Source organism: Euprymna scolopes, chromosome 46 (genome assembly GCF_053919585.1).
Source record: "Euprymna scolopes isolate OS-2025 chromosome 46, ASM5391958v1, whole genome shotgun sequence".
NCBI classification, from domain to species: domain Eukaryota; kingdom Metazoa; phylum Mollusca; class Cephalopoda; order Sepiida; family Sepiolidae; genus Euprymna; species Euprymna scolopes.
The window spans coordinates 38058803-38126507 of record NC_136527.1 but is presented as its reverse complement, the minus strand read 5'-3'; the positions used below and the strand labels follow the sequence as shown (position 1 = coordinate 38126507).

The 67705-nt window shown below is 33.6% G+C and overlaps 1 protein-coding gene across 2 annotated transcripts; it reads right to left on the bottom strand.

Moving 5' to 3' along the window:
* Positions 1-30814: 30814 nt before the first annotated feature.
* LOC145270421 (uncharacterized) lies at positions 30815-39636 on the bottom strand. 2 transcript variants are annotated; one of them, XR_013865351.1, is made up of 3 exons: positions 39545-39636; positions 36706-37072; positions 30815-32070 (listed from the first exon to the last, which is right to left on the bottom strand). XR_013865351.1 is itself a non-coding variant. In XM_080126062.1 (2 exons), exons 1-2 carry the CDS (start codon positions 36802-36804, stop codon positions 31063-31065), a joined length of 1107 nt encoding a protein of 368 aa, XP_079982188.1. In that variant the 5' UTR covers positions 36805-36932; the 3' UTR covers positions 30924-31062. The 2 variants fall into 2 exon arrangements, 1 of the variants encoding a protein (XP_079982188.1); XM_080126062.1 differs by lacking the exon at positions 39545-39636 and having other exon boundaries at positions 30924-32070; positions 36706-36932.
* Positions 39637-67705: the final 28069 nt, after the last annotated feature.

The following is a 67705-nucleotide window of genomic DNA, read 5'->3' as shown; positions in this document are numbered from 1 at the left end:
TGTTCCATCTGAAGCATTTATTAAAGTAAATGCCGTGTTCTGTGTTGTTAGTCTCGTTTAAGTTTCCTTGTTTGATTGTTCTTTGGTCAATATAGCTTTTAGTGCAATAAAGTGTATCAAATTTTTTGCTAACGTGTATATATATATATATATATATATATATATATATATATATATATATATATATATATATATATATGTGTGTTTTGTAATTAAAAATATTTTTATTTACAAGCACGTTTTTATTGTGCCCATTTTTAATTAAAAAACACTTTGGAAAATAAAAGTTTCTAATAAATAATAATCCTTTTTTTTAAATCAAAAGTTTGTTTAAATCAAAAAGAAATGAAGTGAATAGAGCAGGATAATGAATAGATGTGAGAGAAGGGCGGGAGTGATGTGAAAGCGAGAATGATGTAACCGTGATAGAGGTATGAAAGGTATAATAGTGAAAGAAGGAGAGAGTGGGAGAGTAATATGGTGAATAAGAGAGGAAAGAAGGTGAAGAGAGGAGAGGGGAGGTTGGCGGAAAGGGTGAGAGACAGAGAGAGAGAGAGAGAGAAAAAAAAAGAAAAAATGAATAGAAACATAGGGAGAAGAAAGAAGAAAATATATATATATATAGTTCTGTAGAAATATATTTTCTTATAATCTATACCAATCCTTATTTAAGAAGCTCAATGTAATTATAGAGCAATATAGAGAATAAATAACAAAAAATTATATTCCAAAATTCATGATGTTGGCCATCTTATAATTTATTCCTTTAATTCAGTTGACTTATACAATTCTTGACAGTATCTGTTTCGTAGCGCAAAATCAATCACTTAATTATTATATCAATCAGTGAATCTATTATGCCCTTAATTCATCAGAAGAAATAGCAACAATCAATCCGTCAAAAGGAAATGAAATGTGATTTGACATGATTACAATCCGAAAATTGGAAGAGAAGCTGCATATACATTTTTTTTATTTTTCCATTACGCCATTTTGAATTTTAGCAAACAAAGGTATTAAACTCAACTATTCGTACTAATAATTTACATTAATTTATGAATCTTCTACCAAAAAGTTCTATTTAATAATTAGTAAATTTATTAATTCTAACTTGTGTATTCATACCTAGGTTGTCTCCTCAGCAACCGACAAGGCTAACATGCTTGCCAGTCGGTTTGCCTCAAACTCCACAATAATTACAAGAAACCCTCTCTACCACCTATAGCAATGGCCAACGACTCTTTATCTGAGAGCACATCTTTCAAACTACTTGGCCTAACGTTCACAGGAAACATGAGTTGGAACAATTACATCGAAGGCATTGCCAGGGCCGCTGCAAGAAAGGTGGGCTCTCTCTACCGTACTAGACAACTACTAACACCCGACAGTATCCTGTACCCCTATAAGGCCACCATTCGCCCATGTATGGAGTATTGCTGTCACATCTTGGCAGTATTTTGCGTGAACAGTCGGCAAAGATGGCGGAAATTTTATGTTCTATGTCTATCCTTGTAGCCATGTCACTAGTAAGGGTGCTGGAGGTAAACGTTTTATCTGGGCTGACGTTATCCGCCTGATAGTCAGGAACCCGAACCTTGGATTAACCACTAAGGAGGCTGTCCTATCAGCAGATGCAAAGTACTGGGGCTGCTGTATTGCCGTTTGGTGAATAGATTCTGCGCCATGCAAGAGTCTCTGGTGGGGCCTGTCGATGCCATACTAGTGGGTAATTGTTACGGCTTTATCTTATCATGTGCTACAAAAAAATTCTTCGTTACTTTTCTCTCTTTGTTTCCCCTCTCTGTCCTGCTCTAAGCAAATCTGACGACTTAGTCCACAAACTCCAAAATTCCCTCATGACAAGTTTCAATAAAAAATACACGATTAAACCCGGATCTGAAACTTCCAACGTAGACCCCCACTACCATGCCTCCTTCTCCAACATCAGGGGTCTACGTTCTACCCTTCCAGAGGTTGAAGCCCAATTACAGGAGACTAAACCAGACCTTTTATTTCTAAGTGAAACTGGAATTGGACAGACTATTTCCCTAAATGAGTTCGTAATTAAAGGATACTCTAACCTAACTCCCAAAACTGACCCCCAAGATCGCCATGGGCATGGAATGTGTGCCTATATAAAAGATGGCTTTCCATGTGGTAGGGACATCTCCAGAGAAGATCCTAACTTGCCCTATATGTGCTTCCGAGTAGCACTAGCTCACACTACGGCATTTATATTTACTCTCTATCGCCCCATAACAGCGGAGTTACTATCTTTAAAAGCATATCTGAGAAAATTGACCAAGTTCTATCAGCATATCCTTCAGCTAACATTCACGTATGTGGAGACTTCAATGTTCACAATGTGGAATGGTTGACCCACTCAAACAATACCGATGATGAGGGGAGATTCTGTCATGATTTCTCCATTGCTTATGACCTCACTCAGATTGTTCACAAACCCACCCATGTGCCCGACAATGACGGCCAGTATGCAAGTCTCCTAGACCTTTTCTCACAACTTGCCCTGAACTATGTTCAGTTTCCGTTCTGTCTCCTCTTGGATCTTCCGACCACTCAGTTGTATCAATTAAGATAAAAATGAAATGTAATAAGTCCTCAGACGTACCTCTCCATTGTACAGTATATCGATACACTAAGGCTGACTGGGATAGTTTCCGTACATTTATATCGGATCTTCCTCTGCGTTCCATGTTTAAAAAGGATGTGTCGTCAATAGTATCAGACCTGACAGAATGGTTAATTATAGGTATAGACAATTTCTTACCCTCAAAAAAGTTCCAGCAAAAACCTAACAGCCAGCCATGGTTTTCTCCAGAATGTGCTGCTGCTATTGCGCACAGAAATCACTTTTTCCACTGCTTCCAACGTAATAGATATATGGAAACTAAAGCCGCTTTCAGGACTGCCAGCGACCATTGTAAGAAGGTAATAAAGAACGCAAGAGAGTTGTATGCTCAGTCAGTCAAGTCCAAAGTAGCTGAGCAGCAGCTTTGTTCCCACCAGTTTTGGCAAATTGCAAACAGAATCTTGAACAGAAGCGTGTGCTCCATCCGAACTATCATCAATGGACCTGAGGTAATCTCGTCAGCATCAGACAAAGCCAAACTCTTTGCCAAGAACTTTGCAGCCAATTCTACCCTTTGCGACCAAGACCGCCAACCCCCAATATTTCCTCCTGTATCAGAAAACACACTATGTGATATACATATATCTGTATGTGATGTTGCCAAGCTAATCAAAAACCTTGATTCCAGTAAAGCAACCGGCCCTGACGATATTCCAATTATAGTACTCAAAAACTTCAACCAGAACTAGCACCCATACTTACAAAACTGTTTAAACGTTGTCTTAAGGAGAATTGCTTCCCATCACCCTGGAAAATCTCATCAGTATGCCTTGTATTTAAGAATTCAGGTGATCGCTCATCCCCCTCTCAGTACAGGCCAATAAGTCTCCTGTGCGTCATGAGTAAGTTGCTGGAATCTGTGTTAAATAGAGAAGTAATCAACCATCTCAGCAAAAATAACCTTAGTGACACACAATATGGTTTCCGTTCTGCTAGATCTACAGCAGATGTGCTTACAGTTATATCTCATAGGATTAGCGAATCTCTCTACAGAGGCAACCTTCCTAGGGCAATTGCTCTTGACATATCAAAGGCCTTTGATAGGGTATGGCATAAAGGTTTATTTCACAAGATCTCCAGCTATGATATAGCTGGAAATGTCTTCTCAATTATGAAATCATTTCTTTCTGATAGGTTCATAAGAGTAGTAGTTGATGGGCAAAAATCAGAAGCTCACAGTATAAATACTGGAGTCCCTCAGGGGTCCATCCTGGGCCCAACTTTTTCCTGATCTACATTAATGATCTTCCAAATCACATCCTTACATCATTCGTAGACATTTTTGCTGATGACACTACCATCTATGGTAGCACATCTAAGACAATAAACGACCAAGTTCTCTCCGATTCTCTCTCCCCTGATCTTGATCACGTTGTACAATGAGGAAAGGAGTGGCTGGTTACTTTTAATGCATCTGAAACCAAGCTTCTATCTTTACATCATCAACGTTCTGATCCCCATCTGGCATCAAATAAAATGAATGGCTCTCGTCTTGGGGAGGCCTCAAGTTTTGACAAGCTTCTTGGCTTGACCTTTACTCCTGATCTTAAATGGAATACGTACATCAAATCTGTTGCCAAGGCCGCTGGAAAAATGGTCGGATCCCTCTATCGATCCAGTAGACATCTCACTGCTGATGAAATTCTCTATCTATACAAGAGCCAGATACGTCCAAGGATAGAGTACTGTTGCCACATATGGGCAGGAGCTGCTAGAAAAGACTTGTCCTGCCTTGATAGGGTTCAAAATAGACTTCAGCGCCTGGTGGGAGATGTCCTTTTCTCTTCGCTGCAACCTCTGTCTCACAGAAGAGATGTTGCGAGTTTGTCTCTGCTTTATCGTTATTTTCATGGAAAGTGTTCAACTGAGCTTCAATCTATGGTCCCCCCATCGCCAAACTTTCACAAGAAACACTAGACTAGCTGAAAACATTATCAATAATTTTCCCCATTCTTTATCTGTACCTAAACCTAAACATAGATTCCATGATAAAAGCTTTTCTTAGAACTGCACGCCTGTGGAATTGTCTTCCGTTTTCCTGCTTTCCAGCTTTCTATAATATGGTTGTCTTCAAGTCCAACGTGAACAAGTTTCTGATGAGCCGTTCCACTTTAGTTAACAAATTTACCGAACTTCCATTACTATCGATTACTGTATTGTCCTTTTGACTACTCTACACTCTTTAACCCTTATCCTTGAGTGGCCTATCGGCCTTGATAAGTGGTGACGTCTATGTAAAAAAACCCATCTGGGCTGGTGCATCTGCTACTAGTCTCTCGCTCCTTGACAAGGTTCAAAAGAGACGAAAACCTGATAGGCCCTGAACTGGCATCTAAGCTTCAGCCTCTGTCCCATCGACGAAATGTTGCACCCCTCTGCCTTTTCTACAAGTATTTTAGTGGTGAATGCTCTGACGAACTGCAATCACTTGTGCCCCCACGACGTGAGCACCCTCGACAAACCCTAATCCCACTGCTAAATCCCACCCCCACACTGTAGAGATCCCTAGATGTAAAAGATCTTTTACTCCAATAGTTTCTTCCCCAGAACTACTAGACTCTGGAATTCCATTCCAGGTCCCTGCTTCCCCAACAGTACAGACGTGCAGAAGTTCAAGTGTAACGCGAACCGACATCTTGCTGTCCAAATCCCTACATAGTACCCAGTAGTTATTGCCCCTGATAGTAGCCCCCTACACCAAAGTGGCAATGTGCCTTGTTTGGGGTGAAAATCTAATAAAAAAAACATCAATAAATTATAAACTATGTTACATGTTTGTATGTACGAAACTAAACTAAAAATCGATTATTATAATTAATCAATTTTCTTGACTATTATAATCAAGCTTTCAAAAATCATACAATTCCAACCCTATACTTACGTTAGGTAAACTTTAAAAATTATCTGAAACCTCCTTTTTATCGTAATTGTAAATAATAAAATTTATTTTAATTAAAGTGAGTCAGAGTTACTTCCCTTGGAACAAAACTAACGAGATATTAACTTTTCTCATTTTTATTTTTTCCTCTTTAATTTCATTTTTTCTTCTCTTTTAACATTCATATTATAAACATTTCGTAACCCATAGTCATCCATATTCAACTAATTATAAATTTTAATATAATTTTTATGCCTTTCACTTAATATTATTAAAATAATTTAATCGGTTTATGCTATAAATTAATTCACTATAATTTTTATGTCTTTCACTTAATATTATAAAAAAGATTTACTCGGTTTATATTATAAATTAATTCACTAATCTGTCCAATATAAAATTTAAGTATTAAAAATTATTTCAATCGATAGTCATAAGTTGTACTTCATTTCTGCTAATGGTGAATTGTAAAATAATTGGTTACTTACATTCATTGATATAATAATTTAGTGATTGATTTTGCACTACGAAACAGATACTGTCATGAATTGTATAAGTCAACTGAATTAAAGGAATAAATTATAAGATGATCAACATCATGAATTTTGGAATATATTTTTATGTTGTATATTCTCTCTCTCTCTTTCTCTCTCTCTCTCTCTATATATATATATGTATACATGCATATATATGTATATATATGTATATATACATATATATATATATATATATATATGTGTGTGTGTGTGTGTGTGTGTGTGTGTGTGTGTGTGTGTGTGTGTGTGTGAGAGAGAGAGTAAAGGTTGGCGGAAAAGGCAGGGTAGGGAAAAACGGAAAAAGAGGAAAGAATGAATATATATAATGAGTAAATGGTAAATAAACCTTAAAAAGTGCTCAATAGTAATGTAGAGCAAAATATGTTTTTATTACCGTTTTTTGTCTGTTTAGTTACCCATGTTTCCACTACCAGGCTCGAAATAATCAGTTTACTTGGAAGATTGAATATTTTTTATAACGGAGATAAAAAGTAGAAAATACAGATTTCAATTAAAAAAAACATAAGCGGTCAACTGTAAATTCATAAAAAAGAGATAACAAAGGTGAAAAGGATAAGGTTAAATTACAAATACGGAGGAAGAAGAAGAGAAAGAAGGGGGGAGTGAAAGAGGAGGACAAAAAGAAAGGGGAGAGTGGTAAGTGATTGAAGGAGAAAGAAAAAAGAAAGAACGAGACAATCGTTAAATAGATGGGCAGAGTTTGATGTCATTGGGCCGTTTATCAAGATATGGAGTGTAAAAATATAGAAAGTAAAAAAATAATAAAATAAAAATAAAAAATGAAATAGGAAATATATTCGCGGTCTCAGAGACGGAAATAGATAGACGTAGAGAAGAAAAAAAGAAGCAGAAGAAGAGAGAGAGAGACGTGAAATAAAATACATAAGGGTAGTGCATTGAGAGGTAAATTCCTAAGTTACTATTTTAGGTTGAAGTATTCGATTTTAGGGTCAGATATACTAGATTTACTTGGGTTAAAAGTTAACATATTATAATATAGGCACACAATCACTAGGGAACATATGCATACATATGAAAAATATAAACACATATATACATACCCATATATACATATATATACAAATACAAACGTATACAGTCACATATATAAAAATATACCAAGAAATGTATATATACGTACATATATACATAGCATGCATATGCATATGTATATCTGCACAGATATAACACCGTTTGCAAATATATATATATATATATATATATATATATATATATATATATATATATATATATAAGACACTGATAGAATTCAGATGGAAAATCCTGATCGATATTACTTAAATTAATACTTTCAAGGGAATCCTAGCGAAAAAGGAAAAGCTCAATATTTAAGAATAGAGCAATATATGAGTTTCGTGGTTCAATTTTAAATTCTGAAAAAAACAACATATAGATACATATATTCGATTTAAGAATTTATTGTTTGACAAAGGAATATATAGAAGGAGTTATTTTAATTTCCTTAATCTGTGGATTTTCAACAATGGCTCATATCATCAGAGGAAATGAAATGCAGTTAGCAAAATGTTCAGCTACGAATGGACACGATTTTGCTTTTCAGCACAATTACTGAAAATAGTTTTTTGAGTGGTTGTGGATAATTATATGGAGAAAATTATAGGAAAAGAGAAGTTGATACAACTTGGGTAGTGCATTATCGGAAGGAGTCCAATGTCATTCGGGGTTATAAATCCGGGTGGGCAGAAATTAGGCCTATGGGAGAAAGTGATATTCCCAAATAGCGAAAGCATACTGCTTCTTCTTGATATTTCGCAAAATATACCGGGCAGCCTTATTCGTTGTTGCGTTGATTGTGTGTTATTTTCTGTGGTCAAAATGATTTCTTGGTGTTGACAAAATATATTCGAAATTGGGTGGATATACCATTCCATTGTAATTATCCCTATGAGTAATAGAATTTGAGCATTGAATTAAGTGTGCAATGGACCTCGGAATCAATAGTGTAGTTATCAAAATACCAAAGATGGCAAAATAATCCTGGTGATGATATTCGGAAGAGTATGCTGGGACGGCTTGCTTGAGGTATGAGTATTAAAAAGATAGTTCGTTATCTTGTTTATAAAATGAAGGAAGCTTTTTAGATGAGGGAAAGAGGAAGTGGAGTGAAGTAGAGAGGGTAAAGAGAGAGGGGGAGGGTTAAAGTTGGGCGACCATACAGGTTCTTAATGGAGTATTTTCGGCAAGGGGCAATTGCGTTTTAGTATTATTTAAAAGGGTTGACCTCTTGATTTTAAGTTCAAGTGGGAAATGGATGTTCTTGTGATTTTCAATGTGGGGTGTGCGTGATAGGCGGTGGGTGTGCTGTTTTTGGTTGTGGGGATTGGTGAGCTGATGAGGTGGAGATAGAGACGTGTCATGGTGTGAAAATATGGAATGTTTGGAGGGTTACTTAAATAAGTAAGTTTAAGGTTGGCTTATTTTAATTTTGAGTGTATATTTTAAAGGTGACTTGGTAAGTTAAAATAAGTCAGTTAAATACGTTTATTGTCGTAGTTTGATCTAGTTTAAATTTTATTTATATCTGTTTGGAGGCGATCTATGGATGAGTTTGTTTAGTTGTTCGTTGAGTTGGAATTGATGTTTGAGTGGGTGCTTTATATACTGTGGTTAATTATATATTTTTTATAAGATATTTTTTATAAAGGGGATAATTGATTTAAATGTGGGGCTTGGTATGTGGTCGCCCATGCATGGTTAATTTTGACTATTTGTATATTGATTGTGTATCAACCTATCAAACCTAAACATAAGTGTAAATATAAGCATATATATATACCAACAGATATTCATACATACGTACATATACACATACAGACATACACACATACATACAGATAGCATACACTTACGTACAAACACTGATACATACCATGCTTACATAAATACATACCTATATATATATATATATATATATATATATATATATATATATATATACGCATCGCTATAGTAATGCATATGTGCACTCAATTACATACATATATATATCATAACGCAAACACGCATATTAGAGAAGGAAACTACTTATACAGCCGGGCGAATATGAATTCACACGTACTCAGTGTACAACTGTGCTCATAAGCATGGACGAACATCGATATAATCAAGTATAAGGATGCAATTCATACTCCTATCAGCAAATATACAACTACATAAGGGTTATGTCTAGAAAGAGATAAAGGTGTGCACTCTGATGCATAACATACAAATACAAATATAACTCAGACGCAACGAGGCGAACTTCTGAAAACTTTATTTGTTTTGAAGGAGAGTAATTTTCAAAGACTTTAAATTGACAAAAAAGGCACATGTGATGTCTGCCATCAATTAGTGAGTACGTTCCTTAAATTATTTAATGTGAATTATTATTATTAGGAAGTAATCTTATTTTAATTTTTAATATTGTATTCGTTCATTGATACGGCATTTTCGATATAAAAACAAGCATTTTTTGTATATTTTGTTACTTTGGCGTTCTTTGTTTTGCATTTAATGCCTGCAAAGGGAAAAATTTTGTAAATAACATATCTTCTTCACTTTAAAACAAGACCTTTCTATTTTTTCTTTACTCGACTTTTATTAGGCGAAAATGAATCTTCAATAACTCACATACATGCCTTCATCTCATGGATATATTCTTACACATTAACGAGCGTCTGAGGAACAGAAATAATTGCACCACAAAGCTATACACGAACCAAAAAGAACAAGGTAAATCAACACACATGCACAGTGACATGCACTCACATAACTCACATGCCTTCATCTAATGCACATATTCTTACACATTAGCGAGAGTCTGGGGAACAGAAACAAATTGCAACACACAGCTATACACGAACTAAAAAGACCAAGGTAAATCAACACACATACACAGTGACATGTACTCACATACATATATTACTTACATGTGCATATTATTCACACTATGAACACATTGATTTACACATATCTAATTCTCTTTATGTTTTAATTAACACTTGTTAACTGATGACCGTAATATTTATTAATGTTTGACTTGGGTGGGAACGTTTAAATGATTTAGACATGAGAAAAGTTGTAACTAAATAGAAGTACACCACATACAAAGTATTTTAATCCAATAATAATCGATCAATAATTCTAAGTAGGAACATTCGCATACATAAATATTAAACAGTATCCCAAAATACTATAACAAAATACTATAACTGCTACACAACTTATCTACGTCGATGCTGTATATGACTAATCAGTATATAACTGTTGAATGTTTATCGATATCCTGATGCTGCAACACGCTTCAAAATGTGAACATCGGATGGTGCAAGGTGATGCAAAGTGCATGCCAGAGGATATCGTAGACGTTTGCGCTTCTGATCTCGACCAATTTTTGTTTTGCAGGGGGATATTTGCTGATCTAATCCACCTCTTGATTTTTATCGTTTACATATATTTCCTGAAAACTGAAGCATAATAAGCTCCTGTAAATGTGGATACCGGTTTAACACACCTAGAGTGAATATTGCTTCGGTACAGTGTGGTAATCGATGTTTTTTGCTTCTGGAAAGTTGTGAGCAACCCAGAAATCCATCAGATAATGTCCACAGACCCGGCATTAATCATACCCGTTTAGGTGATTTGACGAATAGTAAAGCATGGATCTTCCAAAAGGTAGCCCCACTATGGCTGAGAGTTGCCTCATCAAGGACAGATTTAGGGCAAACAAGTCTAGGTGCTGTTGCTAAAGATTTCATGACATATTGGAATTCGCAATGACATTTTACAAGAATAATATGACGTGACATTGTTTCTTTTAATTTCATTAAAAGTTTCCTGTGGTGTGCATGATTTCAAATAAGACAACTCATCACTGCATCATACTTGACAGGCTTCATTTAACACTTAACTAATTTAAAACACATGTAAGTCAGGAACAACAATTAGTTCAGAGTTGCAATTTTCCACATAACCCATAGAGATATAAATCATTGCATATGTAACATTTCTACTAGATCAAACAAACGGAGTGGGTCAGGGTCATTACTTATTGAACGTTCCTTGTATTGAAAAAATCATGCACAAAAAACATATATGACAACAACAGGCAACACCTTTAATAGATAATTAGACATAAATACTCAATATAAAATAGACGTTTTATTGTGTATTATTTTTTTTAATTAAAAAACCTGTAAAAACACCATACCAACACATACATCATATAACAAGAATACCAACACACACATATAACAAGAATAACTTTCCTGATAATATTCTCTTTTAACCCAGACTATAAAACCTTCCTTATTCATAAAGTTCTGAGTGAAGAAATCCAGAAAATATTTGTCATGCTATTGTCTGGCTTATTTGTTCTATTTTCTGTAATAAAAAGTTCTGGAGTATTTTTGTAGCGGACTTGTTTTCTGATTCTGTCATATTTGTAAGACGGTCTTGTGCAAAATAGTTTGTCCTACTGGCTCTTGCTTCATGATGCTGGTATACAATTTTGAGGTATGGATTTTGGAAAATCATCAGATATTATTTCCCATATGTGTTAGAATATGATGCAATAAATAAGACTTCTGTCCAAAGAAACCACGTACTTCACAAGAATTTTGTTTGTTTCTTTTGTTTTGATTTTCTTATCCTAAGGATGAAGTATTCTAACAGATGCCAAACATTCTCCCATTAGTTTAGTTACTCCAACTGAGAGATCTTTTTAAGATTCTAACCATCCCTTTAAGTGCTATTGTTTGTATTACTTCTGCACCTCGTTCACCAGTTATACTTGCCACATAGATTTTGAAATTCTTTTTCATTAGCCGGCTTGCTTCTATAATGACTGGTATAATTGATACCGCCTAAAGATTCAAGTTTCTTTTCATTTCGTGCATAAGTCCTTGGTATTTTGTTATTTCCTCCCTCTCGGCTCTATTACACTATGTGGTTTCCGTATGTATTTTCATATGACTTAACAAATTTGACTTCTGTGCAAAGGCAGAAACACATATTTCACATGAATGTGCCTTGTCTCTTGTATGTGTTTTCATATGATGAAACAAATTTGACTTGTGTGCAAAAGAGGAACCACATACTTCACAAGAATGTGGTTTTTCTCCTGTATGTGTTTTCATATGAGTCAACAGAGTTGACTCGCGTGCAAAAGAAGAACCACAAACTTCACAAGAATGTGGTTTGTCTCCTGTATGTATTTTAATATGATTCATTAAATTTGACTTCCATGAAAAAGAAGAACCGCATACTTCACAAGAATGTGGTTTTTCTCCCGTATGTATTTTCATATGATTATACAAATTTGACTTCTGTGCAAAGGAAGAACCACATATTTCACAAGAATATGGCTTGTCTCCCGTATGTGTTTTCATATGACACAACAAATGTGGTTTCTGTGCAAAAGAGGAGCCACATACTTTGCAAGAATATGGTTTCTCTCCCGTATGTGTTCTCATATGAGTTAACAAAGATGACTTCTGTGCAAAAGAAGAACCACATACATCACAAGAATGAGGTTTTTCTCCCGTATGTGTTTTCATATGAGTCAACAGAGTTGACTTCAATGCAAAAGAAGAACCATACATTTCACAAGAATGTGGTTTCTCTCCTGTATGTGTTTTCATATGAGTCATTAAACTTGACTTCCCTGCAAAAGAAGAACCACATATTACACAAGAATGTGGTTTCTCTCCCGTATGTGTTCTCATATGAGTTAACAAAGTAGACTTCTGTGCAAAAGAGGAACCACATGCGTCACAAGAATGTGGTTTTTCTCCCGTATGTGTTTTCATATGACGCAACAAAGTTGACTTCTGTGCAAAAGAAGAACCACATACTTCACAAGAATGTGGTTTCTCTCCCGTATGTCTTTTAATATGAGTCATTAAATTTGACTTCAATGCAAAAGAAGAACCACATACATCACAAGAATGTGGTTTCTCTCCCGTATGTGTTTTCATATGAATCAACAAAGTTGATTTCTGTGCAAAAGAAGAACCACATACTTCACAAGAATATGGTTTCTCTCCCGTATGTGTTTTCATATGACTCACCAAATATGACTTCCGTGCAAAAGAAGAACCACATACTTCACAAATATGTGGTTTTTCTCCCGTGTGTGTTTTCATATGACTTAACAAATTTGACCTCCATGCAAATGGATAACCACATACTTCACAAGAATGAGGTTTGTCGCCCATGTTTGCTCGCATCTAATTCCACAAAATATATATGCAATGGATAGTCTGATAAGATACACTAATAAATTTCGACTTTAAATTTATATGAAGAAACTGATTTAAATCACCAATGACGTAAGGTTCTTCTTCTTTATTTTCATTGTTGCAAATTCTGAAAATATAAAATTAAAAAAATACAGTTAATTTAGTTAAATTGTATTGGTTATGTTAATTTTTATAAATATAAATTTCTTAATAATGACATTCAAATTAAATGAATATAATTTTGGCATTACAAGCATATGCTGTATTTTCGTGGACAATTTGCGTATCAAAAAAGGTTTCAATTTTTTATTCTATGTTCATCAATTTAAAAAATGATTATCAGGTTTTTCAAATTTGATTTCCAAACAATACTATTTTGTTGTTTTTAACGCTTTTAGTACACATGTACTAAAAGCGTTAAAAACAACAATAAGTACTGAGTATGTGCGTTTTTTGTGGTAAAAGCAAAACAAAAAATAAATATATAACAAAAAAGGTACTTGTGCACTTGTGCTACCATGCTGAAATAATAATGTTATTATTTAGAAACACATTCTTAAATATATTGTGAAACTTGAATTTATTTTTAACTCACCACCAAGAACATTTTTTCGAATCTGTAAAACACACCTGTTTTTTTAACTGAAGATATCTAAATAATAATAATAATAATAATAATAATAATAATAACAATAATAATAATCGGGCGGTTCAATAAAGAATTTCGTTGTGATAAATTTTTTGTAAATTTTTACCTGGTTTGCAACTTGGCATTTTTCTTTAAAATGACTACCTTTTAAGGTTTTCGGGTATGCAGAAAACGAATATTGCACTTGAATTTTCCGCAAATAATTAGCTTTCCGGATATTAAGCAATGCCATTTCTTATGTTATTGCTGGTGGCTATCTTGGTACATGCGTTTGTGCATAGTTTCTCTGGGGTAGGTTTGTGCATTTGCGTGTACCAAGATGGCCACCAGCAATAGCATAAGAAATGACATTGCTTAACATCCGGAAAACTACTTATTTGCAGAAAGTTTAAATGCTATATTCGTTTACAGCATACCCCAAAACATATAAAAGTAACCGTTTTAAATGTTAAGGTGGAAACGAGGTAAAACATTACCGTTTTATTTCTTTGTTTACATAGTTGAATTTTCAGCAAAACAACTGAATAGAAATGACAAAAATTACCATCAACTGGTGAATATATAGTTGTTGCTTATCAGGATTCCTGCTATCCTGCTACTATGAAAGCTACATCGAGGATTCATGTAAAGTACGATTCATGGTTGCATCTCAGAAAATAGGGGTGTATTTTGGGCCAGATAGAGAGGATTTACAAAATTGAAAATTGGACTTGTCCCAAAATGCATAAGTTCTGGTCGACTATGGGAATTTCCATCTTTTACAGAAATCCAAAATCTATACGAAAAATTTTCTTCGATTTATTTCAGAGATTAATTCATATCTACTCATTTTTTTCGTTGAGGAGATTAGTAAATACCGGCCATGAAAGCTCTTCAATGGCTATACCCAGATTAAGCTCTCCTTTGATGATGAGGCAGGAAAATGGCTGCTCTCAATAACGCTATATTTAAATACCACTATAATAGTTTTCTTTATGAATAGAACAACTGTATGATACCATGTGTGAGTTAAAAAAATTAAAATTTGTACATCTGAATTTATAATTCATGGCTTATGGTAAAGAGATACATCAAATGTGACTGCATAAACAGAAAGAGCACACAATTTTACATAAGAGTGCCAAATAACTTGAAAAATAAATAAATGGTGGCGAAATTATCGAATTTCTTGAAATGTTTACGTCCATAATTTAGTCCATTTTTAATAAAGAAAAATGTCCACGGAAAAGCATAAATTTTCTCACTCAAAATTATCATAACTTTTGAACTACTGATAGTATTTGCATAATTCTAACGGTTTTAGGAATTTTTTACAAATCTCTTTTCATACAAGTTGATAAAATAATAATTATGTATAAAAGAAAAATCAACTTGTAATCCTACTCATTCGTGTTTCCACCATTCATTAAGATAGGTAAGTGAAAAGGGTCAATGACCAGTCATTGGGTGTTTCCGTATTAAGACATTTGACAAAAGAAAAAACAAATTATTCTTTGAAACAAAATAAATAAAACTGTAATGACGTCAGTTTACAAGACAGAAACGAGTCAAAAAATTATATATACGATTGATATTTGTATTTGACTGCAGCTTTTGTTTTAGCAAATATGAATATGGTTCTGTTGATGCAAATGAATATCTTATGTTCATGTAAATAAAAAAAAAGTAAAGAAAAAAGTAAATGCAAAAAGAAAAAAATACACGCATATCATAATGTAGGGGAAAGTGTCCCATGAAAGTTAATTTCAAACGTTGTATAATGTTCGATATTATTTATGTTTTGTTATAGTGTTTTGTTGATTTATATAATTAACAAAGGAATTGCAGACTCATAATATGCATTTTATACTGATTTTTATTGTTGGACAGTTTTATTATTGTATTTATTTTTGTATTGTAATTATTGTTTTGTTGAATTATGAAAAAAACTGTAAATTGATGGGACGTTGAGGGAACGAAAAATATACACATGAATATTTTTTGGAAAATGAGAAAGAAGTCGAGTGATGAATTTGATGTAGTAAAGAAACGATTTTTTCTGTTGTAAATGAAAAATGTTGTAACAATGAATGAACATGATAAGGATTGTCCGTTTCCTCCTAGCACACTTCTCAGTCATTTTGAATATCAAATTGAATAAATCTTTTCTGACTTTCATCATTCTTGATTAACTTAATCAGTTTTGCAACTATAAATAAAGTGGCAGACATCAGTTTGGAAGGATTACAAAGAAAACTGTAAATAACATGCACCTAAGCTTAATATAAATCAAGTTCCTCGACATGATAAATTTAAAGTCAACTGGAGCAAAGTATGTTTCTGAATATATTAACAGCCGACAATCAAGCCTTCCTCATTCATACAAGATAATCTGAATGCTATTGAGTTGGTAAAGAATATCAATAACATATCCCATAGAAGATTGGCTCCTTTTAACAGTGATCATATCACTCTAGGACTGTTAAGTTTGCATTTTTGATTGCATATTCTTAATTTTCTCTTCTTTCTTATGTTCTTTTACCTATGTAGGCATAAAGTCGGCTGTGGAAAGAGGGAGAGATGGAAATAAGGTGGCTTATATCAAAAGAGAACTAGAGGGGAGGAGGAGAAGGAATTTCTCATATGAACTAGAGGGAAGGAGGAGAAGGAATTTCTCATATGAACTAGAGGGGAGGAGGAGAAGGAATTTCTCATATGAACTAGAGGGGAGGAAGGGAAGAAATTTCTCATATGAACTAGAGGGGAGGAAGGGAAGAAATTTCTCATATCATTTAAGGGGAAAATTTTTGGACAGAAAACCATTTTGACAATTTTGCAGTTGAAATATTTCACATGTGTCAGCAAATATGTTACTATGAGAAATGATGTTTTTTAGTGACCGATGAAAAGTAAGATGCCCTATATCCAAACAGATCTAACAAGTGACATTAACTAAGAGTTGATCTTCTTTGTCCTCAAAATGAGGAAAGTGATAAAAAGTTTACTTGCTTACATCCTCCCAGATGATTACCATAGGTAACATTTGAAACGCATCCAAATTTCATAACAAATAAATGGCTAGTGATCTTAAAGAAAGAAGGTACTTTTATCATAAGCTACCTTCAGTCATAACCACAAGAAAAATAAAAGTCCATAACAATAGCAAAAGGGGGAGTAACAGCAATAATAATAAATATCAAAAAGAATTAACAATGAAACTTACAATCCAATAAATTAATCTCACTTATTGAAAAACTGAAATAATCTCACTTTTTTAAAACAACTTTCAAAATCCCTGGATTAAAAAACTTTCCAGAAGAGTCTTACCAGCTGAAATAAATTATGAAAGAAACAAGAGATATAATATTCAAATTTGATTTAAATGCTGCATATATAATTCAACTGTCCACAAACACGTTCTTGTAATACAACCTGCATGGCATATGTGTGAGACAGTCAGCAGCTGGATAGCTCACTAGTGAAAATATAAGCAGAAACCATCTTAGCAAATATGCAAATTAAGAAAGTGTGCCCAACGTTGATGTCCTGGAAAAGAGAAGGAAAGGGCAAAAAAAGGACAGAACTTGATGCTCATTCATACAAGGTAATCTGAATGCTATTGAGTTGGTTAATAATATCAATAACATATCCCATATAATATTGGCTCCTTTTAACAGTGATCATATCACTCTAGGACTTCAGTTTGCATTTTTGATTGCATATTCTTAATTTTCTTTTCTTTCTGATGTCCTAAAACAGAGAAGAACAGTCAGAAAAAGGACAGCACGATGCAAAAAAGAAAGCAATCAGACAGGTTTTGACTCATCTGCAGAGAAAATGCGCTGCATGTTCGAAAAAAATATAAGGAGGGTGATGAAAAAGACACATGCATGAAAGGGCATTTCTGAGAAACATGTTCGACACCAAAGTGATATTCTGAAACACAAAGTGTGTTGTTGGAAATTACTGGAATAAATGCTTTTGTATGCACTTAAAAAATGCGGAGTCGTATTTTAATGTCTTTCCTTGTTTTTTGTTCCCGCGATGGTACCAGACAATATGCGGGCCTGAGTTTTTGAAATGTAATGACTAAAATGTAATGACTAAAGTCTCAATATGGAAGCATAGAAGAAATCCCCAATCCAAAGATATAAAATCCTACATTGTCTTGGGCCCTGTCTTGAAGCGTTCCTTTAAACAGATTCAAGCTCCTCAAGGACGTATGACACATCTATCAGAAGTAGCAGAAACAGGTATGACGTCATGTTATGTTATATATGTACATATATTAATATGAAAGTACACACCACCACCTAGAAGAATCACAGGTCACTACAATAGACATTAAAGATCTGATGACAATAGGCCGTTACACAACAATCACAACATACATAGTAACATGTCAACATTAAAACCAACTGCTATTTTGATCTTTCTTTTTTGTTACACAACCAACACTTTGAAGCACACACACATGCTAGCCAAGTAAGTCATGATTTTCCTTACACAAATTCATTACATCCACTTATGAAACCCCATTAATAATAACTCTGACCGTTTTCATCTATCACAGTTAATGTTCAACAAAATAAAAAATAATTTAATTTTATGTTGTCTTCAAAACGAAATTAAAGTTAAAATCTATCATAATCTCGTAAGTAAATATGGAATTTCCATTATTGCGAGGAAAAATAAAAAGAATTTTTCAACATGTAAAAAAATACACCTAAAGAAATAAAGAAAATGTTGTGATGTATTTGTATCATTTGAATTATTTGGACTATTGTTCTCATCTTAAGTGTTATTTTTACAATGTTTGCACAATAACACTCAAGATGAGAACAGTAGTCTTAATAATCTAAATAATACAAAGATCTATTCCTCATCTAAAAAATTCAGAACCGTAATATTGTAATTTGTTTAATAATCATGATTTTATTTTTTTAATTTAGTCAAAGTTATTTGTAAGGTTTGTTTCATGTGTTTTTGAGAAAACTTAAAAATACAACAAAAGTTTCTTTAATTACGAGCATTCTTTAAACAAACGAACATAAAATTTGATAACTGCATTTCCAAATTATTAACAGGAAAACTCTTTGGTATACTTACGTGTGTACACAGTTTCTAATACATCGATCCTTCATATTGAAACCACTCGACAAGAATACAAACACTTAATTTTAAATAAAAGGAGAAAACAATAACTGAATGTCAAGAAGGCTAAAAATAAAAGCTTTTCGTGAAATTTGGCTAAAAAAAAAGTCGATGTGTCCTAAATGGGGGTTCGATTAACTAGAGTGTTGCGTTAGAATCAGGGTACACCTTAAAAATGATAAATATTGAATTCTTTTTTATATATAATCTGGTAGATTACTGAGCATTAGACTTCGTTGAAAAATAAATAAATAAATAAAATGACAATAAAAAATATACACAGTGGAAAGGGTACTACTTCCATATCGAGCATTTTTTCTTTTTTACCTTAAACATATGAATCAGTGAAAAACATTTAATTTTAAAGAATTGAAAAAAGAAAAATTTATAACATTTTTCTTTAGTAAACAATAAATAAGTTGTTTTGGTCCACGTCTAAAATTTTTCCAATCCTCCCAAAAATCTTTACAATGACAACTTTTTAAGGTTTTCAGGAGTTCTGAAAACGAATATATACTTTAAAAGTGGCGCAGAGAAATAGTTTTCATGATATAAAAAATTTACTTTTTCAAAAAGTGGAGATAACTTTTCATAAGAAATTTAATGTAAAATGAGCACCCACTTTATGGCCACACCGTAAGGCGGCCATTTTTTGTTTTTTGTTGTTGTTGTTTTTTTTGTTTTTTTTTTTCAGATTTCATGTTTCAATAAAAACACAGGGGCATTAAAAAACAAAAATCAAGAAAAATGTTATCAATTATGTACGTGGAAGCGCATACAAAATTGGCCACCACTGATAACATAAAGAATTGCGTATTGACCTTTTTTTGTTGTTTGTTTTTATGTTTAAGTCAGTATTGAAAACAAAATCTGATAGATTAGTGACCATTCGATAATAATCTGATCAAAAAATGAAAAAAAAAGATGAAAATAAAAATACACATACGTGCGCCATGCGCCATGCAGTAATACTTACGTTTTTTGTTTTATAATCTGCTTTCGATTAACTTTATCTGCTTTTATAAAGGAAACGATTTTCAAATGTGATTAACTTTACAAGCTTAACTTAACATTCAAGATGACGAACGGAAGAGAAAGTTCGCAGAAAACAAAATTGAAGAGGAAAAATAAAAATAAATCGTTTCGAAATAGAGCCGATTTATTTGGTGAATATCACGGATAAAATTAGTATTATTTTATTTAACATTTTAATATTTGCATGAGAGAGAATAGATTACAAGTTTCATATTTATTAATTTTCTAATTCGTTGCATGTGCAATTTAATTGGCGGAAACTGATATATAGAAAGCCGCCTTATCGTATCTTTTTTTTTATATATAGATTTCCGAATATATTTTATCGTGTTTGAAAGATTAAATTAAAAAAAAATTACACGTGTCAAAAAAAGTTAAAATGAAAATTTCATTAAAATTGGTTAATTTCCTGATTTTTGGTGAATTTTTAAGTAAAGGGAGGGGTCAAAATCTTTATACATTTTGAGCATCGGCATTCATTTTGCCCGTACCTACAAAAATAATAATAAAAGTAAATAAACAAATTGCAACTTTTCTTGAAATAAATATATTCAGTAAATTTAAAATGGGTACTTATTATTTTTATTTATTGAATTTTTATTTTATTTATTTATTTATTTTAGTTTAGTTTTTGTTACTTTGCTCGGCTTAATCCGGTAATTGACGGAAAATCCTGAGTACCCGGATCAAATTCTGCAAGAGTACCAATAAATAATCCAATACACTTATTTTTATATGAACACTTATCCCCACCTTTTTGTTTTGACATTTCGAAATTAATAGAAAACGATGTCATAGATATTTGGAAGGCTGTTCATCCTCGTTTGCCTTTGTTAAATGAAATTAGTATTGTTAATTTTAAGCTGTGACAATACTAATATAAAATGCAACAGTTTTTTTCTGACATAGCAGTAAACGGAATGTATTCTGTCCAGCGTGAGCGGATCTAGTTGTAATCAACTTCAGGGAGCAAATGAATTGAAATACCCTCTGACATGGCGTAAGGGGCAGAGGGGGTGCAATGGCTGACGTGGCCATTATGTTACGAATCGCTCAAGAGAAGATGAATGAAATATGTATGCAAGTACTTAGGAAAATAGAAGGCTACCCACCATAAGGAATGTACAGAGTTTTTTTGTTTCCCACAAAATACTAGTAATAAGAGTAGGCTTATGATGAATAGGATAAGGCTTGGGATGGGAAATTTTTTTTTGTGTGCTACCTATGGGAAGAAAAGCTGATCTGTAAAGCCAAGGACGATGATAGTCCGTTTTGAAGAGGCAGAAGGACCTCGATTTTATTATTCGGTTGATTGCCGAGAATTTATCGATCACGCGTAGTGTCGACGGGAGTAAAGGATGCTCCTGAAATTCTGATTTAAATTATGAAGAGACCATGGGGTCACAGGGAGTTGTTGACCTTCGAGCGCGCAAGGATTAGCGCCACATGGTATTATTTGTTGATATTATTTTACTTAGTATATGTTATTAATTATTGAATAAAGGTATGACAGTTTTCTTTGCCAGTGGGGTGAGCATATATATCCCATTCTTAGTAAATGTGGGGAGTAGAAAATGTATGCCTTCGCCATACATTTTGATAAAAAGGGGGGAAAAGAATGTTACAGAATGGATTGAGAGAGAGAGAGAGAGGTGAGTAAACGTGGAGTGTAGACACGTTTACGAGAACCGAGGGTCAGCTAACCAGATTACGTATGAGTGACGTGGTCAGGTTGGCTAGATCTGTGAGACTGGATTTGGACTTTGAAGAAGACGGACGGCTTAATAGCTGTTCCCTCCCCTTCACTGGGGGTGGGGGACGCTGACGTGTTCAAAGCAAGCAAGATTCACTTCCATATTATGTGTCGACATTTGGAAGGTAAATAAAAAAATATAAAACCAATTCATCGTCTTGGAGTGATAAATCTTCGTCTATGAGGTACCAGTCTCCCTCTAAGAGAAGATGAATTCCAGATGGATCAACATCGACGACACATGAAGTAAGGTATGACTAAGAAAATGCATGTAACACACACACACACACACACACACACACAAAAGCATATGAACAATTAGATATGAACACACACAACCGCATATGAAACTAGACGATCATACGCACACGGAATTCTTTTATGACACGCATAATCTCCTTTCATTCTAATAATAATCATTCCATAACAACAAATACAATTATGGTCCTCCCCTTTTATATATAAGACTTGGACGTAAGGGGCTTCTAATTGGGATCATATTTAATATGGGATTGTGGAGAGCTTAGCAGTGAGATACTTGTTCACATTACATTTAAACTTCTGCATGTCACTACACCTAGGGAATCAGGAAACATGAGAGAAGGTTCAAAGGTTGAGTGAAAATCTGCTACAGTATGAGGAATATCAGTACCTAGAGGCTTCAACAGTGAAGGGGTGGGATTTTTCTGCTTTTTGCATCATTCGGGAGTTTGTACGTTGATGGTTCATAAGTGCTATTTCATCAGAGCACCGTTAATTAAAGAAATTACAAAACAAACACAGAGATACAACATTCCGGCGATGTGACAGGGGTTGCAGCATGGCAGATAGTATGAAATTACAAAACTGATGAAACTCTTCTTAGTCTTAGTAGCATTACATGTTTTTTATTTTCATTTTACACTAGCGATGGGTACCCGGCGTTGCCCAGGTGTTTGTAGATGTGTGTGAAAAAAACCCCGAAATGTGAAAAAAAACAGGTGCCCGTGAAAAAAAACGAAGCCTTGACGCACAGTTGGAAAATAGTAAAGTGTGAAAAAAAGGTGCTCGTTTTTGATTGACGTGACGGCGATAGGTATTCAGCAGTTAGCATTTTGTGCGGGACAGTTTTTAATGAGGTCAATAAATCGATTTGTTTGTTTTTAAAAACCCGCTCCCAGTTTATTAGGGGGAGCGTCTCATCTCGAAATGAAAGCTACCGTCTGATATGACGAAGTCGACATTGACCAAACGTTACTTAGCTGCCAGTAATTAGAGTCGAGTTTCGCTTTTTGTTTATACTGATAACCGAATGTAACACGTGCAGATGCAAGAAATGTCGAATAATTAACGTTTGAAAGTCAATAAAATTAAATAGACAGGCGAGCTCCGTGGTTAAGTGTAAGATATTACAATTTATAGATGATATAAAAAGTTTTAACAAGTTGTGAAGCGAGCGAGCGCTTCTCTGAAAGAAGCCTTTTGTGGACATCGAGGAAAAGCGTACATACATACATACATACATTTTCGCTTTTATATATATAGATGTTTTTGTTGTGGTCCCATTCCTCTACGAACTGAATGGATATGTGTACATTCGTTTTTTCCTCGTGTCTATTTTAGTGAAATTACAAAACTAATGAAAATCTTCTTGAAATTCCATATGACTACATCAGATAAAAAGACTATTTTCAACCTTGAAATGAATTTTTTTTTAAATTCTAAGGAACACCATGAATTCTGAAAGCCCCTAGAATTGCTTTCGATTGAAACAATATTCTTCACTAATACACAAGAGGTCAAGTTGAAAATGAACATTTCTTACAAATTAAAACAATAAGAATGAGCTAAAATAAAATATTTATTTCTATATAAGATTTTATTAAGTTTCTATTTTTATATGTATGCATATGTATATATTTTTATATGTATGCATATGTATATATTTTTATATGTATGCATATGTATATATTTTTATATGTATGCATATGTATATATTTTTTATATGTATGCATATGTATATATTTTTATATGTATGCATATGTATATATTTTTATATGTATGCATATATATATATTTTTATATGTATGCATATGTATATATTTTTATATGTATGCATATGTATATATTTTTTATATGTATGCATATGTATATATTTTTTATATTATGCATATGTATATATTTTTATATGTATGCATATGTATATATTTTTTATATGTATGCATATGTATATATTTTTTATATGTATACATATGTATATATTTTTATATGTATGCATATGTATATATTTTCATGTTTGTTTTCATTTTACAAAATATTGAAACAACAGGTAAAACTTTTTCAAACATTTATTGTGCCATCTGAAAACTTTTATTTTATCTTTTATTGTCTTAGCAAGTTTTTGAATAGAATTAATTAGTTTTGTAAAATGGCCCTTGTCATCTTGCTTTAGATAATATCATATGGTCTTTACTTCGCAGTGTTGCATTATTCTCTTGGAGAGTGAATGTCTTTGCATGTTACCGTCTTAGTTACTTCCAGGTTGAAGGGAGTGCCGACAGTACAAACCTGGTTATGACAACATAATTGTGTGAAATTGGCAATTCATATATGCATAGACCGAAATATAAATTGAATAAGATTATAAAAATAATAATTAGAAAATCAAAACAAGTAATTGTATTAAGAGAAGAAACATTTCTAAATAAAAAGTTAACTAGGATTAAGGATAGGAATTCATCTGTAGCAGTTATATTTTAATGGGATTTGTCTTTCCATTTCGATTAAATGTCTTTATTGTCATAGGTTTCAAAAGACATTTCTAAGTCTTATGAGTGGCTAGAAAATATGAGACTTCAGTTGTTGGTACATAGTGCTCGACCAGTTGAGCGAGTGAAACTACTATTGAAAGTGAGAGAAACCTGATTGAAGCCTTCATCTTATCCTCTTTCACACGACGGGTTAATGAGACACGTGAGTTAGAAAGGTAAAGAGTCAGCGCCCACGTGGAAGAGCACGCTAGCCTGCAACACATGCCTGGGAAACCCCGTCCGCATTCCATGGTAGAAGTTTCTCAGAGTTTTAACAAAATATCAACAAAATAAGCGATTGGTGAAGGTCAAAGTCAATTATATGTTTCGAATCACAAATTGTATTACTTATTCCTGAAGTATGAAATTAAGAAAGCTGTTTGAAGCTAGATTAATTTGACATTTTTCAGAGCTTAATTTTAGAAAACCTTATTCTGAATATGGACTGACCTTGTTAAACTCATTCCGTAGAATACATATAAACAAATCTTTTGTGGTAGTATTTCAGTGTAGTGTTTGTTCTGTCCTTTTTGAAAGCTAGAAGGTTTTAACTGTATATTAGTTATAAACGATTAATCACATTCCACTACAAACAATGAGTTTGTTATGGAGATTAAATTATATTTAGTGTATGGATGGGCGTGTATATTTGAGGATTGAAGAAGAAACTTATCATACTAGCTACGTATACTTTGTAGTGGTGATTAAATCCTATCGTTTTTTCCAAAACAAGTTAGTTCTTGCAAGAACGTGTTAACTCATAATATTCAGAACCTTCAACAATTGTTTTAAACTAGAAAAATTACACTGTAATTGTTATATATTCGAATCGTACCTCGATAACAATTTTGTTAATTCATATACATTTTAGCAAGGGTTAGAGTCGTACATTTCAGAATAGCCTGTCAACAAACGAAATATGCAATGCTGCTGGTGGTGTGATTTAAAGTTTCGTTCCCTAGATAAACACACAAGAAATGCAATTGTCACATGATATGGTAAAGAAATATCTTACGTGTTTTGGGATAAAAGAGAGTTTCCAGGTAGTCTGAATCGGGAAGATGTCCGGCCGTCTGCATCGCTCGATTTCCATTCTAAAGAATAACTCAGAAAAACTGATCAAGAAGTAATTTCCTTTTAAATAAAACCTTTTAAATCAGCAGATCTTAATTTGCTTTTGTTTGTTAAATTAATCTAGTTAATTAATTAATTTATATGAGCGCCAGGAATAATTAAATCAGGGGGTTATGACGGCAAGTCAGGCACAATAAGCAAATCGACTATAAAACAAAAATCTTGATCGCTTGAAGGCGAAAACGCAAGTGAGAAAAATTATATATTATGAAAAGGCCGTTTACGAACTTTTGTTGAACATTAATATGTTACTTAAAGTTTAATTAACCAAGCCTATATAACTAGTACCTTGGGCAAGACAATCAGATTTTTGCAAATTTCTCAAGCTCGTAATACCCAAGAACTTGTACCAAACAACATGCACTCACATACATATATTATTTACATGTGCATATTATTCACACTATGAACATATTGAATTATACATATCAAAGCTTTGCGATTACTTTGGTTTCTGTATCAAACATGTCTTTTAATAAAGAGCGCTCTCGATAAAACAAGTCTTTGACTTGTAGGCGAACACGCAAGTGAGAAAAAACATGCATTTATTAAAAATTAAATTTACTAACGTGTGCATATTATTCACAAATTTTAATAAAGAATTCTTACTGATTGAAAATAATTATTATATCGTTATAAAATTGTTGATTTAAACATGTTTTGTTATAAAATTGTAAATATAAACATGTTTTCTTATTCACACTATGAACATATTGACTCACACATTTACAAAGCTTTGTGATTACTTTGCTTTTTGTAGAAAACACGACTTTTAATAAAGAAACCTTAATGATTGAAAATAATTATTATATCCTCATAAAATTGTAAATATAAACATGCTTTCTTATAAAATTTCGCTTTCCTCAATTTTTTATTTAAAAAATCTATTTATGTTTTAATTATCACTTGTTAACTGATAACTGCAATATTCATTAATACTTCATTTATTTGCTTTATAATAAATAAGCACTTCATAATGTGTTCATCCTCAACTAATCCAGCAATAGTCCATGGAAAAAAGAAACACAATTTTTTAATGCTAAATTACGTTTTTTTAAACAACCAGTTTAATACTTAATTTATTTTCTTTATAAAAAATAAGTACTTCACAATGTGTTCATCTTCAATTAACCAAACACGACTTTTGTAGATATAAACATGTTTGTTGCAAAATTTGGTTTTCCTCCATTTTTCATTTTAAAAAATGTGTATATTTTAATTAGCACTTGCTAACTGGTGACCATAATATGCATTGATGTTGAATTTGTTTTCTTTAAAATAAATATGCCCGCCACAATGCATTCTTCACCAACGATGGTCATTGAAAAATAAACAAATTTTTATGGCAAATTTCGTATGTACATGAAAAGATTTTAAAAATACAGAATAAAACTTTTTAATCCAAAGTTAAATAAAGGTAAATATATATTCTAACATTTTGTTAACTTTATTTCATGTTTTCGTTCCTCGAACAACTGAAAGAGGTTAAGAAATGATTGAACACCAAATGTTATATCGCTGATGACTTGGATGGGCGTGGTTACACGAGCAGTTTTGTTAATGTTTCCAAACCAATTGATTTCGACGAAAAGAGAAAAGTGTGAAATACATGCCACACAAAGTATTTTCATCCAATAATAATCGATAAATTATTCCAAGTAAAAAAATTCGTTTGCATAAATATAAAACAATCCCACACAATTTGGTTAACTTTACTTAAAATAATGAAAATGTCTAACATTTTGTTAATTTTATTTCATGTTTTCGCTACTTTAACAAAAGAGTTTAACAATGATTTAACACCAAATGTTATATTGCTGGTGACTTGGGTGGGCACGTTTAAATGATTTAGACATGAGAGAAGTTGTAAGTAACTAAGTAGAAGTACATCCCATACAAAATATTTTAATCCAATAATAATCGATCGATAATTCTAAGTAGAAAGATTCATTCACATAAATATAAAACTATCTCACAAACTATAACTGCTACACAACTTACGATCTATACCGAATCTGTATATGGCTAATCAGTTTATAATTGTTGATTTTTTCTCGATATCCTGATGCTGCAACACTAAATGATAATGCCAGTCTAATTTCTAATATAAGTAGAACAACAAAAATTGCAACAGTTATTAGTTTGTTTTTCTAGATAAGAACATCACAGAGTTACACATGGCTTGTATCGTTTAATGCATCTCTGGAGATAGCATTTGTAAAAGCTGCATAATCTGGAAAACGCTTCCCCTTCAAAAACAATTTTCTGGCTTCAAAATGTGAAAATCGGATGGTGCAAGGTGATGCAGAGTAAGTGCATGGCAGAGGATTTCATAGATGTCTGCACTTCTGATCTCGAACGATGTGTGTTTTGCATCAGTGTGATATTTTGCAGGGGGATATTTGCTGATCTGGCCCAACATCTTGATTTTTATAGTTTACTTATATTTCCTGAAAACTAAAGCATAATAAGCTTCTGTAAATGTGGATACCGGTTTAACAAACCTACAGTGAATATTGTTTTGGTACAGAATGGTAATCGACGCGTTTTTGCTTCTGGAAAGTTGTGAGCAACCAAGAAATTCATCCGATAATTTCCACAAACCCTGCACTTATCCTGACTTTTTAGGCGATTTGGCGAATAGTCAAGCATGGATCTTCAAAAAAGGTAGCCTCACTATCGTTGAGAGTTGCCTCATCAATGACAGACGGAGGGCAACCAAGTCTATGTGCTGTTGCTGCTACAGGTTTCATGACATATTGGAATTCACAATAACGTTTTACAAGAATAATATGATGTGATATCATTTCTAATTTCATCACGAGTTCTCATGGTGTGCGTGATTTTAAATAAGACAACTGATCACTGCATGACACTTGAGAGGCTCCATTTCTTACTTAACTAATTTCAAAGATTTGTAAATCAAGAACCACAATTAGTTTAGAGTTGTAATTTGCCACATAACTCATAGAGATATAAATCATTGCATATGCAACATTTCTACTAGATCAGACAGAAGGAAGTGGGTCAACGTCATTACTTATTGAACGTTCCTCGGATTTAAAATATCATGCACAATAAACATATATATGAAAACAACAATGATAAAAGGCTAAAACCTGAAGTAGATATTTAGACCTGAATACTTGATATAAAATAAATGTTTTATTGAGATGTATTAAATTTTTAAAAGTTAAAAATAATTTATATTATATATTCTTTTGGGTGGTTTTAAAGATTTACACGAGAATAAAAACTTTCTTTTAAAAGTAAATTATTATATAACAACAATACAAACACACACACACACACTACAATATACAAACACATATATAACAAGAATACCAAAATATGGTTTTAATTTTTTCAAATCTTATCATTTGTGAATGGAACATACTACCAGATGCCAGACATTCACAAAATTTCAAAACAATACAATTGTGTGTTCATATGTTTGTCTAAAGCTGATTTCATATAAACAAAAGAGCTACATTACAAAAAATATTTTCAGTTTTTCTTATTTTACTTTGTAGGGAGAATCAAAATTTACTTGGCTTGCATCTGTGCGTGCTTCAAAGGGTCGGTTGTGTAACAAAAAGTAGAAAAAAAGGATAAAATGGTTGTTTACATGTTTGTCTAAAGCTGATTTCATAAAAAACTGTTAAGATGTGACCTCGACATAAAAGTTGTATGCGCTTTCATTTTAAAGATTTACATAAGAATAAAAAATTTGTTTTTTTAAGAAAATAATTGACTAAATGAAACGATCATATTATGTTCTCTCCTGAGAAAAAAGCCACATACATTACAAAAATATGGCTTTTTTGTTTTTCTTATTTTACTCTGTAGGAAAAATCGAAACTTACTTAGCATATGTTCATACTTCAAAGGGTCGGTTGTGTAACAAAAAATAGAAAGAAAGCCCAAAATCTTTACACCCAATAGGTTTTATGGATAACGGTCATGGCAGCGATGCAGAATGTCGCCATTTCTATGCTAAAGAAACAGGTGAACTAAAAGAAAAGACATGTACAGAATAGAGGACGAGTTAAAAGAAATGTGTTACGTATGTAGGCATGTACAAGTGAACTTGAAAAGTATTGAGTTTTGGAGCTGAACGATTTGACAACATAATGACACGTTTTGGAGTTAATAGTTTTTACAACAGAATGTCTGCTTGTGGATGTAATAGTTTTGACAACAAAATGTCGACTTGTGGAGTTAATAATTTAACAACAGGGTGTCTTGTGGATTTGGACATTTTGAAAACAAAGTGTAACTTTTGGAGTTCATAGTTTTCATAACAGAATGTTGACTTTTTGAATTGGAAGTTTTAAAAACAGTGTCAAATTAATCTGATAAGTCGAAAGACTCATAAACCAAAGGGGTCCTTACCTGGGACTCACACTTGAACTCTATAAGAGATACATAGATATCTTTTATTTTAAAGTTCTTTTGTATTCAGTATATTTTTACATATGACACAACAAATGTTCCTTTTATACAAATCTCTCTTGTACTTGGTTCATCAGGTATATTTACCAGGTAATTTTTAAAATTCTTTTGTCTGATTTAAGTTCCTCCTATAATTACAGGAATATAGATTTTCTAAAGATTACAATTTCTTTTCTCTCGTACATAAACCCCTGGTATTTTGTTATATTTTTCTCACTCTGTTCAACTAAATATTGTTCCCAGGACTTGATGCAGCATTCAATATTCAACATTTTACAGATGATGTGGATATATTTACACAATCCATTGTATTTCATTGTATAGTAGCCATCCTCTAGCAAATGTCAAATGGCCCAAACTAACTTCTCTGTTGTACAAACTACACTTGTCATGCTGAGATCCTTTATCTTATTATGGAAGATCATCAGATATTGTTTCCCATATGTGTTAGCATATGATGAAATAAATCTGACCTCTGTCAAAAGGAACCAGGTACTTCAAAACAATGTGGTTTGTCTCTTTTCTTTTGATTTTCCTCGGGTTTTAAGTGCTATTATTTGTATTTATTTTGAACTTGGTTCATGCGGTATATTCGCCAGATAGTTTTTGAAATTCTTTTTCATTAGCATGGTTGCTTCTATAATGACTGGTGGGATTGATACCTTCTTAAGATTCCAGTTTCTTTTCATGTCGTACAGAAGTCCTTGGTATTTTGGTATTTTCTCCCTCTCTGCTCTGTTAGAGCAGCACCAACCAGGATGCTTATTTCAACTAGAGTTGCCACATTCTCCTTCTAGTCCCATACCACTATGTAAGGGTTTCTTATGTGTTTTCATATGACTCAACAAAGTTGACCTCTGTGCAAAAGAGGAGCCACATACTTCACAAAAATGTGGTTTCTCACCCGTATGTGTTCTCATATGAGTCAATAAATTTGTCTTCCATGCAAAAGAACAACCACATACGTCACAAGTGTATGGTTTCTCTCCGGTATGTATTTTTACATGACTCAACAAACTTGACTTCCATGCATAGGAAGAACCACATACTTCACAAGAATGTGGTTTCTCTCCTGTATGTGTTTTCATATGACTCAACAAATTTGACTTCCATGAAAAAGAAGAACCACATACTTCACAATAATGTGGTTTCTCTCCCGTATGTGTTTTCATATGACTCAACAAAGTTGACTTCTCTGCAAAAGAAGAACCACATACTTCACATGAATATGGTTTGTCTCCCGTATGTGTTTTCATATGACGAAACAAATGTAACTTCTGTGCAAATGAATAACTGCATATTTCACAAGAATGTTGTTTGTCTCCTGTATGTTTTTTCATATGATTAAACAAATTTGATTTCCGTGCATATGAAGAACCGCATACTTCACAAAGATATGGTTTCTCTCCTGTATGTGTTTTCATATGATACAACAAAGTTGCCTTCAGTGCAAAAGAAGAACCACATATTTCACAAGAATGTGGTTTCTCTCCTGTATGTGTTTTCATATGATTCAACAAAGTTATCTTCTGTGCAAAAGAAGAACCACATACTTCACAAGAATGTGGTTTCTCTCCCGTATGTGTTTTCATATGAGAAAACAAATGTGACTTCCATGCAAATGAATAACCACATACTTCACAAGAATGAGGTTTGTCTCCCATGTTTGCTTGCATATAATTCCACAAAAAATATATGCAATGGATAGTGTGATAAATTCCAATGACGAAATTTCCTTCTGATGCTGTAATGAAGTTGTTTTCATTGCACAAATTCTGGAAATATAAAATAAATATGAAAATTTCGAGAAATTTAATTTTTTATGTTAGTTTTCATAAATATAAATTTATCATTAATGAAATTCAAAACAAAATATGTATAGTTTTAATCAATACTGGTTTGTTAATTTGGTTCTATTTTCAAATATTTAACTAAAAATTTTTACATTCTTTATTTTTAGAGATGAAGATTTATTAATCATTTTATTTTGATTCTTCAGAACACTGTTTTCATCTTGGGTGTTATTTTCACAATGTTTCTATGTTACCTCCGATCTTATTCAGGTGTATTTTGTTGAACTTGGAATCTTTCTCTTGAACGCATAAATCTATATAAAATTCTTTGATACTTCTAAAGTCTATCAACATTCTTTGGGTCATTTAATACGGTTTTAAATTTTTTTCAAAGTCGATTTTTGCTAGGTATATTCGGGTAATATTTTGGAATAGTTTGTTATTTTATGGCATTTATATTTTATGGTAAAGGTTTGCTCTTTTTAGGAAATAAAGAAAAGTTTTATGGCTTTCTTTTTTGAAGAGTTCTTTTAAGTTTGTTGCCTTGTAGTGGAATTCTTGATCGTCACCGGGTCTGTTTGTCAGTATTGATATTGTCAGTGGTAGAAAGGTCAACTATATCACGCGTGTAGCTATTGAAGATGAACTCACTTGCAAAAAGCAGGTCACATATATAGCCCAGAGAAAAAGGCAAAAATTAAAGAAGTTTACACTCCGCCAGCAATCAACATTGCACATATGTTGTTCAATCCATACTAGCTAAGAATATCAATAACAAAATATCTCATAGAATATTGGCCCATTTTAACAGTGATCATATCACTCTACAACTGTGTGTGTCAATTTTTATTGCATATCCTTAATTGCCTTTTCTTTCTCTTGTTCTTCATATATCGACAAAGCCGTTTTACAAATGCAGGTAGAGAAGAGAAGGAATTTTTGTTACTTTCATATGATTTTAGGGGATTTTTCAGTTGGAATCTTTCATATATATCAGTTATTGATAAGCTTTTTTTTCATGCTACTCTGAGAAATGATGTCCTTTTAGCGACCAATTAAAATAAGGTGCCCTATATCCAAATAGAACTAATAAGCATGTCTCCTCCTTGTGACAATCACTAGGAGTTTATCTTCGTCGACCTAAAGATGAGGCCGAGGATGAAAATTTACTTGTTTACATCCTCCCAGATGATTATCATAGGTAACATTTGAAACGTATTCAAATTTCATAAGATACACAGGTTCTTGTACTCATAGCCGAAAGAAAAATAAAAGTTCATACAAATAAGAAGAGGGAGATAACGATTCCTTACTTAACTTCCATGGACACAAACCTTCCTTCAGTCATAACCAGAAGAAAAATAAAAGTCTATAACAATAGCAAAGGGGGAGTAACAGCAGTAGTAATAAATAGCAAGAAGAATTAACAATAAAACATACAATTCAACACCAAGAAAAATTAATAATTATTGAAAAACTAAAATAATCTCAGTTTTTTTAAAACAACTTTAAAAATCTCTGGATTAAACAAATTATCTTTAAGAATTTCTTGTCAATCCTACATTCATGCATTCATTCATTACACGAGAGCACGCAACTAATGGCTATCGGCCTTGTTTCTTAAACTTTCAAAATACCTGGATTAAACAATTTTCCAGAAGGGTCTTACCAGCTGGAATAAATTATGAAAGAAATTAGAGATATAATACTCAGATTTTCTTTACATGCTGCTTATATAATTCAGCTATCCCAAAACACATGTTCTTGTAATATAACGTGCATGGTGCTCATGTGAGAAAATCAGCAGCAGCTGTAGGATAGCTGACCAGTGAAAATATAAGCAGCCGCCGTCTTAGCACATATGCAAATAAAGAAAGTGTGCACATGCTGATGTCATGGGAAGGAGAAGAGAACAAGGCAGAAAAAAGACAGCACACGATGAGAAAACAGCAATCAGATATCAATGGCAACACATCAAAGGCTGTAAATGACAAAGTTCTCTCTGATTCTCTCTCCTCTGATCTTGCGCACATGGTACAGTGAGGGAAGAGGTGGCTGGTTACTTTTAATGCATCTAAAACCAAGCTTTTATCTTTACATCATCAATGCTCTGATCCCCATCTGTCATGAATTGAAATGGATGGCTCTCGTCTTGGGAAGGATCCATGTTTTGACAAGCTTCTGTGTTTGACCTTTACTCCTGATCTGAAATGGAACATGTACATCAAGTCTGTTGCCAAGGTCGCTGGAAAGATGGTGGGATCCTTCTACCGCTCTAGAAGATATCTCACTACTGATGCAATTCTCTATCTATATAAAAGCCAAGTACGTCCAAGGATGGAGTACTGTTGCCATATCTGGGCAGGAGCTGCTAAAAACAGCCAATCCTGCCTTGACAGAGTACAAAATAGACTTCGGGGCTTAGTGGGGATACCCTTTTCTCTTCCCTGCAACCTCTCTCCCACAGAAGAGATGTTGCAAGCCTATCTTTGTTTTATCGTTATTTCCATGGCAGGTGCTCGTCTGAACTCCAATCTCTGGTCCCCCTCGCCAGTCTTTTACAAAAAACACCCGTCTAGCTGAATCCACTGTCAAAAACTTCCCCCACTCTTTATCTATGCCTAAATCAAAACGTAGATTCCATGAACAAAGCTTCTTTCTTAGAACTGCATGCCTGTGGATCTCTGTTCCCTCTGCCTGCTTCCCTCCTGACTACAACTTGGATGTCTTCAAGTCCAACGTAAACAAATTCCTGATGAACCGATCTACACTAACGTACCGTACTTACAATAACCCTTATCCCTGAGTGGCTTCTGGGCCTTGATAAGTGGTGACCGCCTTGTAAAAAAAAACATGCTGATGTCACAGGAAGGAAAAGAGAAAAAGGCAGAAAAAAGGACAGCACATGATGAGAAAAGACAGCAATCAGACGTGTTTTGATTATGCAGTGAGGCAAAATGTGCTGCAGTGAGACAGAAAGTGGTAACGCAGGTGAGGAAAATGACAAATACAAAAAGGGCATTTCTGACAGACATGTACAACATGCAAGTGATATATTTTTAAACATAGTCAAAGCGTTGTTGGAAATCACTGGATTAAATGCTTGTGTATCCACCTAAAATAATCATATTTTATGTCTTTCCTTCTAAATTTGTTCCTGCGATGGTATCAGATTATGTGCAGGTGCGAGTTTTTTTTTTAATGCATGGTTAGAGTACAAGAGTTACTTGAAAATCCCAGTTACTTTGAATATTTGGTGTGTAAGCTGTGCAGATTACTGCTAGAAGTTAACTCCCTTTCTAGCTTATCAAATAAAAGACCATTTCTTATGAAAGCCCCATTAATAATAATTCCAATCATTTCATCTATCACAGTTAATGTCCCACAAAATACAAAATAGTTTAATTTTATGTCATCTTCACTCTTCAAAACAGGATTAAAGTTAAAGTGTACGATCACAATCCAGTAAGTAAATATTCATTTAATGTTATTTTTACAATGTTTGCATAATAAATAACACTCAAGATGAGAACAGTAGTCTTAATAATCTAAATAATACAAAGAATCATTCCTCATCTAAAAACTTCAGAAACGTAATCTTGTAATTTGCTTAAGAATCATGATTGTTTTTTTAAGGTTTGTTGCTTCGTTTAATGTCTATGATCTTCCAACCCCCCCCCCCCCGCAATCCTTTACAATGACGACTTTTATGAATTTTTTTTGAGAGTGCTGAAAACGAATATGTACTAAAAAAATGGTGCAGAGAAATAGTTTTTGTGATATTAAGAATTTACTTTTTCAAAGAGTGAAGGATAACATTTAAATATGAATTAAACTTAAATGAGCACCCACTTTATGGCCACCTAAGGTAGGGGTCAATTTTTGCCTTTGTTTTTGGGCGAAAAATATTTTTCGTTTTCTTTCCTGATTTCCTCTTTCAATAAAGACACAAGGATATTTAAAAAACAAAAAAAAATATAATCTGTATAAAAACACATGTAATTCCTTATGTTATCAGTAGTGACTATTTTTGTATGTGCAAATGTGCACATATGCAACAAACAAGTAGTTTTCCAAATATTAATCAATGTAATTCCTTATGTTATCGGTGGTGGCCAATTCTGTATGTGCAAGTGCATACTTAATTGGGCAGCAGTGATAATAAACAATTACATTTTTTTATATCCAGATACTTACTTGTTTGCAGCAAATTAAAATGCGATATTCGTTTTCAGCATACCCGAAAACCTAAAGAAGTTTTAATATTAAAGATGATTGTCAAGGTGAAAAATAAATAAAAATTAACCAAAACGGCTTTCAGGCAGGCCAACAAAACAAATTAAAAAAAATTATCACCATGTGACCAGAAAGTGGGTTCTTATTTTACATTAAATTTTATATAGAAAATGTGAGAAAAAAATTTCCTCTTTCAATAAAGACACAAGGATTTTTAAGAACAAAAATAAAGTATAATCTCTATGTAATTCCTTATGTTATCAGTAGTGACCATTTTTTTATGTGCAGGCCAACAAAACAAATAAAAATGTGGCCAGAAAGTAGGTGCTTATTTTGCATTAAATTTATATAGAAAATGTGAGAAAAAAAAGTTAAACTCACCTGATTTGAGGAGGTTGGTGATCGGACCAAAAACAATGACATTTGACTCTTGCTTATATCTACTGCTGCTGCTGCTGCTTCTGATGGAAGTGTTTGCATATGAATGACTGTTACTAAGTATTTAAAGGATTGGCACAGGGTCTGCTTAGATGAAGGAAACTTTCAGTGGACGTTATTTATTGCTGATAATAAGAGTACAGATGCACAGGTTGGTCTCCTAGCTTCGTGTTTCTTGACTGATCAGAGCTGGGGATACTTTCTATTGATTCCCACAGTAATTTCCTCATATCATGAAAAATAATTTTCTGCGTCACTTTGGAAGTATATATTCGTTTTTAGCACACCTGAAAAACTATAAAATAATCTGCTGAAAAAAATGAAAAAAACAAAAGATAAAACTTTTTACTTTAAACTTGTGGAACAATTAAAAATACATAAAATTTATAACATTTTTTTTTCTTTTGGTAAACGACGAAAAATTTTTTTTTTATGCTTAAGTCAATATTAAAAACAAAAACAATCGACATCAAAACGTTTTCAACGATAAATCTACATTTTCATTAGGATTATTCGTTTTGTAAAAGTAGTTATCTCCCTTACATTTTTAACATATTCTGCAAATGTGCAAAAATCGATACTAATTTCATGTAGTAATACTTGCGTTTTTGTTTTATTATCTGCTTTCGATTAACTTTATCTGCTTTTATAAAGGAAACGATTTTTCAAATGTGATTGACTTTACAAGCTCAACTTAACATTCAAGATGAGGAACGGAAGAGCAAGTTCGCAGAAAATAAAATTAAAGAAAAAAAAAATTCAAAATAGAGCCGATCTATTTGGTGAATATCACGGATAAAATTAGTATTATTTTATTTAACATTTTAATATTTACATGAGAGAGAACAGGTTACAAGTTTCATTTTTATTATTTCTCTAATTCTTTGCATGGTATGTGCAATTTAAAGCCGGAAACTGATAACAGGTGAACATAGTTTAGAAAGCCGACTTGTCATATTTTTTATGTATTTCCGATTATTTCTTCAGTGTGTTTGGAAAGTTAATCTCTATATTAGAAAAAATACACGTGAAACAAGTTTATAATGAAAACTGTTTTCATGATGGCTTCAAAGATAATTAGTAAAGTCTTAAGATATTGAATTAAAAAAAAAAGATGGTTTTATTAGCCCCTTCCCTCGAAGCGAGATTTTAGTAACAGATCTAGCTTTGCAAAATAAAAACAAGAGACAACACGTCACAGATAAGTCTTACGTAAGCCCCAAAATGTAAGAAAGTTGATGTTAATTTATACCTAGTGGGGAGAGGAGTGCCCGGCTTTGCCCAGTTGTTAAATATGCTTAAATATGATATTTTTAATTTGTTCAGATTTCGTATATATGATTATAGAGTCGTGATGTCAAAAGTAATAAAAAATGTATTTGGGTGTCATCAGCTAGAAGCGAAACCAAAATCAAAACTGTAACATTCAAAGCTGGTGACGTTACCACTGTACAAACGTAACATGCATATGAACTGATTAAAATAAACGAAGATGAATTTACAAAATGTATAACGATTTTTTTTTTAATTTTGACCCTATAGAACTTATGAAAGTTGTGCGAAGTTGTAAAAACTGACTGTGGAATCACTAACTTCTACATGTGTTACTCTTTGTTTACCCATTTATAATCAGGATCTATCAATTTTCAGGATCGAAAATTACATGTGAAAAACTACATTTAACGAGATTACAGATTAATAGAAGGTTTCCACCAAGGCACATCCTCACATACATAAAATAAAAATATAGAAATAACCCCGGAAAATAACGACACTTGACAAACAACTCGAAATCACTGTATTAAGATAAATAACATTTATTTACGTGTAAGGAATATTAATTCAAATCCTTCAAACATAAATGTTTTTTTGTAACGAGTGTTCATTATGCAGGCTTAGCTAAATGAGGATCTCGTGAGAATAGCATGAAGTTTAAGATTACTGATTTTTATGACAAGAGTGTTGTTACACGTGGCTTGAAATGAATGTGAATATTTTCTGAGAGAAAAACGGTCATTAAATCATGTAAGCAAAAGTTTTGTGATAATTTTTATCATTAAAACCACATTAAATATTTTTAATATTATTTTTTGTGCAAATATTGAATGAATACTGCTTATCTGTTCCTGAAATATAAAAAAATATGCTTAATTGTTAACATTTATGATGTTTTATTTTTATATAAAAAGCAAATAGAAATTCATGCGTTATTTTTTTTAATTTAAAAAGACAATACTTTGCGATTTTAGTCATCATATCGGCGTCAATGGACACATGTATCCATAAAAATAAAACTGAGTTTCTAAAAAAAAGGAAATAATAAAATCCATTCAATAATTGATATTTTAAAGTTTATTATCCATTTTCATATTAAGTTAAATAAAATGACAAAATAAAATAAAAATAAAATAAAAATAATCCACGATAAAATATTTAGTTTCAAATACAAATAACGACCAATTAAACGACGTTTTATTTACTGGATATTTTTCCGGAAGTTATTATATAATAAGTTCGATTTTTAATATTTTTAATCCTTTTAATTAACACACGCATATTGAGTAAATATTGGTAAAATAAACTGCTTTCAGATAAACCAAATAAAATCAAAAAACAAAAAACAAACAAGAAGTTATAAAGGCTGAAAGCATAAGGAAATGAACAACACAGCTATGGGTAAAGAAAATAAACAAAGTTCGCAATTAAGATGAAATAATAGTAAAAAAATAACGATAAAAGTATTTAAAGTGTCTTTAAGAAGGAAATATATAATGCTTCTTACCGGAACTTGCTTAAAATGACGAAGGACAACAGAAGATTAAAGACAGCGACATGTGGGACTAGAACAATTAGGGAATAAGACACTGATCAACTTGCCGGTGTCGAGTCAGAGGAAACTCTAATGAAAAATGTCCGGCCAAGGGAGATAACTGTTAAGCGGACATAATGCATGGGAAATAGGCAACTATTTTAGAAAGAAAACAACTTTTATAATTATTTATTGTAATTTGTTTATATTTTTAAAAATATGTTTGTGGAACTTAACACTACTGTTTTGTCAAGTAAACTACTTTTAATTTATTCGATTTCGAAATTTATTTTCACTTAAAAATATCCGTGTATTTATGTTTATATATTAGGTACGAGCAAAATGGGCGGATAAAGATAAGGGGGACCTAGTTTTGCTTTCATACATCCATGTGCTCTGTCACTGTTTTCGCGTCATTCTGTCTTTGTTGGAACACTTGGATTCAAAGTGTTCCTTCTCATTGCATGCATGGCACAATTTGCCATAGGCTGGACATCTGTTGCGCTTTGCCACGTGTGCGTAGCCGCAGAATAGGCATTCTCTTTTTGAAACGGGTTCCCTCATTTGACTGGTTTCACGTACCCTCATCACCTGGGCTGTATCTGCAGTCAATCAACAGGCAAAAATCACTGCTGACACAAATTCTTTCAATTGACTTTGCTGCTTCTCAAACGTCAAATGATTTCTCTTTCCTCTCCCACCCACAAGTGATCTGTTTTATGAGGCACACACACATGATCCCGCGAGACTTTGTTCACTACAAAATGTCATGGCCGCCACAATGGACTCTTTCTTTCTTTCTTGACGCGTGTGACTTACAGGACAGACAGACACGAGGACATTTGTATGGTAAGCCATTTTCCTCACACTCCCCCTGATCTCATGATCACAGAGATGGCAAGGGGGTGGTAATCATCTTCACCAGGTGCTTCTTCGAGGAAGGACGACACACGCCTCATCTTGACTTGTGCTTTTATCTACGGTCTGAGGGTCGAGCATCTCTGTCTGTTCTGGGAGGCTACTAATCTCAGAGTCACGGTCAGATGGTGGTGCTGCAATCCAGACTGATGCCTCACTGATTTGCTCATGTTGTCTAGTGATGTTTGCTTTAACATGACGGGGCACGCCGTCGACCCGCACCGCTTGTGGGCTGATTATTTCAGTGACTTGCCCAACTCCATACCTTGTCGTGCACTTGCCTCGCAGATTTTTGATCCACACAACATCCCTTTTCCTCACTCTCTCTCCAGCTACTTCCAGTTCAGGTAGCGGGTTCGTCTCTATACCCTTCACTCTGATGTGATGTCTATGCAATGTATCAGCCGGCGCTGTAGAGGGCGAAACATCATCTTTCGGGCTTACATTGTACAAATAAACTGCCTCAAACACTGTTCAGCCTGATCTAGCTGCGATTGTTTTGACAGTTTGATGATTCCGTTTAATGATTCCATTTCCACTAGGTATATGGCCGCATCGAAACCTCAGATGTATTCCCCAGCTGTCAGTAAACTTCCTAAACTGCTCACTAGTAAATGCAGCACCATTGTCAAGCAATATCTCTGTTTGAGGTCCATATTCAAGAAAAATATTGTTTAGTTGATGGACAATAGTGACTGTATCTTGTCGACGCAGCATATGCCATATGGCAAACCTTGACGGACCGCAATCAATGAGAGTCAGGAAATCCTTGCCATTGTGGTGAGTAATGTCTATCACTAGCCGGCTCCAGTAGCTCCTAACTTCCAACTTCCCCTTTTCCCAGCGAACGGGTGCCGGGTCAATGGACTGGCATTCCACACAGTTTTTGACCACTTCCATGACGTCTGCTCTTTGCACTCCTGGTTCAACCAACTTAGCAAAATATAGGGTCCGCTTGATTCCAGGATGCCCGCTTTGTTGGTGGATTTCCTTAATCTGATTAGATTGATCAGGGATCATAGATACAGCACAGGGAGAGTGTGTCGGTTCAACAGTTCTTTTTATGGCATCAAGCCATCTTTGAGGTACCCTTGTTAAACAGTCTGCCTTATTTATGCTGGATCTGACCAGAGACACCTCCAGTGATAGTGCATATTCGTTCACCAGGCTCATGATCGTGTTGAGCCACCGACGGATGAGCATCTTGCTTGTTGCTTTGGTTCGCACTTCAGCCTATCTGGTAAGAGTGTCTGAAATCCACTTATGGACGTAAGCAGAATCCGTGAATAGTAGCAAGGTGGTTGTCTTCCAAAGGATTGCCAAGTTTATTCCCTTAATCACTGCATCGAGTTTTGCCAGGTTTATGTGTTGGGAGTCCTTTTCTGGGTGCAACCAGCAAGCGTCTTCCACTACAGCTCCATCATGAACTAACGACATGCCAATGGCAAGAAAGCTTGCATCAACCCATACACTATGGTCCTGGCTATCAACACACCATCTGCTCCATGCTGGATCTTCTTTGTGCACTCTGGTGAGGACCTCTCTGACCATTGTATTGAGAGGGGCGTCATAAATTTTGTCATCTCATCCGGTGATAACGTCAGAGGCTCTCTGTTTGATGAATACCACTGCAATACGAAGCCAGCCACCCACAGGAAGGTGTCCAACCAACTTTCCACACAATGAAAATACATTCCGTCGCATGAAAACACAGGGCATACCTAGGATTTCATTGCCTCGTTTCCAACAAATGACATTATCTTCTTCCAAGACCTGCAAACCGAGCACTCTTGCACCCCCCCTTGCCTTTCTGGTTCCTTGCTGAGAAGGCCAAATTTGTGAAGATGTGTTTACATTCTTTTCATTTCTTCATCCACATACACATCGTCAATTGCCCACTGAATGCGCTTATCCTTAGTCAATATAGCGTCAACAATTTTTTGCATAATTGATGGTGCTACATTAAGTCCAAATCCCATGCGGGTTAAGCAATACCTTTCTCCTTTGATGAGTACCATTTGATAGGGCCATAGTGACTGATGGATATGCACTTGAAGGAATGCTTTACGAAGATCCAGCACAGATACATTAGATCCTGCTTGCGCCATTCCCTCAACTTCACGGTACATACATCCACGCGCGCTGTAAAAGGATTTATGTGCTCATTTAGTTCCCGATAGTCGAGTATCGGCCTCACCTTCTGTTTATTATGCTGGATAACTGCCATTAATGGGATCAGATAGTTTGGGGGGGCCCAATTCCTTCTCTGGATAGGGAACTAGCCATCTATTTTTTATCCAAGTCTGTAGTCCCTTACTGTATTCTCCACAAACTCCCAGGGGAATTTTATATTCCGGAACCCTACAGTACAACTTCCAGGGTGGGTGCTCGTCCGACCATTTCCAAGAAACTGTCCAGGATCTTGTACACTGGTCGAATTCCGCATGAAAGTTAGGCTGTTTCAGTTTCATGGATGCACCCAGAACAAGGCAAGCGTTAGAGAAATGTGCCATACCCTCACCATCAATATGGACACCACCCAATTCTTTAATAACGTCCATTCCTAACAGCAGGTCATAACCAAGGAGGTCCCCGCTCACAACCATGTCTCATACGGTTATTGTAAGCCTATCACCGAATGGCAATAACTCCACAAGAGGCTAGCGTGCTGGAATCCCCCTTTTGTCGCATGTGTCACAGCATGCCTTGCGCACGATAGTCTGCATGCACCCTGTGTCTATGAGTGCAAAGCGTTTATGCCCGTTCACGTACACTCTCACTGCAGGTAGCGCTCTATTTGTCAATGATCTGGGGAGAATACTGCCGCTATAGTTTACTCCCCTTGTCCGTTTCCTGGACAACTCCTTGCTATGTGACCTAGCTTGCTGCACCGGTAGCAACGCATGCATCTTGGCGTTTCCTGAGCAGATGTGTCCTTTACACTGTTTCGGCTTTGGCAGTCCCTAGAAAAGTGGTTTGGCCCACCACATTTATTACAGTTTATGCCATCTTCTAATGGAATAGATGCTTCTGTGGCTGCTAGCACTGGCTTCACATCTTTTTCTTTTAAAATATTGCAGGCTCTAGCCAACAATTCCTGAAGCCCAATCTCACTAAGCCTTGACAGTTGGCTAATGTCGCCCGGGAGTCCTGTGAGAAAGGCACAACTTAATTTGCGTTCAGTCACTCCACCAAACGGCGCAGCTAATCTCTTTAAATCCGCTAAGTAGACGTCCACCGTCTCATCCAACCCAAGCCACCGTTCAGTAAACTGCCTCCAGGCAATAAAAGGGTCCATAGCAAAGGCTGTGTATAGTGCCTCCTTAACTTCCTCCAGAGTTGGTTAATCCTCGAGCTGTTGATAAATGGAGTATGCCCCCTTGGTCAGCCTCAATGGGATGACAAGCATGAGATCCTTTATTTTGCAAAGTCGGCAGACCAGTTCAGCCTTTTCCCACCACTCAACTACCAAGGGTCCGGTGGAGGAGCTGTCGAACTCCGGTATCACTCTTTAATCAAACTTGTCCATTGCAAAAAAAAAATGGGCCAAAATAACTTGCAGTCAATCAACAGGCAAAAATCACTGCACACACAAATTCTTCCAACTGACTTTGCTGCTTCTCAAACGTCAAATAATTTCTTCATCCTTTCCCACCCACAAGTGACCTGTTTTTATGAGGCATGCGCACGTGATCCCACGAGACTTCGTTCACTACAAAACGTCACGGCCACCATGATGGACTCTTTCTTTCTTTCTCGATGCAGGCGACTCACAGGACAGACAGATACGAGGACGTTTGTACGGTAAGTCATTTTCCCCACCCCAATAAGTAACACTTCAAGTAGTAATTTTAAATTTCAGGGTGGAACCTTTACTTAAATAGAAGACCCCCGCCCCCCCAAAAAAAATAATAAAAATAAAATAAAAATAAAAATAAAGGAAAACAAAAACAAATTTAATTTCGATAAAAAAAAATAAAATAAAGCTGTGTTTTCATTTCGATAATAAAAAAAAAAAAAGAGAAAAATGGGAGAAAAAACCGAAACGTTTCGATTCATATTTACATTTCCGGTGTTCGATGTTTTGCTGTCTTAATTGGAATTCTGAGTAAATTGTTTTCTTGAGCTGAATTACATCCATGGTAAGTAACCAGTCAAGATTATCGATTAACTTTAGCTTTAAAACATGATAAAAAAAAATAATCGGAAATCGATTAAAAAATATGATAAGCTTTCAAAACTACGTTCACCAATCAGTTTCCCCCATTAAATTGTAGGTGCAAGTCTATAAATGGGCCACTAGTAATCTTTTTTACTATAAAAATCTGAAAAAAATCTTTATAATGTACGTACTTGTCACTGCATGAAAATGTCATATTCCAAAAATCACGTAAATCGATCAATAGTTTTTATTTATTTAAGAAAATCAAATATTATGAGAAATTTTATCGAAGAAAAACTTCCCACCATCTTGTTTTTGAATGATACACTGCTAGCGACACCTATTGGGAATATGAGATCGGCAAGGGGGCAGACAATCGACTTTCCACACTATAGAAAAAAAACTTGGAAAATGCATACATTTATAAGTTTTTGAGGATGTTGAAAACGCAAATAACGTTTAAACTTCCAGCAAACGAGTAGTTTCCAAGATATGAAGAATTTTACGTAAATTGAGCACCCACACGTGTAAAACTTGAATTTACGCCGCTGAAATACACATTTGCCAATTTTTTGTTAGCGGAGCGACATTCGACAACGTGTGTGCGCTCTCTATTTACGTAAAATTCTTCATATCTTGGGAACTACTCGTTTGCTGGAATTTTAAACGTTATTTTCGTTTTCAACATCCTCAAAAACTTATGTCTTAATTTTCCAAGTTTTTTTTTCTATAGTGTGGATCGATTTATGTGATTTTTGGAATATGACATTTTCATGCAGTGACAAGTACGTACATTATAAAGATTTTTTTCTTCAGATTTTTATAGTAAAAAATATTACTAGTGGCCAATTTATAGACTTGCACCAAATTGTATGTGCAACGAATTAGAAAATTAACACGATAAAAAAAAAAAAATAGGAAATCTATAAAAAAAATATGATAAACTATTGTTCACCAATATCTTCATTGTTAATGTGTTTGGTAAACTGCAGAAGCATCAGATTAACTTTAGGCTTAAATGTTTCAAACACAATAAAAAAAAATAATCAGGAATCTAAAATAAATAAATAAATAAATAAATAAATAAATAAAAATACGAAAAGGCGGCTTTAAAAACTATCAGTTTCCGCCATTAAATTGCACGTGCAACGAATTAGAGAATTAATGAAGATAAAACTTGTAATCTGTTCTCTCTCAAGTAAATATTAAAATGTTAAATAAAATAATACTAATTTTATCCGTGATATTCACCAAATAGATCGGCTCTATTTCGAAATGATTTCATTTTTTTATTTTTCCTCTTCAATTTTGTTTTCTGCGAACTTGCTCTTCCCTTCGTCATCTTGAATGTTAAGTTGAGCTTGTAAAGTCAATCACATTTGAAAAATCGTTTTCTTTATAAAAACAGATAAAGTTAATCGAAAGCAGATTATAAAACAAAAACGTAAGTATTACTACATGGCGCAGTGGCGCACGTATGTGTATTTTTTATTTTCACCTTTTTTCATTTTTTCATCAGATTAATATCGAATGATCACTAATTTATCAGATTTTGTTTTCAATACTGACTTAAACATAAAAAAGGTCAATACGTAATTCTTTATGTTATCAGTGGTGGCCAATTCTGTATGCGTTTTCACGTCCAGAATTGATAACATTTTTTCTTGATTTTTGTTCTTTAATTTCCCTCTGTCCTTATTGAAACATGAAATCAGAAAGAAAAAGCGAATAATCCCAATGAAAACTTAAACAACAAACAAAAAAAGGTCAATACGTAATTCTTTATGTTATCAGTGGTGGCCAATTCTTTATGCGTTGTCACGTACAGAATTGATAACATTTTTATTGATTTTTTTGTTTTTTAATGTCTCCGTTTCTTTATTAAATATGAATTCATAAAAAAACAACAACAAAAAAAAATGGCCGCCTTGCTTGGTGGCCATAAAGTGTGTACTCATTTTACATTAAATTTATAATGAAAAGTTATCCCCTACTTTTTGAAAAAGTAATTTTTTTTTATGCCATGAAAACTATTTCTCTGTGCCACTTTTAAAGTATATATTCGTTTTCAGAACTCCTGAAAACCTTAAAAATTCGTCATTGTAAAGATTTTTGGAGGATTGGAAAGATTTTAGACGTGGACCAAAACAACTTATTTATTTAAAGTAGAAGATGGTCATACACTTTTTGAAGACATTTATGTTTGATTAAAAAATTTTTTATTTACTTTTTTTTCTTGCTAATAAATAGCCTCTTCAGAGTAGGTAGTCCGGTCCATGTTTTTTTTTCTTTTTCTTCATTTTGGTGTTATGATAGAGGCAATGCCTCGGGATAGAAGAAAGGAGAAATGTACGTGCTGTTTCAGTGGGTCCACGTGTGTTATGATCCAGTTTCGAGCGGGAATTTAAAGTAAAAGATGGTCACACACTTTTTGAAGACATTTATGTTTGAATAAAATTTAAATGAGAAATTTGAAAACTTTGAAGTGTCGGATATCTATTTTCTATTTTGGTGGACATTAACTGTGATAGATGAAAAGGTTAGAGTTAACATTAATGGGGCTTTCATAAGTGGATGTTCTGAGTTTATGTAGGGAACATTGTAACTGGCTTGGCTTGCATGTGTGTGTATTTCAAAGAGTTGGTAGTGTAACAAAAAATAAAGGAAAGAAAAGTTAAAATGCCAATGAAACAGGGAAATGAGTTAGTAGTATGCTGTCAGTACCAAGGACTGGAAAGGAAGAGAGGATTACCAATGTGTAATCGTTTTATGAATGTTGTCACGTGCTTAGCTTGCTTGAGAAAAGGCCTTTTAATGTGTAAGCTAGAAGGGAAGTTGATTGCTAGTAACAATCAGCACAGCTTATAAACCAAAAATTCAAAATTTCAAACCGTCAGGTGTCGGTGCTGCTGCTATAGAAATAATGGTTTCCACCTAGACTTGATATGCTGGTTTTGGTTATGGCTCAGTAATAAAGCAACTGCCACAGTCACTGGGATCTTGGTTTCGAATTTCACTGATCATTTATAGAGATGAGAGTATGTAATGTGGCTCTTACACTCGAACAGTGTTATTACATTTCAAAACCTCAGACCCGCACATTGTCTGGTACCATCGCAGGAACCAAAAAAAAAAAGGAAGGACATTAAAATATGACTCCGCATTTTATAAGTGGATACAAAAGAATTTATTCCACTAATTTCCAACAACACACTTTACTGTGTTTCAAAATATCACTTTGGTGTCGAACATGTTTCTCAGAAATACCCTTTCATGCATGTCTTTTTCATCACCTTCCTTTCCATTTTTTTCGACCATGCAGATGAGTCACATTTTCTCATTTAAGATTATTGCTGCTTATATTTTCACTAGTGAGCTATCCTACAGCTGCTGCTGATTTTCTCACCATATTCCATGCAGGTTGTATTACAAGAACATTTGTTTGTGAATAGTTGAATTATATATGTGGCATTTAAATGAAATTTGGGTATATGTATTTCTTGTTTCTTTCATAATTTATTTCAGCTGCTAAGACCCTTCTGAAAAGTTGTTTAATCCAGCGATTTTGAAAGTTGTTTAAAAAAAACTGAGATTATTTCAGTTTTTTCAATAAGTGAGATTAATTGGTGTTAGATTGTAAGTTTCATTGTTAATTTTTGATATTTATTACTATTACTGTTACTCCATCTTTGCTATTGTTATGGACTTATATTTTTCTTTTGGTTATGACTGAATGTAACCTTGTGTCCATTGTTATTTCTATGAACTTTTATTTTTCTGTCAGCTATGAGTACTCATAGCCAACAGAAAAATAAAAGAACCTGTGTATCTTTTAGATCCCTAGCCATTTATTTGTTATGAAATTTGGATATGTCTTAAGTGTTATCTATGATAATCATCTGGGAGGATGTAAGCAAATAAACTTTTTATCCCCTTCCTCATCTTGAGGTCAAATAAAATAAACTCTTAGTTAATGTCACAAGGAAGAGACGTGCTTGTTAATTCTATTTGGATATAATGCTTCTTACTTTCATCGGTCACTAAAACGAAATCATTTCTCAGAGTAACATATTTGCTGACATATGTGAAAGATTTCAACTGCAAAATCATCAAAATGGTTTTCCCTCCAGAAATTTCCCCTCAAATCATATGAGAAATTCCTTCCTACTCTCTAGTTCTCTTTGGATATAAGCCACCTTATTTCCATCCTTCCCTCTTTCCACAGCCAACTTTATGCCTACGTAGGTAAAAGAACATAAGATAGAAGAGAAAATTAATAAAAAATGCAAATTGAACAATTTTCCTGACTATGCAGTTTGTCAATCATCTTGCAATCGTGTTACTAACTGAACGTTCTGGAACCTTCATGATTGGTCTTAGTGGTAAGATTATGGTTGGAGTCTAAGGGTGTATGAAACGTGCTATGTGATCACTGTTTAAAGGAGCCAATATTCTATGGGATATGTTGTTGATATTCTTAACCAACTCAATAGAACTCAGATTAGCTAATATGAATGAGCAAGGCTTGATTGTTTGTTCTTGCAGGTTTTAGTGCCAGTATATTCAGAAACAGTTGACTGTAAAGGTGTGATCACTGTTAAAAGGAGCCAATATTCTATGGGATATTCTTAAACAACTCAATAATGTACAACATTTAAAATTAAATTTCATACATATATTTTTTTAGCTCTTTCTTTTTGCATTTTCTTTTTCTTTACTTTTTTATTTGCATAAACATAACCATATTCATCTACATCAACATAACCATATTCATCTACATAAACATAACCATATTCATCTACATCAACATAACCATATTCATCTACATAAACATAACCATATTCATCTACATCAAAATAACCATATTCATCTACATCAACATAACCATATTCATCTACATCAAAATAACCATATCCATCTACATCAACATAACAATATTCATCAACATCAACATAACCATATTCATCATCATCAAAATAACCATATTCATCTGCATCAACATAACCATATTCATTTACATCAACATAACCATATTCATTTACATCAACATAACCATATTCATCTACATAAACATAACCATATTCATTTTTATCAACATAACCATATTCATCTACATCAAAATAACTATATTCATCTACATCAACATAACCATATTCATTTACATCAACATAACCATATTCATTTACATCAACATAACCATATTCATCTACATAAACATAACCATATTCATTTTTATCAACATAACCATATTCATCTACATCAAAATAACCATATTCATCTACATCAACATAACCATATTCATCTACATCAAAATAACAATATTCATCTACATCAAAATAACCATATTCATCTACATCAACATAACCATATTCATCTACATCAAAATAACCATATCCATCTACATCAACATAACAATATTCATCAACATCAACATAACCATATTCATCATCATCAAAATAACAATATTCATCTACATCAACATAACCATATTCATCTACATCAAAATAACTATATTCATCTACATCAACATAACCATATTCATCTCCATAAACATAACCATATTCATTTACATCAACATGACCATATTCATCTACATCAACATAACCATATTCATCTACATCACCATAACAATATTCATCTACATAAACATAACCATATTCATCTACATCAACATAACCATATTCATCTACATCAACATAACCATATTCATCTACATCAAAATAACAATATTCATCTACATCAACATAACCATATTCATCTACATCAAAATAACCATATCCATCTACATCAACATAACAATATTCATCAACATCAACATAACCATATTCATCATCATCAAAATAACAATATTCATCATCATCAAAATAACAATATTCATCTACATCAACATAACCATATTCATCATCATCAAAATAACAATATTCATCTACATCAACATAACCATATTCATCTACATCAAAATAACCATATCCATCTACATCAACATAACAATATTCATCTACATCAACATAACAATATTCATCTACATCAAAATAACCATATTCATCTACATCAAAATAACCATATTCATCTACATCAAAATAACCATATTCATCATCATCAAAATAACAATATTCATCTACATCAACATAACAATATTCATCTACATCAAAATAACCATATTCATCTACATAAACATAACCATATTCATTTTTATCAACATAACCATATTCATCTACATCAAAATAACTATATTCATCTACATCAACATAACCATATTCATCTCCATAAACATAACCATATTCATTTACATCAACATGACCATATTCATCTACATCAACATAACCATATTCATCTACATCACCATAACAATATTCATCTACATAAACATAACCATATTCATCTACATCAACATAACCATATTCATCTACATCAACATAACCATATTCATCTACATCAAAATAACAATATTCATCTACATCAAAATAACCATATTCATCTACATCAACATAACCATATTCATCTACATCAAAATAACAATATTCATCTACATCAAAATAACAATATTCATTTACATCAAAATAACCATATTCATCTACATAAACATAACCATATTCATCTACATCAACATAACCATATTCATCTACATCAACATAACCATATTCATCTACATCAAAATAACAATATTCATCTACATCAAAATAACAATATTCATCTACATCAAAATAACCATATTCATCTACATAAACATAACCATATTCATTTACATCAAAATAACAATATTCATCTACATCAAAATAACCATATTCATTTACATCAACACAACCATATTCATCTACATCAAAATAACCATATTCATCTACATCAAAATAACCATATTCATCTACATCTACATAACCATATTCATCTACATCAAAATAACCATATTCATCTACATCAAAATAACCATATTCATCTACATCAAAATAACAATATTCATCTACATCAAAATAACCATATTCATCTACATCAACATAACCATATTCATCTACATCAAAATAACCATATTAATCTACATCAACATAACCATATTCATTTACATCAACATAACCATATTCATCTACATCAACATAACCATATTCATCTACATCAACATAACCATATTCATTTACATCAACATAACCATATTCATCTACATAAACATAACCATATTCATTTACATCAAAATAACCATATTCATCTACATCAACATAACCATATTCATTTACATCAACATAACCATATTCATCTACATCAAAATAACCATATTCATCTACATCAACATAACCATATTCATTTGCATCAACATAAAAATATACAATTTGTTTTGTTTCCAAGAATATTTTTTTTTGTTTTGTTAAATGTCTTAATACGGGGAGCACCCAATGAATAGCCCTTGACCTTTTTCATGTAAATATCTTGATGAATTGTGGAAACCATCTGATGGTAACCGCATGGTAATTTAAAATTAACATTATTAAATGACTGTTTGTGTTAATAAAAATTAATTTCTTTTGTTTTTCTCATAATCGGAGGAAGATAAATAAAGTTTTTGTGTATGTACATGCATGACTATATGCGATATGGGTACGCAGGTATCTGTGTATGTGTATTTGTCTATATATGTAAGTGTATACCTGTGTGTATATAAATATCTATATATCTATGTCTCTCAAGTATGCATGTATTCTGCATATATATATATATATATATATATATATATATATTTATATATATGTGTGTGTGTGTATGTGTGTGTGTATGCCTGTGTGTAAATGTATGTTTTATCAAAAGGTGTATCCGATTGGGATCTACAGGTTTTAAGGTTCACAACTGACAGTTTTATTATTATTATTATTATTGTTATTATTATTATTATTATTATTATTATTTTTATTATTATTATAATAGAGGTAGTATATAATATGCAGGTGTGTATGGCTATTTATATTAAGTATGTGTGTAGATATAATGGTGTCTATGGGTATTTTTGTAGATTATATGGGTGTGGGTTTACGTTTATTGTAAATATGTATATAACTATATATGCATTATGTATATATGTGTGTCTATGTTTATATATATGTATATATATGTACGCGGGGGTAATAGAGTATATATATTTTTACATGTATTTATGTATATTTGTGTGTGCAGAAGTCAGTAGTTTTCTTGATTTTATATTTATTTTTTTTTTTCATATTTCTGTACATATGTGTACGTGAAATATACCAACTATATATATATATATATATATGTATATATATATATGTTTTACTTCTAGAATAGAGTGTGTATGTAAATTGACAATGCCGGCTTAACTACACTATGTGATCATCAGAAGTATCTATGCTCATCGACCACCGACCAGGCGAGACAGAATGTCTGATCCTTCAAGTATGTTATAACGCAAAACCCAAAGACGAGATAGATAAAAAAGAATATAAAAGTGAAGAGAAAATAAGAGGTTAAAATATGGAAAGATAAAAGCTTGAGAGAAATGGATCGTTCAAAGACCTTTCTTATCCTCCCCCACAATATCCCCATCCATATTAAGTGACAAGATTTTTAATTTTGTAAACGGTAGTAAAATATAATGTAAACACTATATATATATTTATATATATATATATATATATATATGTGTGTGTAGTAAAATATAGTGTAAACACTGTATATATATACATATATGCGTGTATAGTAAAAATAGTGATGACATTTAGAAACAAAATAGTTCCTAAAATGTATACTAGGATTATCTGCAAGAACCCATGGTGCTATGGTTGGAGTACTTGGTAAAAATCTGTAGTAAGTTAAATACTCGTGAATGTTGAAGTTTCAATCCTCAGTGATATGGAAAATAATATTTCAAATGACAGGATTTTTACGCAGACATTGCAAATGCTACGAGATGAGAACAGTATTTTTAAGAATGAAATAATATGAGTAATCAATTTTCTAATTTGTAAAATGAAGAAATGTGAAAATTTTAGTTTAATATTTGACAATAGATACAAGTTTTGTTAACTAAACAATATTGCATAAAAACTATGCTCATTTTATTTTTAATTTGATTAATAATAAATGTTGTAGATATTTTTTAATTAAAATAAACATAAAACATTCAATTTTACCACATGAATTTTATTTTTTCAAATTTATTGTATATTTGCAGAATTTGCAACAATGAAAAGATATTCATTAATGGATGAGAAGGACCTTTCTTCATTGGTAATTGAAAAAGTTTGAAAACAATTGTAAATTTCTTCAAATAAATGATCTAAAGTTGAAACTATTCAGCTTATTATCATATACTCAGTTCAATATACTTTTTGTGGAATAAGATGCAATCAAACATGGGAGACAAACCACATTCTTGTGAAGTATGTGGATCTTCTTTTGCATGGAAATCAGGCTTGTTTAGTCATATGAAAACACACACGGGGGACAAACAACATTCATGTGACGTATGTGCTTTTTCTTTTGCATGGAAGTCAAATTTGTTGAATCATATGAAAACACATACGGGAGAGAAACCACATTCATGTGAAGTATGTGGCTCTTCTTTTGCACGGAAATCAACTTTGTTGAATCATATGAAAACACATACGGGAGAGAAACCACATTCATGTGAAGTATGTGGTTCTTCTTTTGCACATAAGTCAAGTATGTTTAATCATATGAAAATACATACGGGAGATAAACCACATTCTTGTGAAGTATGTGGTTCTGCTTTTGCACGGGAGTACTATTTGTGGCGTCATATGAAAACACACACTGGTGACAAACCACATCCATGTGAAGTATGTGGTTCTTCTTTTGCAGAGAAGTCAACTTTGTTTAATCATATGAAAACACATACGGGAGAGAAACCACATTCTTGTGAAGTATGTAGTTCGTCCTTTATACAGAAGTCAAATTTGTTGTATCATATGAAAATACATACGAGAGAGAAACCTCATTCTTGTGAAGTATGTGGTTCTTCTTTTGCATCGAAATCATATTTGTATATTCATATGAAGACACACGCTGAAGATAAACCACATTCTTGTGAAGTATGTAGTTCTACTTTTGCACGGAAGTCAACTTTGTTGAGTCATATGAAAACACATACGGGAAACAAACCACATTCTTGTGAAGTATGTGGTTTTTCCTTTACATGGAAGTCAAATTTGTTGACTCATATGAAAACACATACGGGAGAGAAACCATATTCTTGTGAAGTATGTGGCTCCTCTTTTGCACAGAAGTCAAATTTGTTGAGTCATATGAAAACACATTCAGGAGACAAACCATATTCTTGTGATGTATGTGGTACTTTTTTTAAATGGAAGTCAAGTTTGTTGAGTCATACGAAAAAACATATGGGGTAGAAACCACATTATTGGGTTCTTTTTTTTTACCCGAGTCAATCTGAGCAATGTGTTCCAGAAAGATCAGTTGGAAATAAATCATACATTGTTTACTTTATTTACGAAATTCCTACAGCTACGTATCTAGAAAATGGGGTTACCAGGCCTGGCATAGTGAGATGGATCAAGAAGGAGAATGTGGCAACCCTAGTTAAAGTAAGACTTCCTAATGATGCTGGCCTAAACCGAGCACAGAGGAAAAAATAACAAAATATCAAGGACTTATATACGACATGAAAAGAACCTGGAATCTTAAGAATATATGCATTATCTCAGTCATCATAGGAGCAACCGGGCTAATAAAAAGAATTTCAAAAACATTCTGACGAATATACTCGATTAATCAAGTGCAAAAGCAATACAAACAAAAATAAAAAAAATCTCGGTATGATTAACTAAACTAATAGAGAATGTTTGGCATCTGGTAAAATGCCCCATCCCCAGGGGGAAAAAGTGATAAGAAAATTAAAGCAAAAGAGAAAACCCACATTCGTGTAAAGTATGTGGTTCCTTTGGACAGAAGTCAGATTTATTGCATCATATGCTAACACATATGGGAAACCATATCTGATCATCTTCAGAAATCCATACATTAAAATTGTATACCAGCATCACATAGCAAGAGCTATTGTATAGGGAGGAAGGTGAGGTGGATTTGATATTAAAACACTTATATAGTATTGAACAGTCGATAGGTATTTTCTTATAACAGGATCGTATAAATCGTATGTATGTTGTGTAATCGATTAGATATTGACGTATAAACAGAGTCATGTTGTATCAGAGTCATCACACGGGTATATCTTACAGTTCATATATAAGAAGAAGAAAATATGCTTCATACCTTCTTTCTTCAAGAGTTCTATCGAGGAAACATGAAATGACCAAACACCATCCAATTGAGACATCTCTTCTTCCTTCGTTTGTGAAACCACAGAACAACACTCTATTTTATAATATAAATTTATTTCTGTTGTCTCAAATGGTCTTCACAAAGAGTCTACTTATTTGTCTACATGCCTGTTCTTACAGCCCACTTCCTGGCTTGGAGTATTCTTTTCACCTGCATAAAAAGACTCTAACTCGCCGACCCTTCAACTGACTAAAACTCCTGACCTTCCTACCTCAGTTCCGTTACGTCATGATTAAAAAGCACACATTCTTTACATGACCTTGTCACATACGTCTGTTCAAGGTTATTTTTATATTTAACCTAGCTAATTTATATAAACATCTTCAGCTAAAACCCATTGCTACACATTCTTTTTTTTACAGTGATGACCACTTATCAAGGCCCGGAATCCACTCAGGGATAAGGGTTATTGCAAGTACATTACGTTAGTGTGTAGATTTGATGAAGTGTTTACTTAAGGGGGCGGTTCCTTAGGAAGTTGTTAACATTGGACTTGAACACATCCAAATTGTAGTCCAGTGGGAAGCAGGCAGACGGAACAGAGTTCCACAGGCGTGCAGTTCTAAAAAAGAAGCTTTGTTCATAGAATCCACGTTTTGATTTAGGCACAGATAAAGAGTGGGGGAAATTTTTCACAGTGGATTCGGCTAGACGGGTGTTTTCGTAAAAGATTGGCGAGGGGGGACCAGAGATTGGAGTTCAGACGAGCACCTGCCATGGAAATAACGATAAAACAAGGATAGGCTCATAACGTCTCTTCTGTGGGAGAGAGGTTGCAGGGTAGAGAAAAGGGCATCCCCCACTAAGCCACGAAGTCTATTTTGTACTCTGGCAAGGCAGGATAGGCTGTTTTTGCAGCTCCTGCCCAGATATGGCAACAGTATTCCATCCTTGGACGTACTTGGCTTTTATATAGATAGAGAATTGCATCAGTAGTGAGATATCTTCTAGAGCGGTAAAAGGATCCCACCATCTTTCCAGCGACCTTGGCAACAGACTTGATGTATGTGTTCCATTTCAGATCAGGAGTAAAGGTCAAACCCAGAAGCTTGTCAAAACACGGGGCCTCTCCCAGACAAGAGCCATCCATCCCAACTGATGCCAGATGGGGATCAGAGCGTTGATGATGTAAGGATAGGAGTTTGGTTTTGGATGCATTAAAGGTAACCGGCCACATCTTCCCCCACTGAACCACGCGCTCGAGATCAGATGTGAGAATCAGAGAACTTTCTCATTTACAGCCTTTGATGTGTTGCCGTAGATGGTCGTGTCATCAGCATAGATATCAACGAATGATTTAAGTACGTGTTTAGGGAGGTCATTGATGTAGATCAGGAAGAGAGTTGGGCCTAGAATTGACCCCTGAGGGACTCCAGCATTTATATTGCAGGCCTCTGATTTTTGTCCATCTACCACTACTCTTATGAGCCTGTCGGAGAGAAATGACTTAATGATTGAGAAAACATTTCCAGTTATACCGTAGCTGGAAATCTTGTGAAGTAGACCCTTATGCCATACCTTGTCGAAGGCCTTAGATATGTCAAGAGCAATTGCCCTAGAAAGGAAGCCTTTATCAAGAGATTCAATAATCCTGTGGGATATAACCGTCAGCACATCTGCGGTAGATCTTGCAGAGCGGAAACCATGTGTGTCACTAAGAAGGTTATTCCTGCTGAGGTGGTTGACTATTTCTCTATTTAATATGGATTCCAGCAACTTACTCATAACACACAAGAGACTTATTGGTCTGTACTGAGAGGGAGATGATTATCACCTGAATTCTTAAATACAGGGAAAACTGATGAGGTCTTCCAGGGAGTCAGAAAGCACTTTTCCTTAAGGCAGCGCTTAAAAAGTTTTGTAAGTATGGGAGCAAGTTCTGGTTGAAGCTTTTTTAACACTATAATTGGGATGCTGTCAGGACCAGTTGCTTTACTGGAATCTAGGTTCTTGATTAGCTTGGTCACCTCATGCACGGATATTTGTATGTTACCTAGCTTGTTCTATGTTATAGGAGGAAATATGGGGAGTTGATGGCCTTCGTCGCATAGGGTAGAATTAGCTGCAAAGTTTTTTGCAGATAGTTTGGCCTTGTATGACGCTGACGAGATGACCTCTGGTCCATTGATAATGGTTGGGATAGAACGCACACTTCTGTTCAGGATCCTATTATTTGCCAAAACTGGTGGTAACCAAGCCGCTGATCAGCTACCTTGGATTTAACCGACTAGGCATATAGCTCTCTTGCATTTTTTATTACTCTTTTACAGTGGTTGCTGGCAGTCCTGAAAGCAGCTTTAGTCTCAGTGCATCTATTACGTTGGTAACTATGGAAAAAGTGATTTCTGTGCGCGATAGCAGCAGCACATTCTGGGGAGAACCATGGCTGGCTGTTAGGTTTTGGTTGGAATTTTTTAGATGGTATGAATTGGTCTATGCCAACAATTAACCATTCGGTCAGATCTGATACTATAGAGGACACTTCCTTTTTAAACATGGAGTGCAGAGGTAAATCAGATATGAATGTACGGAAGCTATCCCAGTCAGCCATAGAGTATCGGTATACAGTACGGTGGAGGGGTGCGTCTGGGGGCTTCTTACATTTCGTTTTTATCTTAACTGATACGACGGAGTGGTCGGAGGATCCTAGAGGAGAATGAACGGAACATGAACATAGCTCAGGGGAAGTTGAGAGAAAAAGGTCTAGGAGGCTTGCATTATTCTATAAACAATAAATTATTCCCAATATAACTTATTTTAAGATTATCATTGAATAGATAGACAGATAGATCGATAAGTAAGACAAACAACCAAAACGAGTCTTTAAAAATACTCCAGAACTTCCATAACAGAAAATTGGACAAATGAGCCAAACAATAGCATGACAACTATTTTCTGGAGTTATTCACTTAGGACTTTATAAACAAGAAAGGTTTTATAGACTGCCTTAAAAGAGGGCAGTGCCACTAATATCAGGGCAGACATAGGAATTTTAAAAACTACATAGTAAATATACCTCGTGAACTAATACAATGGAGATTTGCATACATTTGTTGTGTCATATGCAACATTATACTGAATACAAAAGAAATTGAATAGAACATACACATATCTATGCATCTCTCATAGAGTTCGAGTGTGAGACCCACGTAAGGAGCCCTTTGATTTTTGAGTACTTCGACTTATCAGCTAAATTCGATGCTCAGTTTTTAAAACTTCCAATTCCAAAATTCAACATTCTTATATCAAAACATGCAAATCCAAAACTTACACTTTGTTTTCAAAACGTCCAAGTCCACAATACACCTGTTGTCAAACCTATTAACTCCACATCTCAGTTAAATGCTTAGAAGACGGAGCTATTAAAGCTGAAATAATAAAAGGAGACAAGAAAGAGAAAAAATCAACCTTAGAAGTTAATGTCCCTAATATTATTTGGTTAAACAATGACAAAAATATAAGGAAATACCAGGATTTTATGTACGACATAGAAATTAAACTGTAATCTTTAGAAAATCTGTATTCCAGTAATTATATGAGGAACCTAAATCAGACAAAAACATTTGAAACATTTTTACCTGGCAAATATACCTGGTGAACCAAGTACAAGAGAGATTCAAACAATTCCTCAAAAAGAGACAGAAATTTTAAATTATTTGTCGGTTGAAATATATGAGATGAAGTTTGGATGCGCCATACCCCTTAAATAAAATAATTGAATAAAAAAACAAACCTCATTCCTGTGAAGTATGCGATTCTTAGCATAGAAGCAACATTTGTCTAACTACCAAATCCAAAACTTGACGCTTTGTTTTCAAAATGTTCAAATCCAAAACTCGACACTCTTGTCAAAACTTCTAACTATAAAACTTAACTTGAACTTAAATCAGACAAAAGAATTGTTAAAAACTACCTGACAAATATATCTGTGAACCAAGAGATATTTGCATAGAACATTTATGTGTGTGTTTGTATTCTTGTTATATGTGTGTGTTGGTATTCTTGTTATGTGTGTTGGTATTCTTGTTATATGTGTGTGTGTTGGTATTCTTGTTATATGTGTGTGTTGGTATTCTTGTTATATGTGTGTGTTGATATTCTTGTTATATGTGTGTGTTGGTATTATTGTTATATGTGTGTGTTGGTATTCTTGTTATGTGTGTGTGTTGGTATTCTTGTTATATGTGTGTGTTGGTATTCTTGTTATATGTGTGTGTTGGTATTCTTGTTATATGTGTGTTGGTATTCTTGTTATATGTGTGTGTTGGTATTCTTGTTATATGTGTGTGTGTTGGTATTCTTGTTATATGTGTGTGATGGTGTTCTTGTTGTATGTGTGTGTGTTGATATTCTTGTTGTATGTGTGTTGGTATTATTGCGTTAAAATTTTGTGTTACTTTCTCATGCAAAAACGATAGAAAAAATCTGATTCTTTGATTATCTTAATAATTTACTTTTAAAAACAAAGTTTTTATTCTGGTGTAAATCTTTAAAATCACCAAAAGAACATACAGCCTTTATGCCGAGTTCAACGTTTTAACAGTTTTTTTTAATATAACACATCTCGATAAAACATTTTAACATTTTTTTATTTAACAAATCTCAATGAAATGTTTTAACAGTTTTTTAGTTCTTTTTAATTTAATACAACTCAATAAAACATTTAACACTTTTCAATTTTTAAAATTTAATACATCTCAATAAAATTAGTTTATATCAAGTTTTTATGCCTAAATATCTATGGCTTTTATCATTTTTGTTTTCATATATATGTTTATTGTGCATGATTTTTTAAATACAATGAATCTTTGATAAGTAATGACCTTGATCCACTTTCGTTTGCCTGATCAAGTAGAAATGTTGCATATGCAATGATTTATATCTCTATTGGTCATGTGGCAAATTACAACTCTGAATTAATTGTTGTTCCTGATTTACAAGTGCCTGAAATTAGTTAAGTGTGAAATTGAGCATGTCAAGTGCCATGAAGTGATCAGTTGTCTTATTTGAAATCAGGCACACCACAGCAGTAAACTTTTGATGAAATTACAAGAAACGATGTCACATCATATTATTATTGTAAAACGTTGTCATTGTGAATTTCAACATGTTATGAAATCTATAGCAGCAGCACCTAGACTGGGTTGCCCTCAATCTGTCATTGATGAGACAACTCTCAGCCATGGTGATGCTATCTTTTTTTAAAGATCCATGCTGGACTATTCGCCAAATCGCCTAAAAGATCATGATTAGTGCAGGGTCTGTGGAAATTATCTGATGAATTTCTAGATTTCTTATAATTTTCCAGACACAAAGACGCATTGATTACCATACTGTACCGAAGCAATATTCACTCTAGATGTGTTAAACTGGTATCCACATTTACAGGAGTTTATTATGTTTCAGTTTTCAGGAAATATATGTAAACTATAAAAGTCAAGAGGTTGGGCCAGATCAGCAAATATCCCTCTGCAAAATATCACACCAATGCACAACACACATTGTTCGAGATCAGAACTGCAGACGTCTATGAAATCCTCTGCCATGCACTTACTCTGCATCACCTTGCATCATCCGATTTTCGCATCTTGAAGCAAGAAAATTGTTTTTGAAAGGAAAGCGTTTTCCAGATTATGCAGCTTGATTTCTAAATTTTTGCATCTCCTACAAAAACTATCTCCAGAGATGCATTAAACGATGCAAGAAATGTGTAACTTAGTGATGTTCTTATCTAGAAAAACAAACTCGTAACTGTGGCAATTTTTGTTCTACTTATATGAGAAATTAGACTGTTTTACTGTTGCAGCATGAGGATATCAAGAAAAATTCAACAATTATAAACCGATTAGCCGTATACAGCCTCGATGTAGATAGTAAATTGTGTAGCAGTTATAGTTTGTGGGATTATTTTATATTTATGTGAACGAATCTTTTTACTTAGAATTATTGATTATTATTGGATGAAAATACTTTGTATGGGATGTACTTCTACTTAGTTACTTACAACTTCTCTCATGTCTAAATCATTTAACCGTGCCCACCCAAGTCACATCGATATAGCATTTGGTGTTGACCCATTTACTTGTACCTTCTCCAAATATATATAAATATATATATATAAATATATATATATATATATATATATATATAAGACAATGTTTTCAGGGATACAAAATTTAAATATTGCTATTTATGATTCATGATTAAAAGTAAATATATATATATATATATATATATATATATATATATATATATATATATATATTCCTTTAATCTTCTCTCCAAACAAGTGGAAAAAGGGGGAACAAGAGAGGAAAGAAAGAGAAATGGGGAGCCAGCTGACCGGTTTCGACCCTCGCTTCTCAAAGCTGTATCGAGGGAATTTTTAAAACAAAGAATGAAAAAGCAATTATTATTTTGCCCTAAAAAACATAAGATGAATCTAATTTGGACCTTCACACATTGGGCCCTTATGATTTGTTCCAAGTTAAAATTAGATGAGGAATTGGAAACAATTACGGATACTTTATCAAAAAACGAGTACCAACTAGATGTGATTAGATCAGTTATTCAAAGAAAATTGACTGAATTCTCTCGAATTAAAGAGAATATAGTGGCCAAATGTCCAATTTATCTTCGTATACGTTTCGTTGGGTACAGTAAGTGAGAGATTTGCCAAACAAATAAGTTCAGCAGTTCATGGATGTTATTTTGCTGCCAATGTGCGTGTTGTGTTCTCTATGAGAAATTTATTACGATCTTCTCGAAAAGACGTTCTACCCCCACCCCCACCAATAATAGTAATGTAATTTACAATTTTGAATGTGGTTGCGGTTCCAACTACTTGGGTCGAACGACATTAAGATTAGATGGAGAATCCAACAACATGTACCAAGTTATTCTTGGTGACTGCTCCAATAATAAGTTCTTCCTACGGTCCATCGAATTTGAAAGTTACGATCTTGTATCTGCCGAGAATATCTTTTCCTATGATTAAGTCGACAAATAATTTTTTAATGACCTCCACTATTATGTTAGAGTGTACATTATTATTTAGAGAGATATCGACTTTAGTTTCTCCCACAATTTTCGCACAGATTTTAGGGTCGGCTAATGATATTTTTTGTGTTTGGGAATAATTTCGAGGTTCATTTTTTTGCAATATTGTCGTTAATGAAAGTCCCCACACTACCAGAATCTATCATGGCATTGACAGTGAATCTATTTATTTTACACTTAGTAAAAGTAATGTCTTTTTTCCTTTCTAGACATGCGAGACTCGGGAAATCAGTGTCTTCATTTAACACTGCTGACACAGAAGATTTGCAGACTTTGGCCCAGTGTCCTTTTTTCGAACACTTATTGCAGTTCGAGTCCCGTGCTGGACAAAGGCGACGCGGATGACGAGAATTCCCGCAGAAAAAACAAATTTCCTTTGGCCTTGTATTTTTTTTGTGTTGCAGCCAGACTCGTATTTTCTCCTGAAGCGATTATTGGCGCAGAAATCACACTCTCCTGGTTGTAACACACAGAGGGTTTTTCTGCTTCTTCCAGAGATCTTGCCATCTCGTATGCTTCCTGAAAAGTTAGCGAGGATTTCTCGAGAAGTCGTTGCCGAATTAAGGAGGAGATACCGCTAATAAAAGCCTCCCGCATATACTGGCTTTTATTTGTTTCAGCACTCACGGCTTGGAAGTTGCATGTCTTAGCGAGGTTTTCCAACTGTAGCCTGAAAGAATTATCTGCTTGCGCTGGTTGTTGTTTCATGTTAATAAGTTGGTGTCGGTTGTAAATGATATTAGTAGGCCTGATGTATGCCGCGTCCAGAGCTCTCATGGCAGATGCATAGTCGCTGGTGTCACTGATTATTTCGTATACATCAGCCGATATGCTATTTATCAAAGCACAGAAGTCAGTTTGGGTGTTTCAAGTTTTTTCAGTGCTGTTAACCGTATGTAAGTAATTCATAAACGTGAGTTTCCAGTGTTTGTACTTTTTTCTGCATTGAAGGCTGTAGACTCGGTGTCGAATCGTTCGGGACGAAGTACTCGGTCCATTTCTTTTGTGAATAAAATTGTTATGAAAAACAAAGAGCCGAATACCTTTGTGTAGAGTTTTATTCACAAAAGAAACCAAGTAACAAATAGCGTTAATTACGCAGCATTTATACTTAACGGAAGAGTTCATTCAAGGGATGAGGGGTTAGGGATATTACACTTTCTGTTATGATTTAAATTTATATCCAAGGGCTCTTTTAAGAATAGATGTTGTTCCCTTTATGGCTGCTATTTGTATTCTGTTACAGCTTGGTCTTCCAGGGATTGCTTCTAAGTATTTCTGAAGATTCTTTTTTATTAACCCAGTTGCTCCTATCACAACCGGTATAATGTTTATTTCTTTCAGAGACCATGTGGTTTTTATATCATTTTTTAGGTCCTGATATTTTGTTATCTTTTCCCGTTCAGCTCTATTAAGACCAAAATCATTTGGGACTGTGACATCGATAATGAGCGCAGTTCGTTCGGGCTTGTTTCATATTACAATATCGTGTTTGATAGCTTTGTCTTTTATGTATCTGCCCGCCTGTATGTCTTTGTCATAGAACACGATCACTTTTCTGTTTGATGTTATCGGTGGTTGTTCATGTTCCAATATGTTCGTTGCTCTGTCAAGTTGCATCTCTCCACAGATCTTCCAATGGAGGTACTTACATACTTTGTTGTGAAAGGCAGTGTAAAGGCCATCGGCCAATAAGATTGGACATGCACACATTAGGCTCTCAATTGCTGAGTGGCAAAAGCACAACCACATATAACACATGAATGTGCTTTGTCTCTCGTATGTGTTTTCATATGACTCAACAAATTTGACTTCCATGCAAAAGAACCAAACACTTCACAAGCATATGGTTTGTCTCCTTTTTTAAAATTTTCTTCCTTTGAAGCTTGTAATGCTCTCTTTATCACTTGGTTCACCAAGAAGATAAGCTAGGTAGGAATTCAAATTCTTCTCCATAAGCCCTGTGGCACCTATAATAACTGATATGATTGATATTTCCCTAAGATTCCAGTTGTCAACATTGCCCTGCTTTTTATTGAAACCAATGGGAAGCTCTTTTTAGTATCCTCGTTGTTACCTTAAGTGCAATTGTCTGCATCTCTTTTGCCTTTGGTTCACCAGGAATATTAGTTAGGTAATACTTCAGGTTCTTCTTCATAAGCCCTGTGGCACCTAGAATAACTGATATGATTGTTTCCTGTATGTTTCCAGATGATGCAACCAATCTGACTTTGATACAAAAGAAGACCCAAATATTAAACCAGAATATTTTTTCTCTCCTGTATGTTTTCATATGACGAAATAAAGGAGAATTCCATGCAAAAGAATAATATACTCCACAATAATAGGGTTCGAGTTTTTTTTATTTCATTTGATTTGTTTTTGATGGGATAGGGCATTCTGCTAAATGTCAAACATTCTCCCATTAATTTACTCCAACCGAGGGATCTTTTAAAGATTCTAACTATCCCTGTCAGAGCAATTTATTGTATTTCTCTTGAACTTAGTTCACAACGTCGAACGCCTGTATGTGTGTTCATATGATGTAACAAATTTGACTTCCATGCAAAAACAACCACATACTTCACAAGAATGTGGTTTGTCTTCTGTATGTGTTTTCATATGACGCAATAACTGTGACTTCCGTGCAAAAGAAGAACCACATACTTCACAAGAATATGGTTTCTCTCCCGTATGTGTTTTCATATGACTCAACAACTGTTACTTCTGAGTAAAAGAAGAACCACATACTTCACAAGAATGTGGTTTCTCTCCTGTATGTTTTTTAATATGACTCAACAAATTTGAGCTCCATGCAAAATTAAAACCACATACTTCACAAGAATGTAGTTTCTCTCCCGTATGTGTTTTCATATGACTCAACAAATATGACTTCTGTGCAAAAGCAGAACCACATACTTAACAAGAATGTGGTTTGTCTCCCATATGTATTTTCATATGACGCAACAAATTTGACTTCTGTGCAAAAGAACCACACATTCCACAAGAATGTGGTTTCTCTCCCGTATGTGTTTTCATATGACTCAACAAATTTGAGCTCCATGCAAAATTAAAACCACAAACTTCACAAGAATATGGTTTCTCTCCCGTATGTGTTTTCATATGACTCAACAATTGTGACTTCTGAGTAAAAGAAGAACCACATACTTCACAAGAATGTGGTTTGTCTCCCATATGTATTTTCACATGACGCAACAAATTTGACTTCTGTGCAAAAGAAGAACCACATACTTCACAAGAATGTGGTTTCTCTCCCGTATGTGTTTTCAGATGACTCAATAAATGTGACTTCTGTGCAAAAGAAGAACCACATATTTCACAAGAATGTGGTTTCTCTCCTGTATGTGTGTTCATATGACGCAACAAATCTGACTTCCATGCAAAAGAAGAACCACATACTTCACAAGAATGTGGTTTCTCTCCCGTATGTGTTTTCATATGACTCAATAAATATGACTTCCGTGCAAAAGAAGAACCACATATTTCACAATGTGGTTTCTCCCCTGTATGTGTGTTCATATGACTCAACAAATGTGACTTCCATGCAAAAGAAGAACCACATACTTCACAAGAATGTGGTTTGTCTCTCATGTTCGCTTGCATCTGATTCCACGAAAATGAAAAATCCAATCAAGTGTATGATGATAGGCACGCTAATAAATTTCAACTTTAAAAAAATTTAATGAAGAAATTTATAAGTATTTTAAACCTTTCTAAATCACCAATGCAGAAAAGTTCTTCTTATCCATTAATGGATTGCTTTTCATTGTTGTAAATTCTGGAAATATAAAATGAATTTATAAAAATACATTTCATGTTGTAAAATTGTATTATGTTGATTTTTATTAAAAATATCCAAAACATTTATTGTTAATGAATTTTTAAAAAAATGAGTATATTTGCATTAAATACTGGTTATTTAACAAAAGTATTTTTTTAATTTAACTAAAAATAATCACGTTTTTTTCATTTTGTGGGTGAAGTTAGATTATATTATTTGGATTCTTCAGAATAATGTTCTCATCTTTTTCATAATGTTTCTATTTTACTTTCCATCTTATTCAGGTGTTTTTTGTCGAATCTTTCCTTTGAACTAAGAAATCTTTACATAATTCTGAATCGAACTCTTTATTTAGTATATGAGATTAGCACACCCTTAGATTGTTAGTGATGACTGGGTAAAAATTGAGGATTGAAACTTCAAAATTCAGGAGTATGTAACTTACAACTGAATTTACCTAGAACTATAACAATAGCACTATGGTCCTAGCAGACAATCCTAGTATGAATTTGCGGAATTATTTTGTTTCTAGACAGATTTTATTACTTATTACTAAATATATACATGCACATGTTAGTATATATATATATATATATATATATATATATATATATATATATTAACATTATTTATAAAAAATGGTTTCTTTATCGTGTTAAATACTATACTAGATATGCTTAGTAGTTGATCATCAGAATATGCATGTTCCCTTAAGCAGATTATGCTTCATTGTTCACCTCCATCTATAATTTCTTCTTTATTGCATAACTAGCCTGAAGGAGGAAAAGAAAGTGAAAAAAATGTAACGTGTTAGATGTTGCGCCCATCGAAAGTGACATAAGTATAAATTAAAGTTAGACAATCAAAAAGA

Coding starts and splice junctions, on each gene's coding strand:
- LOC145270421 (XM_080126062.1), bottom strand. CDS start 36,804: ATGCAAACACTTCCATCAGAAGCAGCAGCAGCAGCAGTAGATATAAGC. Junction 32,071..36,705: donor CACCAACCTCCTCAAATCAG/GTGAGTTTAACT, acceptor TTATATTTCCAG/AATTTGTGCAATGAAAACAA.